The sequence below is a fragment of the Gossypium raimondii genome, chromosome 2 (assembly GCF_025698545.1).
Source record: "Gossypium raimondii isolate GPD5lz chromosome 2, ASM2569854v1, whole genome shotgun sequence".
NCBI classification, from domain to species: Eukaryota; Viridiplantae; Streptophyta; class Magnoliopsida; order Malvales; family Malvaceae; genus Gossypium; species Gossypium raimondii.
Genome location: NC_068566.1, coordinates 44,927,613 through 44,996,172, shown reverse-complemented (window position 1 = coordinate 44,996,172; position 68,560 = coordinate 44,927,613). Strand labels below are relative to the sequence as shown.

General features: G+C 32.0%; 7 protein-coding genes across 13 annotated transcripts; 5 read left to right on the top strand and 2 right to left on the bottom strand.

Annotated features, from left to right (window-relative positions):
- Nucleotides 1-1,161: 1,161 nt before the first annotated feature.
- LOC105789898 (uncharacterized) lies at nt 1,162-1,746 on the top strand. Its single transcript, XM_012617204.2, has one exon. The coding sequence runs from the start codon at nt 1,375-1,377 to the stop codon at nt 1,576-1,578; it is 204 nt and encodes a 67-aa protein (XP_012472658.1). The 5' UTR covers nt 1,162-1,374; the 3' UTR covers nt 1,579-1,746.
- Nucleotides 1,747-8,366: 6,620 nt separating this feature from the next.
- On the top strand, nt 8,367-11,953 carry LOC105789084 (mitochondrial dicarboxylate/tricarboxylate transporter DTC). The gene is made up of 6 exons (XM_012616314.2): nt 8,367-8,729; nt 8,922-9,005; nt 9,516-9,577; nt 9,805-10,166; nt 11,260-11,474; nt 11,578-11,953. Exons 1-6 carry the CDS (start codon nt 8,610-8,612, stop codon nt 11,632-11,634), a joined length of 900 nt encoding a protein of 299 aa, XP_012471768.1. The 5' UTR covers nt 8,367-8,609; the 3' UTR covers nt 11,635-11,953.
- A 1,234-nt stretch (nt 11,954-13,187) lies between these two features.
- LOC105789083 (transcription factor Pur-alpha 1) lies at nt 13,188-23,059 on the bottom strand. Of its 2 annotated transcripts, none has more exons than XM_012616312.2 (4): nt 22,570-23,059; nt 14,121-14,261; nt 13,748-13,990; nt 13,188-13,638 (listed from the first exon to the last, which is right to left on the bottom strand). In XM_012616312.2, the coding sequence occupies exons 1-4, from the start codon at nt 22,924-22,926 to the stop codon at nt 13,486-13,488; spliced, it is 894 nt and encodes a 297-aa protein (XP_012471766.1). In that variant the 5' UTR covers nt 22,927-23,059; the 3' UTR covers nt 13,188-13,485. The 2 variants fall into 2 exon arrangements, with proteins under 2 accessions (XP_012471766.1, XP_012471767.1); XM_012616313.2 differs by having other exon boundaries at nt 13,748-13,987; nt 22,570-23,056.
- Nucleotides 23,060-25,745: 2,686 nt separating this feature from the next.
- LOC105789722 (uncharacterized) lies at nt 25,746-27,041 on the top strand. The gene is made up of 2 exons (XM_012617087.1): nt 25,746-26,343; nt 26,674-27,041. Exons 1-2 carry the CDS (start codon nt 25,746-25,748, stop codon nt 27,039-27,041), a joined length of 966 nt encoding a protein of 321 aa, XP_012472541.1.
- Nucleotides 27,042-40,594: 13,553 nt separating this feature from the next.
- On the top strand, nt 40,595-45,471 carry LOC105789081 (uncharacterized). Of its 5 annotated transcripts, none has more exons than XM_052627623.1 (4): nt 40,595-40,751; nt 40,898-41,125; nt 41,216-41,743; nt 44,825-45,471. In XM_052627623.1, exons 2-4 carry the CDS (start codon nt 41,021-41,023, stop codon nt 44,876-44,878), a joined length of 687 nt encoding a protein of 228 aa, XP_052483583.1. In that variant the 5' UTR covers nt 40,595-40,751; nt 40,898-41,020; the 3' UTR covers nt 44,879-45,471. The 5 variants fall into 5 exon arrangements, with proteins under 5 accessions (XP_052483583.1, XP_012471763.1, XP_012471765.1 ...); XM_012616309.2 differs by having other exon boundaries at nt 44,819-45,471; XM_012616311.2 differs by having other exon boundaries at nt 42,050-45,471.
- A 4,733-nt stretch (nt 45,472-50,204) lies between these two features.
- Nucleotides 50,205-52,299, top strand: LOC105789080 (E3 ubiquitin-protein ligase SIRP1). 2 transcript variants are annotated; one of them, XM_012616305.2, is made up of 2 exons: nt 50,205-50,343; nt 50,896-52,299. In XM_012616305.2, exon 2 carries the CDS (start codon nt 50,955-50,957, stop codon nt 52,047-52,049), a length of 1,095 nt encoding a protein of 364 aa, XP_012471759.1. In that variant the 5' UTR covers nt 50,205-50,343; nt 50,896-50,954; the 3' UTR covers nt 52,050-52,299. The 2 variants fall into 2 exon arrangements, with proteins under 2 accessions (XP_012471759.1, XP_012471758.1); XM_012616304.2 differs by having other exon boundaries at nt 50,240-50,369.
- A 2,967-nt stretch (nt 52,300-55,266) lies between these two features.
- On the bottom strand, nt 55,267-58,164 carry LOC105789078 (pyruvate kinase, cytosolic isozyme). The gene is made up of 3 exons (XM_012616303.2): nt 57,675-58,164; nt 56,410-56,868; nt 55,267-56,280 (listed from the first exon to the last, which is right to left on the bottom strand). Exons 1-3 carry the CDS (start codon nt 57,921-57,923, stop codon nt 55,468-55,470), a joined length of 1,521 nt encoding a protein of 506 aa, XP_012471757.1. The 5' UTR covers nt 57,924-58,164; the 3' UTR covers nt 55,267-55,467.
- Nucleotides 58,165-68,560: the final 10,396 nt, after the last annotated feature.

Below are 68,560 nucleotides of genomic sequence, written 5' to 3'. Positions count from 1 at the left end.
TTTTTTTCTTTTCACATTATATAAAATGGTTATATTTCATTTTTGGTCCTCTATTATGCCTAAATTTAAGATTTAATTTTTATATTTTAGTTTCTAACATAATTTGATCTCTATCGTTTTTATAATGTTATTAATTAGTCCAAATAGTTAATCTTGTTAACTTCTCGATTAAGATAATACGTGATTATATATAATTTGAATGCCCTAAGAGTCTTAGAGACTAACACATGGTTTTCATTTCTTTTGGATTTCCTTGCTTTCTTTTAACTTTATAAAAATGGTCAAATTTTAGTTTTAGCCCTATTATTATGTTGAAACTTGAGATTTAATCTATATACTTTGATTTTTACATAATTTGGTCCTCTACTTTTATACTGTTGTTAGCTAGCCTAAATAGTTAATATTGTTAACTATTTCAATCAAAATGCCAATGTCAATTTTTCTTAAGAACGTTATTCTAATTTTTTTATCATGGCAAGTTCGAACAAGTGCTTTTAATAAAAAACTCACATCGATATTTCCAACGTCATTTTTACTGTTATGTGACTACCAAGTGATTTTTTTTAAATTTTAAAATGTCACACCAATGAAATTAATAGAAACATTTTAAAAATAATAACAACTGGACCTGAATTTTTATTCTTAAAAGGTAGATAAACTAAATTCCAACTATATAAAGTGTAAAAAAAATTTAAATTAACTTTCACTCCATAATTTAATATAAATAAATAATCAATGAGGTAACAACTATACTAATATTATTTGAAGAGTCATTTGAGAAAATTTGGGATCAACCCATGCACAGTGGGTGGAGTGAGTCAAGTCTCCTGCTAGGGGTCAGAGCATAATATATTTGACCCTGGAATCTGGTCAGAAGCCAAAGCATTTGCCACATTTTTCTTATTTTCCTCGATGTATCATAATATTTAACCTCGATTTTAGATGAGAGCTACCAGACTATATATATTAAAACATAAAATAGCTTATTTCACTATCACATTCTATCAAATAATATGAGTCTTCAATATAGGAGGGGTTCGAGTGCACTGAAACGCATTATACTCTTAGTTATGAGTTAGGGAAAGGTTATAGATAATTCTAGGATTCTATAAAAAAATTGTTAAATATATCTGATATGTTTATAGAGACGAGGAAGGATTATAAAATTGCATTATTATTGATTGGGAACATAACACACCGAAATCTAAACCCTACGTATAACCAACTTCATTCTTTGATTTATATTTCTTCTGCCGTCGTTGTTGACCTTCAAAGTTGAGAACAGTATCTCGGGATTGAATCTCTCAGCCGTCGGTTCGGTCAGATAAAAAGGCTTAAGGAACCTATTTGTGCAAAGGGAATAAACAAAAGAAAATGTGTTTGGTATTGTTGTGTGGTAAAGAAGAGAGGGTTTTGGGAAGAATGGAAGCTCCTGGGTTTTGTCCGCACTGTGGGGGCAAAGTGGAGGCCGTCGATGTTGAGAGGCGATGGAGGTTATGTTTCTTGCCCATTTGCTTCAAGATCAAGAGAAATTATTCATGCACCATATGTGCCAGGCGTTTGGTCTTGTATTACTAGATTTTTTTGCTATTTTCTTTGGATCAGACTTCAATTCTTTCATGTTTATAAAACTTTTTTTTCCCCTTTTTGAGGACAATGTAAAAAAACTCAAAGCATTTCAATGGATGCTGCTGATAACTGTATATGCTCTTCTCCCTGTAGAAATGCAACATTTTCTTTTTCTTTTCTTTGGTCTTTTATGAGCAAACATCTAACAGATTCTATTTTCATTTCCAGAATATTAGATATGTAATGTCAAGTCAGCTTGCTATAAATATATATTTGCTGATTGAGCTTTAACTCGATTGGCATCGATATTATTACCCGTATAGGAGGACCTGAGTTCAAATGCGCTGAAACGCATTATCATCTTATTTAAGGGCCGGGGAGAAACTATAGGTAGTTTGATAAAAGAAAAATAAATTACTAATCAATAAAAAATAAACCCACTTTTTGAAAAATAACTTACCCTTTTAAATCATTTTTCAAAAACAATTCATTCTGAGTAACTTAATTTTTATATAAAATTAACTTGAATCAAATTTAATATTATTATATTTGTAATAAATTGTTATTTTAATTTTAAACATATTGATATTAATATTATAATTTTCAATGTTATTAAATTTATCTTTTTTAATATTGTCAAAGATACATATTTATATTTAAGAATATAATAAATTATTATTATTAATTTTAAATTAAAAATATTTGTAATATTTTATTGGAAAATGTTTATATTAATATTTTCATAAATATTTAATAATAATTTTTTAATGTATAAAATATGAATATTTATTTAAATCATTGTTAGATTCATTTATCCCTTGTAACTCCAGTGTGCCATTATATACTTTGATATATAACTTCAAATTAAGTTTTAATTAGGCATTGGTAATTATTAAGTTTATTTAAGATTAATTATTATAAAACATCGTATTATTACAAAATAAATTTCAATTGTAAAAAATCATTTTATAATATTTTGTAACCAATATAATTTATGTTTTGTGTTTATTTTATTAAAACAACTTTCAAAAATATTTCCAAAATAAACCAAACAATAAAAAAGATTAATTTTTCTAGGAAATCGATTACTTTTCTAGGAATCATATTTGAAAGTTATTTTCAATAAAATAAAAAATATTTTATAAGTCAATCGAGTTTTAGCTCAAATGGCATGGGCATTGTTGCTAATGCTAGAGTTATGGGTTCGAGTGCGCCGAAGCGTATTATCTTCTTATTTATGGATTAGGGAAGGATTATGGATAAATCTAAGTATTGTTGTTGCAACTAAATCTTGTAAATGAGACCTTGAAGAACAACATATATCTTGCATTTAAGATTTGGATATTTTTCATTTCAAATTTAAGGACCGATATCAAATTTTAAGCCTATTTTTTAAGTTCGGGTTCAACCTAAAAAATGATTCTAAAATTTTGCTCAGGTTTGGCTTAGATAAAAAATGCTAAGCTAGTACCCAACCTGACCTGTCTGTATTAAAATTTTTTATATAAAAATAAACTTAAAAAATATAATACATCAAATACACTAAAAATATTAAAATAAATATTTCCCGATAATTCGAACATAATAAAAAAGTCTTTATACTTAATAACACTAATATAGTTGCAACTTAGCAAATAAATGCCTCTAAAATAGTAGCAAAATTAACCATAAAACAAGTGTTATATAATATCCAAATAATAACAACAAAATAGTAGCAATATAATAACAAAATGGCAGCAAAACAGTAGTAGAAAAAAATTTACACAATTCAGCAGGGCTAAAAATTTCTTATCCAAGGCCCGATCCTTTTAAAAAGGGATCTTATCTTTTATCCGAGCTCATTTTTCAAATCTAAATTTTTACCCAAACCCTTCTATTTTTTGAACGAACTTTCGATCCCACCATGATCAAGTCTAGCTTGAAATTATAAAATTTTATAAAACTTTTACCTATTATAGAAATAGTCACGTGAGCGAGATGATCATGATTTGAATAACATGAAAGAATACGTGTATTTACAATATTTTAATATAAATAAATAATTAAAATTGATGATTTGAATAACATGAAAGAAGTCACTATTTGAATATTGTTACAATAAACTCTTGCTTCCAGAGTAAATATTTAATTAAGTAAATATTTAATTACTTTGACTTGGTGCGTTTGTAAGTCAAGGGCTTGAGTTCTTTATATAGACTTTGAAACCCTTTAGTCTTTGTTTCCTTCTCCATGTGGGATTTCTCTTCTCGTATAGGATAATTCTTTTTCTTTATTTTCTTACTGCAAACATTTTCAATTAACCTCAACAAATCTCCACCTTGATTGAAAATGTACACTGGTTCAGTTTCCATTGTCTTCACTAATAATCATAATTCTCTACCTCAGAAAAATGATCGTACTCTACCATAAAATTACATTCACTAAACATTTCACGTCAACACATGTTGAAAAACTATTAAAATTTATTGTGTAACTTCCAATTTGGTTTTCCTCGGAAGTTCTTTAGCCATCGACATAATTCCACCGTATGTGTTGCATCAATGCCAATGTGCAACTTTAGATTCGCTAACAACACCACATCTTTTTCCATGGTAAGGCAAACATATCATGAGGATGTACTTGTCAATGTCATCGAAGATCACCATCATCCATGACAATGGAGACACAACTAGCTTCTAATACAAAGCCTTTTGCCGAAATGTTGGCTCCATTTGGACAATTCTTCTTTACATGCCCAGCCCCAAGCAAATTGAAATATTTTTCTTCTTGTTAGTCTAATTTCCCATTGTCAATACAGAGTCTAATGAAGCACGACCTCCATTCTTAAACCTTATCTCCTAAAAAAATGAGCTTGCTGGAAACTTCTGTGAAATTCAGAGTTTTCTTCTCATACATCAAGATAGGTTTCATGTACTCGTAGGAAGATGGAAGAGACCATAAAAGCCTTAGAGATTTATCTTCATCTTCAATTTCCACTCAAATAGCTTCTAGTTTAGAGGCGCCATCATTGAGAGCACTAAGGTGATTTGAACTTGTATGAAATTGTTCCTTCCACAACCACCTATTTGAGACGCCCTTCATCTAATTTAACCCTTCAAGCTTTTCCCAAAGAACTTTGGCACTTGATATTCCTTGCACATTTCAAGAGAAATATTTTCCAAGCACAGATGTATTGCGCTTGTAGCTTTCAAATCCAATTCCTCCTAATCTTCATCTCTCATACTAGACTCGACCCTCTCAAAATCCTAATTGATTGGCTTTCCCTTCAATGCCTTGTGTAACCCATATTGTATTAACACATTTTTTACTTCCACTTGCGACCAACCAAAATTAATCCTTCCATTAAATTTCTATATATCAAGTCTCATGATACTAGCTAAATACTAAAATATTGAACATAGTCCGTGAAAATGCATCGGTAGATTCCTAGGAAAGAAAGGTGGGTCACATTGAAAACTCTCAATTACCAAGTCTTTCATTATCAAAATATTTTTTAGGCATGTACTTTCACAACACCACACCACTTTCCAAAAACTGAGCAACTTAGGACCATTTTCAAGCAATAATGAAAATTTATTTTCAAAAGTGGAATATCAAAAAATGCCAAACCATAGAGCATATTGATAAATTAACACTCCTTCAACCTTGGTTCTTTGATGACACTTGTCAGAACAAACCCCCGCTTCAACACTTGAGATATCTTTATACTACCCTAAATTTTTCGATTTGTTGTACCATACATTCTGAACATATTGATCATAACTTCGTGTGAGAATTATGATTTATGTGAAATTATTTGAAATTGGGAATTTATAGAGTCATGAGTTAGTATATTAATTTATTTTGAGAGTTTTGGGCTCAATCAAGTAATATTTTAATTTAATGGGCAAAATAGTAATTTTATCCTACAAAGGTATTTTTGGCATTTTGAACATGTATATGTTAGAATATTAGAATTTATAAGTGTGCCATTGAACCATTGAATTTTGTTTTGATACCATAAATAAATGGCTAAATGTTCAAATTGGGGCACAACCTTTTAGGGGTTACTAATACAATGGACAAACCTTTCAAAATACTCATATAAGGGCTTAACCTTTATAAAAGTTCTCAAATGAAAGCCAAACATTTTTTAAAGTTCTCAAATAAGGGTTTGTAAAATATTGTATATCAGGTCTCAAATTATGTTTTCATTATTTTCTTTTATTTTCAAGCAATATTTGATTCAATAGTCATGTATTTTATACTTAGAGGACCATTCCTACTGTTAAAGCTAGTTTATAAAAACAATTTTTTATATTTTAATATTATAAATTTTAAAAATTATGTATCTGTATTGAAAAATAAATTATTTTGGTAACTTCCTTTTTTTTTTAAGTTTTTGAATTTTTATCTGAAATTTTTAGAATTGAGATTAAATTGACAAACATGTCTAAAGTTGAGGCTAAATTTATTAATATTTTTAAAACTAGGACTAAATTTTATAAAATCTGTAAACATTAGAAGCTAAATAGTAATTATGTAAATAAAAAAGCCGCATCAACATCTTGTTAATGATTTAATGGAGAAGTGACCAAAATATCAATTGTTGACAACTTTAATGACTAAATGACCAAAACAGAAATACTCTAATTGTTGGATAGCCACTAGTAAAATTTACCCCAAATTATAGCTGACTTACTGGATTTGAAGGTTTCTAGCGCCAAGTGGCGATGACTAATAGGGCGGGCATTCATGGTATGGATAGGTGGAGTTAATGGTATATTTGAATTTTATCAAAAGTATTATTATTTAAATATTTTATTGAGTTGACATAAATCATTAATTTAGTATAAAATTATAAAAATACTTTATTCATAAATTATAATTAATATTGTTATGCCACTTTTGTATTTTCATATTTTTAAATAAAAAATTAGTAAAAAGTAGTATTAATTATTTAATAATTTCATTATAAGTTTTGATCATATTTGTACTTGTTTTGACCCGATGTTTAGAATTATCCATAGTTCCTCCTCAATCCATAAACAAGAAGATAATGCGTTTCAGTGCACTCAAATATATATCCTCCTGTATTGACAACAATACTCATACCAATCGAACTAAAATTTAATGAGCGTTAGAAAATTAAAAGGTAAGGTAGTAAATGAGTTGCTTGCAATTAACTCAATTATGTGCCACTCAAAGTAGTTAAGAGATTTAACGCCACATATTTTATCGCAAAAATTTATCATGAAATTGAAAATATTAGAAAATATCACATTCTGAAATAGGAAATGAGGACTTGATTTTGGGGTAAATATTATATTCTGAAATTTTTAACATATAAATATAATCCGGAAAATTGGTAGGCTAGCGTGGTCCATTGCGACGGTGGAGCGGATAAATTACGCAACGTATTTCTTTTTTAGAGAAAAAAAAAACTATTTTATGTTCATTTTTTTCAAATATATGTCCTTATTTTTAAGGGTAAATTATAATTTTGCCACTATAAAATAGATTATGTCTTATTTTAATCACTCTAAATAATATAATTGTGTGAATTGATCACTGTAGTTAATATTTCCGTTTTCTTTTAACAGATTGCTGATGTGATACATTAGTTCATCGAGTGCTTGACATATAATATTCTTTTTGTTGACTTTTGACTAAAATTTAGGAAAAACAAATTTTGGACTAATTATAAGGAGGTCCCTAAATTTTAGTAAAAATAACAAAATATCATGTGTCGCATCAACAATTCGTTAAAAGAATATTCCGCATTTAATGACTAAATTAATAAAAATTTAAAATGACAAAAAACAAACCCTATTTTAAAATAGCTACCTCCAATACTTTTATAACATAATTTATATAAAAATAATTAAGCATCAGTTCTTAAAAATTAAACCTAAACGAGATTATAAGATTTTAAAAAATTATTATACTATTATTTTTAATAAAATTTTAAACCATTAATTTTTTTAATCACCATAATAATTCTTATGCCTTATATTTCTAAAATATTTTTATTTTACCTTTTTTTATATTGTTTTATTTTTTAGACATTAAAAATTACGTTGCCTTAACTCAATTGGTAAAACATGAAGAACTTAAGTTTTAAGCACTCAGGTTTGAGTGTCACCATTCGCAATTTTATATAGGTCTCGAAATCTGGATTGTATCAGTTTTTAGTCTGATCAAACTAGAGGTGATCATGGGTCGAGTGAGACCTCAACAAAATTTTAGGTCTAAAATTTTGCCCAAGCTCGGCCCAAATAAAAATGCTAAAATCCAAGCCTGACTCGTCTGTATTAAGTTATTTTATAATGTTATTTTTATATAAAAACAAAATTAAAAAATACAATACATCAAATACACTAAAAAACAAAATAAAATAAATGTTCTCAACAAATTGAAAATAAATTAAAAAGAAAGTATTTATACTTACGTAACACTAAAATATATATAACTTAACAAGTAAATGCCTTTAAAATAGTAGCAAAATTAATTATACAATATCTAAACAGCAACAATAAAATGGTAATAATATAATAGTAAAATGACAACAAAACAACAATAATTTTCTTTTTTACAAATTCGGGTCTGGCCAAGGTAAGCCCGAACAAATAAAAACCTTACCTAAAATTCAACCCGTTTAGACGAGGCTCAATTTTTTTTTTGGCTATACTTGTCACACTTTAAAGAAAATATTGGATATTTTTAATGATGTTAAAAATTTGAGCATTGTAGTTTCCCACAAATGAAGGAGATGTAATTAAAAGCAGAAAAGTACAAAGTTTTCCAGTGAAACAAACTAAGGCAGCCTAATTGTGACCAGGAACACCCCATTCTCCATTTTTATATAATAAAATATATGTATTAAATTATAGCCAACAATGCGGAAGCAGGGTTTGCATTTATAAAGGAGAATAGATTGGGAAAGCCTCACGTTTCGCCCCCTTCCTATTTTCACTCTTTTCAGTCCTAACCAAAGGCGGCCCCTCAACTCTCTTCTCCTTTAGCAATATCTTTCCCCTTCACTGTTTCAACTCAAAGAAATGGCGGAGGAGAAGAAGGCTCAATCTGCTGGGGTTTGGCCTACGGTTAAACCTTTTGTCAATGGTGGTGCCTCTGGTATGCTTGCTACCTGTGTCATCCAACCCATCGATATGGTCAAGGTTTTCACTCTTCTTTACCTTCATTTTTTCCTTTCTTATTTCTGGTAGATCAGATCTTCAGCTCTTTTTTATTTTCCTTTCAAAGTTAAATTAGATCTGGGATTTGCTTGGGTTTCTTTCATAATTTTCTGTTGTCTAGCTTGGTTTGTGTCGTTTCGGCTAATGGTCTTTTTATGTTTTGGTTTGGTGTAGGTAAGAATCCAACTGGGTCAAGGATCGGCAGCAACTGTTACCAAGAACATGCTTAGGGAGGAGGGTGTTGGAGCCTTTTACAAGGTTCTTTTCTACTTCATTCAAATTTTGATTTTTTTTTCTTGATCTAACTTTTCAGATGCTGGATCTGTTATCGGCTTCTGAGGCCTGTGATGGATGCTAGATCTTTAATTTTTCACATCGTTTAGCATAGTTCCTTTAAGGATATTCAACGTTTCGAAAATTTCTACATTTGTGTTCAATGGTGTATGTGAAATTATTTATAGGTTTTGAGTTGACAAAACATTGGAATTTAGTGCTGTTTCATTGAATGAGATTGTTTGTTGTTGATTTGTTATTAATTATTGGTTAGTAGTATAAGTGAAGGATGATATTGGCATAAATACATGCTTTCTTGTTACATCGATTATCTGGAGGTTAGACTTTACACAACTTGAAACTGCAGCTCATCTGTGGTTATACATAGGTTTGGTGACTTTGTCTTGAGGAATTTATTTTGATGTTCTAATTTGAATCAAGAGGATATTTCAGTCGTCCATGTGTCTGTCGTCTCACTTGTAAATTTTTGGACAGGGTCTATCAGCAGGACTGCTCAGGCAAGCTACATACACTACTGCTCGATTGGGATCATTCAAGTGAGTGCCTAAAAATGGGATAGAATGTAAAACATTGTTCAACTTTGATTACACGTTTCAAGATACTACCTTTTTTGTTAATGATCAATAGTTTGATTCTGAAGTGTGGACTTTATTTTTGACCTTATTTCCGCTGCCTCTGTATGACGTGGTTTGCTTTTGAACTAAACTTGGATACTCTATGTGGTTCTGGTTCAGCTTTTGATTTGTTTCCATTGTTTCTACAGAATGTTGACAAACAAAGCAATTGAAGCCAATGATGGGAAGCCCTTACCTCTATATCAGAAGGCTTTGTGTGGTCTGACTGCTGGTGCTATTGGAGCCTGTTTTGGCAGCCCGGCTGATTTGGCACTTATTCGTATGCAGGCTGATGCTACTTTGCCTGTTGCTCAGCGCAGAAATTACACCAATGCATTCCATGCACTCTATCGTATTGTTGCGGATGAAGGGGTTTTGGCACTTTGGAAAGGTGCAGGCCCCACCGTAGTCAGAGCCATGGCATTGAACATGGGAATGCTTGCCTCTTATGATCAAAGTGTTGAGTTTTGCAAGGATTCGCTTGGCTTAGGAGAAGCTGCTACAGTGCTAGGTAACAGTCTTTTAACTATTATATTTCTAAATTTGTTATTTGAACAATACTCATTTGTTAGAAGTCATTGCTAATATAAGGAAATATTGTTAAAACATTTTATCGAGTTGGATGACCACATGTAATTGTAGTTTTTTGTTTTTCCTTTTTGAAATTAAGCATTAAGTACTTCCCTTTTTTAATGGCATATGCATAATTGATTGCTCTGGACATAATATTTTACCCTGACAACCGCATAATTTTACTATTCCATTTCATAAGCTTAAAGATTTTCCTTGAAGCAAATTACTTGTTTATGCTTTGTTTCTGCACCTCTTTTTCTAATAATGAATAGAATGGAAAAAATAAAAAAACTGAAAATAAATTAATAACCAATGATATAACAGGAATATTGGCTCTGCTGAAATAAAATGAGAACCATAATTGTAAGACTACATATAAGTAATATATAGCCCATTCCGTTATTGGAGATCCAAATAGGGGTTGGGCATTAGAAATGGTATGCTTCATCAAAGAGATGTTGCTTTGGTGATCTTTGGGTTTGTGCGTCTTATTTAAAGGCTTGGTCTTGATGCCTATGTCCTTTCAGGAACTCTTAATGTTTCAATGATACATTCAGAGATTTGAACAGGAAGATTGGCTCTCGTTGCTTTTATTTGTTTCTTAATTTGAGAACTGGTTTCTACTACCTCATTGCTTTCAGCGGTTGGTTAGGCTCTTGGGCTTACACGCCCCTACCTTTGTTTATAGCTAGAAAGATCAAAGATATAACGGTACAAAATATTTACTCATGGATGGGGCAAGCTCTTCTGTTTTGTTGCATGGGTTCTCTTGGTTATATGACACATCCCAAGTGACAGCTGCTCCTGATTTCAGAAGTGGCATTATTATTAGACTAGATCTCTTTCTACCGTGGTCACTTAGTCTTTGTAAATCAAAATAATTGGTGTATATGCTTTCAGAGTTGATTGGCATTGATTACTAATTCTAAAACTTGTGTGGTTAACTGGCTTTTACATTTCTTTTTATTTAGCAAAGAAATGGCTATGCCCTCTCTTCCCATATTGATTAATGTTCCTTTTCATCGTCTCAGGTGCAAGTACTGTTTCGGGTTTCTTTGCTGCTGCTTGCAGTTTGCCTTTTGATTATGTCAAAACACAAATTCAGAAAATGCAACCTGACGCTTCGGGAAAGTATCCATATAGCGGCTCTTTGGACTGTGCCATGAAAACCCTCAAGGCTGGAGGACCATTCAAATTTTACACCGGGTTCCCTGTATATTGTGTTAGGATTGCTCCGCACGTCATGGTATTTACTTTCCTATGTCCTCCATATGTGGTTTCTGAACCTCAAGTGTGAAGTGAACGAGCTTGTAGTTGTATCTCTAATGACTGGATGTTGTCTTATGCAGATGACTTGGATATTCCTCAACCAGATTCAGAAGGCAGAGAAAAAAATAGGGTTGTAGAGCGTGGTCACTTCTCAGAGACGTGGAGTAATGCTGGACTAATTGATTGCGTCAAATAAAATCCTGGTTTTTGCTGGTTCTGGCTAATCATGCAAATTTTGAAATACATTTCAAGTCAATGTTGTCTTATTTTTCTGATTAAATATTTTAGGGTGAGATAGGAAAACCATTTGCATCCCAGAGTTATGATTTGATTGCTCATAAAACCATTTGCATCCCAGAGTTATGATTTGATTGCTCATACTTCTGATTAAAAATAAATGTGTACCAAACCAAGTTCAAAGCATTAAATCTTTATATTTTTCATCTTCTTGAACAATTCAATTGTTTATTCACAAATGCTTCCTTTTTTGGTTCATTTCTCTCAGTGCTTGATATGTTCCTTTTTTCTTATACTAAAAAACTTTAGATGTTTAATTTATTTTATTTCTTTAAGACTATCCTATATACCCGATTTTATCCGAATCTACTCATCGTGTGTTTACATTATAACATTTAGCCTCTCCATTTTTACACCTTTTTTCAAGCTGGTATTTATGATTTCTTTTTTTTTTTTGTTCCAAGTTGATCCTCAAATTTTCATTCCCTCGAGGGTTTTGGTACTTTTTGTGACAATGTTAAATATAGGACACATGGCACTTTTAGGTTGTGAAATGTGGCACTAAGGATACCATAATCTATTCTTCCTATAAAAATATTTAAAAATTTAAAAGGAATATAAAAATATTTAAAATTCAAGTTAGAAAATTTGAAAATCCGGAAATTTTACATCTTTTTCTAAATAAATTGCAAACAATTCAGATGATGATAGAATTTACAATTAATTTTATGCTTAGAGATGGGTGCATATTATTACACTAATTTTTAAGTTAATAAGAATGCGGAAGATGATTTTGATGAAAGCTTATAGGAAGTTGTTTTGTTTTTAATTATTTGTTAGGTTTTATAAGAAAAATTGGGTTCCCTAATGAGAACACTATTAGCACGGTCATGAATGAAGTTTATAAAATTACAAATTTCCTAAGTTTTGGGGAGGCTTTTGAGGTTTTAGGAGTATCAAAATCACAAATTTATATATAAGTTTATCAACTTTTAATTATGTGTTTAAATATAATTATATTTATATTTACTTATATGTGTTTGAGGATCAAGCCGATAAAATTTGTAAATGTGAATGGTTAAATTTATTAAATTATTTAGAATTAGGATGAAATCAATAGAATGTGTAAATATTGAGGACTACATGTGTTATTATACCAATTAAAAAAGGTCACATCATCACTTCCGTTAACCATTTAACAGAGGGTGACCAAAATAGGAACGATCTAAAACATGAATGACCGAAATAGAAACTTTTATAACTGGATGACCAAAACAGAAACACACTAATAGTTAAATGACTAATTCTATTATTTACCAAAAAATTAACACAAAAGAAGAGGGAATGGTAGTTATGGGCTTTTTGTTTTCTTCCAATCCTTTGTGGATTAACAGAGGGAGGGTAGAAGGAAGTTTTGAGTTGTGCAATCCAGTAAAAGGTAGGACATAATACGTTTCTTTGGGAATGGAATTAAGTAATTAATTAATTAATTAATATTAGTACATTCAAGCAGTGTTTGATACTAAACAGAAGTAGACATTATTGAGAGGCCACACCATCAAACTCACAAATTACAACCAATTTGTCCATTATTTCCCTTCACAACTTATCTCCAATATTTCTCTGTTAATCAAACAGAAAAATCGGATTATTTCCAAGCCTTGAATGACACCACAATTGCATCTCTACTATTAGAGGCTTTAAACCAAACTTGACAATTATTTATTTTACCATCTTCCACTGCCAGCCATTCACCTTTGTGGCGGATCCACCGTTCGAACATTTGCACTCATCATTCCTTCAATGCGATCCTTTGTTATCTCCACAAAATGACCCACTATTTCGTGGAACTGCTTTAATCCTGACAGTGGGAGAATGATGGAAGACCGATCAGAACCTGCAACCTGCAATGTTGAACAATCCTCTTATCAACCAACACTCCATATCTTACACTTTATTAATATACGTGTATATAAAATAAGACAAAGAAATAAAGTTGAATGGAGAGAATACTTCAGATATCCTCAAGAAATGTCCTCTGCTGTTGCTCCCAAGATCAAAGAAGAATCTCTTCTGGTCAGCTCTGATCACCTTTGAAACCCCCATGTTACCAGTTTCATCCTGTGGTGGCAATTCAATTGATCTATCTACATTCAATTCAGAAGTTGAGCTAGGCTGGTTGTGTCCAGATATGAAGCCCGCCCCTACATCATCTGAAAGCCCAACAAGACGTTCTGAAGGTTCAGAACTTTGCTGCTTCGGAAAACCCATTTAGACAAAAGCAGCCAGGTTGAAAATTGAATGAGACTAACTGAAAATATGGTACTGATATATAGCAGCAGAGTAACTGGAAAGGAAGGATCATAGGAATATAGCCCAAAGATACCTGATTCGGCAATAAGAAAAGCCTTGATGCCTCATTGATCTCTGCCAATATGTTCCTGAAGGCTGCCCACCCTTCATCCCTGGTACTTCCTGCTGGTACAATAATGGTACTGCGGTTTCTGCTCACAGATGCTTCAGACACCTTCACAGATAATTTCATTAGAGAAACCTTTTTTTTTTTCAAAAGATGAACTCTTACTTTTGACTTTTCCGATCCTCCAAACAATACAAGTTAATGCAAAGAATAAAAAACAAGATATGATACTTACTTGCAGGGAGAGATGGCGATGGGGTGCGGTGGGGCGCTTTTTTGCCCGTCCCAACTCCAACCAGATAATACCCCCAACATAACCCGACCCCGACCCAATCCGAAATTAAATATTAATATACGTACCCCAAACCCGACCTGAAAAATCAAAGCTATACCTGATTCTGACCCGACCTGATATACCAAAATTTTTAATTTTTATCAAAATAGAATAATATTTTTAATGATATTATTAATTGTTCTCTAGGTATAATTATGCTAGAGCAAATATTAATATAAATTTTATTATATATTTTAAACTAATCTTATACATACAAAGGTATTTTAATAATTATTCTAGGACTAAGCGGGCTTTTCCTAAACCTGACCCAACTAATTGAAGAATTAGACCCAACCTAAACCCGGCCCGATAGTCGAAACTTATCACGTCCAAGTTTTCTTGCCATCCCTATTAGCAAGGAAAAGAGTCTAAAAAGCCTTTAGTAAAAAATAAATAAATTGAGCACCAAGAGAAAAAGTGCACCCAATTGAACCTTCAATGACAAAAAACAATTGAGCGCTCTGTCGACTGATTTGACAGTTAGTAAATATTGACACAACTGATGGAAGCAACTAGAAATTGGCATGTTGCCTGCCACGCGGATAAGTATGCCACAGCAGCATACATTAAAAAAATTCTGATCTCAACTTGGATGACTTTTACCTACTCAATCAAGACATTTACTTCAATATAGTCCTAATTAACTCTAGTTTTCCACCATTGGCATTCCCTACATGCTAACCAAATAAAAAGTTACAAGAGTAACAAGAGTTTCCCAGGACAAACTATAAGTACATATTTGACATTTTCATCTAATTTCTCCCATTTATTTTGTGAACTCCATCTTCAAAGATAAGGGACTAAAGAGAATATGCGTTTTTGCTTAAAGCCATACTCAACTTTGTCTAGTCCTCTCATAGAAGGTTCTCACAAATAGGCATCACATAATCTCAAGAACAAAATACAAATTGCAAGGCATTAAATCAACATGTTGCAATGTTAATAGTAGATCATTCCCCACATGTAATTTGGAGAAGTAACGTCTTAAATTTTTTGGACACCAACAAACTTACATATGCAAGCATAATCATTGGATTGGTTACACTAAAACTTTTACCATGTGAAAGTAGATTTTTTACTTTTAATTGTTTCTATGGCATTGTTTGTCAAGTGGGTGCCAAAGGGGATGCTAATTCTTTAGGATTTTTCTAGAATAGTTTTTAGCATATAATAAGCACATACTATTGTTACCATTTTCATGCAATATTAATAATGTTGGTTTTTCTTATTTCCTTGAGAGCCAAAACAAGTACCTTTCTATTTTCTCAAGTTGTTTAGTCATGTAGTAGCCACTTTACTTCCATTCTGCAAAAGTTGCTATTAAAGCTTGTAGAAAGAGATACCAGTTGGTTGGTTGATAATAAACTTCACGTCCACTAGAAGATGACTTGTAAAATGAATTGCATTCTACAAACTTGACAACTTGGTAGAATAACTACCAAAGTATAAAGCTCAAACAAGGTACAAACGAATTCATCTTTGACAAGACTCAGAGATCGTCAGCTACAAATATTTCCACCAAAAGCATAATGTTTAGAGAAGAGAAGAGGATTATTCCTTATTGAAAAACAATTGTTGATTTTTGTCATCTAGCTCAAGGTAGGAGAATAGAAAACCTGATTTAAGCTCTAATTAAGATGGCCAAGGAGCAAAAGGGGATAAGAAAAGCTGCGGTTGGGAAGAAATTCAACAAACTAAAAGAAAAAACTTGTGTAATTTTCCCCATATTCATTGCTACAAATCCGTCGGTCAAAAAGTTCTCCATTTTATGAAGACGACGTGGCAATCCCTTCGATTCAATGGATTTCTCTTCCATGGCTACCCATCTCCATTTTGTTTGACATTTGGGTCCTTTGTAAACTAGTTAGGTCTTTTATGAATCTATAATAATTTTTTTGGAACTATTTTGAAATGTATGCTCTCGAGATTGGGATCAAGTCACCAAATGAGTAACACAAAAATCATATTCAAAGAATGGGTCTTTGCCCTTATTTTCATTTCTATTTTTGCCTACAGTTGCATGCATAACTTTAAAATACTAGAACTTTCAACTTGTTTTGTTCATGAATAATTACCTCTCAAATAGGTTTCTAATTTAGGAAATAAGATGCAAAACCCTAATTAAATATTCTAGCAAGGAAAACAAAAATGACAGAAAAGAATCCTAATGGTCAAATTCTGTTATTAGTCCCTGTACTCTATGTAAGTTGTGGATTTAGTTTTTGTACTTTAATTTGATAAACTTTAGTCCATGTACTTTTCGAATTGGTCAATCTTAGTCTCTGTACTTTTCGAATTTTAAAAGTTTAATCCTAATCAAACGGTAATAGTTAAATTTGTTTGGTTTAATTCTTCTGTTAGTCCTATACTATACGTAAAGTTGTAGATTTAGTTTATATTCTCCAACTAGATTATTCTTGATTACTATATTTTTTAATTTTGAAATTTCAATCTTGATGTAAAAAAGTCATTAAATCCATTAACTGTTTTTTTGTGTGTCTGTGAATAATATGTGAAACTAGTAGCAGACATGACATTACACATGCGATAATATATTTGTCGCATCAAACTTTAAAAATAACAAAACTTAAGCTATTGTTTGGTCAAGACTGAAATTGTAAAATTTGAAAAGTACAATGATTAAAAATGATCAAATTAAAGTATATGGACTAAATCTACAACTTACACATAATATAGGGACTAATGACAAAATTTAACCAATCCTAATTATTAGGAAGTTTTATTGAAACTAATGAGGAAATTCCAGGAAATAAAATCAAAATCAAATCACCTTAACGTTACTCCAATCATGGAGAGAAAGCTTGCCCTTAAGCTTGAAGACACAGTTCCATTATATCCTTTGTTGCCTCCATTAGTTCACTATCTTCTATTCCCAACCACAAGAGCTCTTTTACATTAATGGCTCAACTCATATTGCTCATCGCAATTATAAAGGACCTTTGCAAGTCGTTCAAACATCTCTCCTCTTGTCAGCTTCTTAGCGAAGGTAGAAGGGGCACTGCAAGATGCGGTTGTAGCCTAAGTTTGTATGTCTAAATCATCTTAGTCATTGTTTGTGTAATTTTGGAAGTCTAGAAAAAAGTAGGTTCCTTTTGTGGATCCATTTCTACCTGCAATTTGTTTTCAAATAGCCTTGCTAGACTTATCTCTTGAACCAAATTGGCAGGCAGTATAATCCCACATCAAGTCTGATAGGTCAATTAGGCATGCAATGAACAGGTTCGGCTGTTAATTGATTCGCACGAATGATGAGCACACCAAGAGTGCTAGAATCGCCATTGGTATTCCTCAACCAAACATGTCTACTTCAAATTGATGAGTTCTCCTAACAAGTTGCCACTCATGGGTGGCCAAAACAAAGCAAACAATATCCATTGAAGATCACCCATGTCATATTTTGATCTTCCTGTTCCAACAGATAGAACCACAATTGCGCCTCTCCTAAGATGATGAAGGCAACCAACATAACCTTATCCTATGAAGTAGTATTCTAGTTGGCAAAGGATTTTTCACATCTATGGAGCCAAACAAGAGGGTCATTTGATCCATCATATGTAGGAAGTCAAGTTTGGTGTATTTAGGCATTATTTCCCCACCCATCCTGCCATTTTGGATTGTCATATATCTATCACTGCTCCTACAGTTGAAAAGAATGCCCAAGTATGCAATCTAGTCGCTGGTGTAGTTTGAAATGCCTTGGTCAAAAGTTTCAGCCCCCTTCCCATGTAAGAAGGTATGAAGCAAGGCCTCAGTCTGTTCTAGGTTTGCATCAACTCGTGCCTTTGATGCAGCCACCTGCGCTTGTACCAAGCTTGAGCCTTGTAGAGCAAGTTTCGAATTTCCTCATCAAAGGTTTTCTCGTTCATGGTGTCTAACTTTGATGCCAAAATTATTATGTCCCAAGTGCCAATTCGAGTCGCCGAAAGAGCACCAAAAAAAATCAAATTAAAAGAAATGGTCTTTTCCCTTCTTTGGATTCCTATTTTTGCCTATGATTGTGGACCTCTAACGTAGTTGACTACTTTTAATTTTTTTGAAACTTTCAACTTGTTTTATTCATGAATAATTTAACTCCTAAAAAGAGATCTACAATTTAGAAAATAAGATGCAAAAATGTAATTTCATATCTAATAAAGAAAACAAAAATGACAATAAAGTATCCTAATTTATTAGGAAATTTTATTTAAACTAAGGAAATTCTTGGAAATAAAGTCATAATCAAATCAGAATCAAATCCCCTAACATGAAATCTTAGCCTATGATTGGATTGGACTTAGGGAGAGGAAAGGAAAGAAAAGTCTGGGAAAATATTATCCTTTCCTTTGTTTGGATAGAATTTTTAAGTTAGGCGAGAGAAAGTAAGGGAAGTCAAGTATCCTTTGCCTTCCCTTAAAAAGCTAAACTTTTCATTTACCCCAATTTGGGGGGAAAGCGAAGGAAAGGAAAGGAAAACAAAATTTTAAGATGTAAAAATATCCTTTTTGTTCTTTATTTCTTTTATAAATTGTTTTATTAAAAGATTATAATTGTAAAAATTCATTATAATTAATCATTTTCTTTCCTTTCCACTGTTTATCCAAACAAAAATTGTTAAAATTACTTAACTTTCTTTCCGCTCACTAATTTTAACTATCCAAACAAGATGATAGGTAATTATTTACTTTCTTTAGCTTTCCACTTCTTTCCTTTCTTTTCCTTTACTACTTCTAATCCAAACATGGTGTCAGGGTAAAACAAAGGGATTTGCACCTGGAGTGGCTTCAGGGCATTTGAATGCACCTCTTCATCCTTTCATTTTCAAGTCTGCAAATCAAGGGAGCTTTGGGTTATCCAAGTCTATGGTTTTACCAATAATATGTTGGGCCTTTTTACTAGTTTCCTTTCTCAAAAACTAAATCTAGCACATACTTTTTTCGCTTAAAAACAACTAAAGCTTGTGGTTGATTTTTTTTAGAAGTTTTGCTATGATACTAGCGCTTAAGAAACAATCTCTCTAGAAAAAGACAATCATCAAATAACAACCCATGACATGGGAATTAATATTTTCGAAAGATTAACAAGGGAAAAATAATCCCTAGTTGGATAAGTGATGCATGCCTAGGAGGGAAATTTTAATTCATTTAAATTTGTTTTATAAAGTAGAAACATGTGTCAACTTGCAACGAATTTTTGGATGGGATCCAGCATATATGGGTTGTTTTATCAACATAGAATCATAGCCCTTCTTAGATTTCCAACACATCTTGAAACAAATCAAACCAACTTCAGAGCTCAAGGTATTTTTGTTTTACTGAAGTATGCATGAGCAAATTTTTTTACACAAGTTCAATTATAGTATTATGAGTTTTCAAGTTTTAGATCAGCTTTAGGCTAACTTTGGAATTGAATTTATGATATTTTATGAGAAAATTTATTTATTCTAATTATTATGTGCCAAATATGCAACTTTATTAATGGTACAATCGTAACTTGCTTTCTTAAATTAGGATTAGTTTAGCTTAAAAAATTTTATGACTAAGCTTAAAGGCAAAGCAAGGGTTGTTTCCTTATTTTTCATGTAACTTAAGTCTATGTATGGGATACTATGCTTTGTAATTTACTCTTTGAGAGTTTTTACAAGATTTGATTCTTGTTCTTTCTTTAAAAGTGGCAGCAACTCAATCTTCAAGATAGTGGTGTTTACTTCTTCACACTCCAACTTATTTTTCAAGTAACTTAAGTCTATACATGGGATACTATGCTTTGTAATTTACTCTGAGAGTTTTTACAAGATTCAATTCTTGTTCTTTCTTTGAAAATGGCAACAACTCAATTTCAAGATTGTGGTGTTTACTTGTTCACACTCCAATTAGCAAGAGTTCTCAACCTTAGAGTGTTGGTTAGAGTCCAAAGAATGCTTTGTTAAATTCAATTGAATTCAAAATGGCATAGGAACATCAAAATTCATCATCCATCCACAAAATTGGTTCCATCAATCCATCTTTCTTTAATTTTCGATTCTCTAGGAAGTTCACATTATGGTTCATGAGATAATCAATCTGAAGAGATTGACAGAAAGTTATAGTTTATCCTTTCATATAGCAATCTGGAAACAACTTTCCTTTTGAGGTATCTTACACATAGTAAGATGAAATGTAGAGCATCAATGTTTTTCCACTCTTATTAAGTTGTTTTAAAGTGATGCCTTACTAACTCTATTTAAGTCAAGAAGGTTAAAGGTAAATTTGACTGTAATGACCAACTCAATTCAACTAAAAAGTCTATTTGAGCAATCCAAAGAGGTCAACAACAACAAACTAAAAGTGGCTCAAAACAAACTAACACAAATCCATAACCAATTGCATCTATGGCCTAACGTGGTAAAAGTTGAACCAGAACAAAGATCTATTCAAAACCCAAGAAAACCAAGAGAGAATTGACTTGAAGGAAACTTCCTGAACTTTATCAACCTAAAGCCTAAAAAGAAATAGAATCGAAAATAAAAAATGCCTTAATACAAACCTAACTGAACCCATCCAGTTACAACCTTTAATTAAGAAACTAGCCAAGTTTTGGAAGGAATAAACCCTAGAAGAGAAATCTCAAATTTAAGCAATAAGCAACAATCAACAAGTTGATTAAAGATGCAAGGTTCAAGTAAGAAACAATGGTTTTTAATTATGACATTTTTTTCTTCTTTTTCTTTTTCTCACATCAAGCAGCCACAATACGCAAAGGAAGTAAAAACCAAAGCCAAAGAGACAGAAACTAGATATTTGAAGCTTCAACACAGCATTGTCATACCCTGAAGTAAAGCTATTAATGGTAACAAGAATGGGTGGAAGAACCAAGCACCAAAGATCCCTTCATAGATGAGAACATTTAATTGGAGAAACTAATACCATTTCTATGGGAGGAAAATCCTCAGTTCCAACATACATTTTACTTGAAGGAGCGGAAAAGAAGCTGATCCAAGGTTCAAACAGCCATATTTACAATGAAGGAAATATAGACCAAAATCATGGTGCTTGAAAATGGATATTAGGAGCTTCAAGGAAGCCTTTTTGTTGCTAGGAAATAAAAGCATCAATTGATGTTAGATGGCTGACAGAATCAAACTTGACATTTCGAACAAGGAATATTGAATTGGAGGAATCCATATCATTCTAATAAAGGAACCATTTTGAGCTGCAACAAACCTTCAGATTGAGGCTATGAAAAAGAAGCTTCATTAGCAAGAAACAGGGTAACTCTCATGCAAAAAGCAATTAGGAATTTCAATGTCTGGAGGAGTATTAAAATTAATTCATCTCAGGTAAAAGGGTTTTCCACTATAGGATTTATTAATGAATCCATATGCTCTTGGGTCGAGTTCAAACACCAAAAAAAGTTTCTAGTCTTCTCCCAACTACTATCAATGTGCATTTTGACTGTTGGGTGGCAATCCTATAAAACCTGCTTTAAGCAAGTAGTTCTAATTAAGTCAAATTTCCTAATTCAGGGTTTGTCATTCTCCAGGACCAGTTATTCCAAAGAGTTCTTCTTCCTCTATCCCCTTCTCCAGCTAAAAGGAACCAGGGAATTGAATTTATGGAAGGACTCAAATGCTCTTCTTCGATTAAAAGAAAAAACCATAAATCAGCATCAACTGTCCAGGATGAAAGACAACAGATAGTATTCACCACCCTAAATTATCAGAAGGTTAGGGTTCTTGTAGCCGTAATGGTTAACGTTTACAGTTTCTGGTAGGAGACGAATACGAAAGGGTCTAGCATTCGAAGTGATATAAAGCACGTAATGGTTAACGTTTACAGTTTCTGGTTGGAGACGAATACGAAACGTTTACAGTTAAGAATATGATTCTCCAGCACAATCCAATTGAAGAAGAGATCCGATCCCCAAAACCATTTCTACTAAAAGCACGACATCATATACAGGAAACAGAAGATTGCAGCAAACATTTAGCCAATATATCATTCCATAGGAAAAATATCAACATCAAAAGAGAAAACAACAAGTGGAATTTGAGTCGAGCAAAGAAAAAGAGCAATGGAAAGTGGTTCAGTGAAGGTAAAAGCTTACCTTCAAGAAACGACCCCTCCGGTTCTCGCCAATGTCAAAGTAAAAGACTTTAGTGTCAAGCTGCAATTCCTTGCTGAAGAGGTCGTGGTCGTCGGAGTTGACGTAGTAATTGAAAAGATCGAGGAACCAGGAGATGCCGGAAGAAGGGACGATGATGGTTGACCTGGTAGCCGATGTCTTTTCCGAGATTTTAAGATAACGCCCGCGTGGGTTCTCCTTGAGATCGAAGTAGAACAGCTTGTGTTCTACCTGAAGTGTTTTGCAAACCAGCTCCACATCGTTTCCTCCTCTTTCTCCGCCGCCGCCTCCTCCTCTGTCTGCTCCGCCGCCGCCGCCGCCGCCAGAGTTCCCTTCCATATCCCTTTCTTTCTTTTAGAGTTTTTACCAAAAGAAGAAGAGAAAATTATAAGTCTATGATGAGTAGGCTCCAACGTGGGTGGGACTTTCTTGGCGAATGCTGCTACCATAAAACTAGCAAACCAGAAAACTAAAGGCCTAAGCCTGCCATATATTATTATTTTTATTTATTTAAATCATTCCCAAATTGATTTAATGAAATTACGAAATAAATAATATATATATATATACGGATTTGAACCCACATCATTCATAAAACTTTAAAATTTTCAAATTTTACTTTGATATGTTATATACATTTTTTATTTTAATATGTAAAATTTATTATCTACATACGTTGTATATATTAATAATATATGGTATGCACATGCATACGAGTGTGATAAGTTTTTAGTTATTATTTAAGCCGCTGACAAGTTGGTGTTAAAAGTCAAATAGGCACCGACCTGATTAGAGAAAATACAAAAATTTATATGTCATGTCATGAGATTTAAAACTCGTGTTATTTACTTTAATAAAGCATTAACTTTACTATTGAATAAAGTTTTGTTTTAATATAATATTTTATATTTTAACTATATTATACATGTTTTATTACCTCCATCAATCGTATATATTGATAATATTATTGATTAAGTTGGTATGACAAGTCAACTCGACACTAATTTAAGACTAATAGCAACACCATGATAAATAATTGCGTATATTTAATATGCTTAATATGATGTATATACTTGTTTAAATTTTATTATACCCCAATTTATTTTTTTAATATTATACATATTTATTATGTTATTATTAATTAGTTTTAAATTATATATTTCATTAATTATTATTATTATTATTATTAAAACACAAAACTACTTAACTTTCAAACTAGTGCCAAAGTTTTTATTCAAAAATTTTATTTAATATAAATTGAAATGAAAATGATAATTCAAATAATAAAGTAAAATATATATAGAAATAATTTAAGGGTTAAATTATGAGTTAAGTTAAATAGTTATCTCGAAACTTATTCAAGTTAAATTACCAATACATGTTATTAAATGAATGAATTAAATATAATGAATTATAATATTTTTTCAAATAAATAATTAAAACCCCATTCAACGAAAAAAATTAACTTAAATAATTTTAGCTCTCTATTTAATTTTTCATCTTTTTAGTTCTTAAACTTCGGCTTTTTGTCAAATCACGCCAAAATAGATAGAAATTTTAATTTTTTAATTTTTAATCATCTACTTTAGGGTGATTTGACAAAAATAAATAAATAAATTGAGGGCTAAAATGACTTTTTTGTAAAGTTAAAATGCCAAAAAAGTTATTATGCCAAAAGAATATCATGAGATATGATATTTTAACAACTGGACTACACAACCCTTAAGCTCCAATTATAAGACTGATTTTTGGGCAGTCATTATGAGCTTAAGGCTATGTTTAGAAGCACTTTTACAACAAAAAGGATACTAAACAAGAAATTCTTGACTTTTCAAAAGTATTTTTCCCCAAATGGAGAAGTTAAAAATTTTAGCTTTTATCTGTCTCTTGACACGCTTTTCTTCTGTCTCTTGACACGCTATTTTTGGTTTTTTCTGTTTTGTCTCTTTTGGGTTTTTGTTTGTTTTCTTAATGGAAGGTTCAATGGCGGGGCTTTCTCTGGATGATGAAGAAGATGAAATTATTCATTTGGAAAGGGAGGTGACAAACCTAGAGACTTCATATGTGAACTGTTTAGTGGGAGTTTTTCTTACTTCTAGTGTTGTTCATTTCCAAGCAATACGATCGACGTTAGCAAGTGTGTGGCATCCTATAAGTGGTGTTTCAATATCTGATCTGGGGAAGGAAAGATATTTATTTCGATTTTACTATGAAGTGGATGTGGATAGGGTAATAAAAAACGGTCCATGGAATTTCAATTCTCATCTCCTGATTCTCCATCGGTTGCAACAGGGCGAGGATCCTTTAAGTGTTTCGTTGCACTGGGTGGATTTTTGGATACTAATACATGATCTCCCTCTCGGTTTCATGGCAGACGCGGTGGCGCACCAACTGGGAAACTTTATAGGGGAATTCATTGAGTATGATTCTGCTGCTGTTCAGTTGGGGTATAAACGCATTATGAGAGTTAGGGTGAAAGTGGATGTTTGAAAGCTTCTCAAAAGAAAAAAAAGAATAGCGCTGAAAAACGGCGAATCTGTTTATGTACGATTTGAATACGAAAAGTTGACATTATTTTGTTTTTTATGTGGAATATTAGGACATGGAGAGAGTTTTTGTCCATTAAGAGTTATACAACCACAGTCAATAGATGTTTTCAAGTGGGATATCTCCCTACGAGCCCAATCACGAAGAAACCAATCATGGAAGAGTAAATGGATTGTGGAAGACGACAGAGAGAAACAGGCTAATTTTGGAAATACGGGATCAATGGGGGAAAGATGGAAGGTAGGGATTCCGTCATCAAATATGGGATTTAATGGAGTAAATTGGGGGATTAGCCAAAAAGATTCTGTTTCTATTTCGGTGCAAGATAAAGGAAAGGCTGTTGTTAATAAAAGCCCAAAGGCTGGTGTTAATACAGGCCCAGTTAATATTGGGGTGATGACCCAAAGAAATGCTGAATTCGATGTGGAGATGGTAGCGCATGAAGAAGCTAATAGTCCAATAATGTACAATGATGGACTCAAAAGACCTAGAATTCACCCTATTATTTCACGAGTTTCTGATTATGATTCAAATGAAGCTATTGTTACTTCGTTGCAAGTACAAAACAATTCAAGATCGGCAGGCCTTACTGAACAGGCCAGCCGGGAGAGATGAAACTCTTAAGCTCGAATGTTCGAGGTTTGGGGAGACCTCGAACTGTCAATCGTCTCCGGCATAAGCTGAGAGATATAGGCCCCACGGTGGTATTTTTAATAGAGACAAAACTTCAAGGCTGTCAAATGGAGAAGGTCAGACGTAAGTGCGATTTTCTGAATGGAATTGATGTAGATTCAAATGGTAGAAGCGGGGGATTATCGTTAGGTTGGAATAATGACTGCAAAGTCTCTCTTCGCTCTTACTCGAATAGGCATATTGATGTTATGTTTGATGAAGATTCGGAGGGGAGAACTTGGAGATGTACGGGATTTTATGGAGCTCCAGAGGAGAATTTACGTGAAGCATCTTGGAATTTACTTCGTACTCTGAATGATTCCCCACAGATTCCTTGGGTAGTTATTGGAGATTTTAATGAAATTGCGTATTCAACTGAGAAGAAAGGGGGGCTGACGCGGAAGAAAAGACTGATGTGTAGATTTCGTGAAGTGATGGATGACTGTTCTTTAACCGATATTGGTTATAGTGGTCAATGGTTTACTTGGGAGAGAGGACGTATGAGAGCTAATAATATCCGGGAACGCCTTGATAGAGGTATTGCGAATTAGTCTTGGTGGGATTTATTCCCCAATTTTAAACTAAATCATCTGACTCATGCTTTTTCTGACCATTGCCCTCTGTTACTTAATTCAAATTTTGAGACTAATCATTCGAAGAAATGGCAATTTAGATTTGAAGCTTCGTGGTTATTGGAGGACTCGTGTGAAGAGGAGGTGAAAAGAATATGGGCTGAGAGTGTGGGGACGGTCCCAAAAAAGATAAAGGCGTTGGGGTTGGGCCTTGAAAAATGGTTTAAGGGCATTAAAAAGAAGAAGTTGATCACGAAGAAAGAGTTGGAAGAATAGTTACTCCGACTAAATGAAGAAGTCCCTTCGGACGAGATTCTTGGGGATATTGTGGAGACAAAGCTGCAGATTAATATGGACGCAGACAGAGAAGAGCTGTATTGGGAACAGAGAGCTCGAGCAAATTGGATGAAAAACGAGGATAGGAATACTCATTTTTTTCACCAATCGGCAACGGATAGGAGTAGGAGAAATAAGGTGGAAGAATTAGTGGATGGCGAGGGTAATAGACATGCGAACAATGATGATTTATTACGGCTGGCCACTGATTATTTTTCTTCTTTATTTACAGCAAAAAATGTTAGTGATCTAAGCTCCATTTTGGAAGGTATTGAGCCATGTATTTCTCAACAGATGAACGAGGATCTGGAGAAGGGGTTTACATAAGAAGAGGTGTGTTCAGCTCTTAAAGCCATGAGCCCGTTAAAAGCTTCTGGCGAAGATGGGATAGGGGCAATTTTTTACCAAAGGTTTTGGCACATAGTGGGAAAAGATGTTGCTAATTTTTGTATTGAGATGATGCAGGGGGTGCATAATATGGCTGAAATTAACAGTACAAGAATTGTTTTAATTCCTAAGGTCAGTTCTCCTCGGTGCATGAATCAATTTAGACCTATTAGTCTTTGTAATATTTTATATAAAATCATTTCAAAGATGCTGGTGAATAGATTTCAAAAGGTACTTCATGTTTGTATTGATGAAGCACAGAGTGCTTTTGTACCGGGAAGACTCATTACGGACAATAACATAGCTGCTTATGAAACTTTACATTCCATGAAGAGAAAACGTAATGGGAGGAAAGGGTCATTTGCTTTAAAATTAGATATGAGTAAAGCATATGACCGGGTTGAATGGAATTTTGTGCTTGTTATGCTTCGTAGGATGGGGTTTTCAGATTGGTGGATTGAGAAAGTTATGGTTTGTGTGACAACGGTCTCGTATTATGTGGTTATGAATGGAGAGGTGGGTGAATTATTTTTCCCATCTCAGGGCCTCCGTCAAGGGGATCCTATCAGTCCTTATTTATTCCTTATATGTGGTGAATGATTGTCGACTCTGCTCAGAAGGGCTGTGTCAATGGGAGTTCTTAATGGTTTTCGGGTTAGTAGACAAGCCCCACGAATTACCCACTTATTTTTTACAGATGATAGCCTTATCTTTGGAGATGCGTCTGCCAACGGAGCAATGGTGATTAAAGAAATTTTAGAAACCTACGCGATGTGTTCTGGTCAGGAAGTCAATCTTAACAAGTCAGGGTTATTTTTCAGTTCCAATGTTGATCAGTCTAATAGAGAGGAGGTTTGTAGGGTTCTGGGGGTTATTAGGAATCAAAACATGGAAAATTACCTTGGTCTTCCATCAATGGTGGGGCGTAACAAGCAGAGGGCTTTTAAGGAACTTAAAGAAAAGCTAATAAAAAGAGTTTCTAGTTGGAGTTCGAGATTACTTTCTATAGGGGGCGGGAGGTCCTTATCAGAGCTGTTCTCCAAGCTATTCCTCTTTATGCTATGAATTACTTTCTGTTACCAGCAGCAGTTTGTAGGGATTTAGAAGCGGTTATGGCCCGATTTTGGTGGCAAAAGAAAGCAGGGAAAAAAAGGCTTCATTGGTGTTCGTGGAAGAAGCTGGCGACACCAAAAGCAGAGGGCGGGATGGGTTTTCGTGATTTGGCCAAATTCAACATCGCACTCCTTGCTAAACAGGGTTGGCGGCTTATTGAAAATCCGAATTCTTTACTTGCGCGTCTGCTCAAGGCAAAGTACTTCAGCGGTTCAGATTTTATGGAAGCCTCGTTAGGAGTGAATCCGTCTTTTGTTTGGCGAAGTATTTGGTGTGCTAAAGGTCTGTTAGGATCTAGTTTGAAATGGAGAATTGGGTCTGGAACATCGGTGTCAATATGGAAAGATTATTGGTTGCCAGGAAAAGCTCAACGTTTTATTTCTACAGACAGGGTGGCTGGTTTGGATTGGGTGGCTGACTTAATTCTGAAGGAACCTAATCGTTGGAATAGAGAGCTGGTTTATTCAACTTTTTCAGTGGAAGAAGCTGACCAGATTTTGAGTCTCCTTATTCCCACTACTGATCAATCAGATAAAGTAGTGTGGTGTAGTGAAAGTTCAGGTATCTATTCTGTAAAGAGTGGTTATAAAATGCTATTGGATAACTCTAATGTAAGTAGCAATGAGCAAGAATTGTTCAAGCAGATATGGAGTTTAGAGTGTCCTTCAAAAATTTTCATTTTAATATGGAAATTTGTCCAAAATTATGTGCCTACTTTTCAAAACTTACATTATAGGAGATTGTCTTCTGTTCATTGTTGTCCACGTTGTGGTCAGGGGTATGAATCTTCTGCTCATGCTGTTCGGGATTGCTTGTTTGCTGCACAAGTCTGGTCCAAGTTAGATATCCAGTGGCCGAGTGCTATGGTGAATTTTAATGAGTGGTTGAGTTGGCTGTTGGAGAATTCTGAAAAGAACAGGAAAGGGTTAATCGTTGTTTCTATTTGGGCGATTTGGTTCTCTCGAAATAAATTTGTACATGAAAGAAATGTGCAAAGTTTGGAGGAAATTGTTACCTTCATCCGGAGTTTTGGGTTGGAATATCGTAGTAGTGCTGAGTCTTTGAAGCATCCTCAACCGAGATCCATGGTAAAATGGTCGCCTCCTCCGCAAGGGTATTTCAAAATTAACGTTGATGCAGGGTTGTCGGTCGCAAATAATCGAGCAGTATTAGGCTTCATTATTAGAAATGCTGAGGGTTTTATAATGGGGTCGGTTTTCAAAGACACAATCTGGTTCATTCGATGGTAATAGCAGAAGCGATTGCTGTTCTTGATGGGCTTCAATTTGCCCTGGATATGGGTTTTTCAAAGGTGATTCTTGAGAGTGATTCGAGGCTGGTGGTTAATAATATTCAAAAATCAAGCGAGGATTATTCGGAGTCTAGACCATTTACCTGGGATGTGAAGAACCTGGCTAGGAAGTTCCTCTGTTGTCGATTCCAGTTCGTTGCAAGAGAAGGGAATGGAGCAGCGCATGCTTTGGTTGTTGAGGGTATGCGAGCAGAAGGGGATTCATTTTAGGTGGAAGATGCGCCTTTGAAAGCTTTGGAAGTGGCTTATTCTGATCGTCGGAGTGGGCGACCTCCATAACCCATTTTCTATTTCAGCGTTGGAGTTGAGAAATACTGATTCAGGATGACCTTTCTCAACTGCTTTCTTTTCCAGACGTCGGATTTGGAAGATCTCTACAGTTTATTTTGCTGGGTGTAGTGGATTCACACAGTGCCTGAAGTTTGTTGGTTGGAGAAGACGGTGTTTATTTGTTTTCTTTGTTTCAAATCTTTTCGCTTTCTGTTGTTTTGTTTTTTTTTTCAATTTGTTTTGTTTTGTGTTCTTTTGGTTTTTGCTGATGGACTTCTCCTGCTGGCTACTCAAGCTCAATTGCTATAAACGGATTTATTTATTTTCAAAAAAAAAAAATTTAGCTTTTTTCTCCCAAAAGTACTTTTTTTTCAAAGCTTAATTACATTTTCTCTCCCTTCTCTTTCATTTTATTTGCTTCTTCCATTTTCTCCAAGGTATTTGTTGCTCTCTCCCTCTCTTTCTTTCTACTCCCCTAATCCCATATTTTATGACTTCTCCCTATTTAACTTTCTCGTTTTTCCCCATTTCAGGTTAAGCTCTTTTTGGTTGTTGTTGAGTTTGGTTGCTCCCCATTTCAAGTTAACTTTCTCGTTTCACCTTTGGTTTTCTTGGGTTTTCTATTTGGTTGTTGAGTTTGATTCTTTTGTTGGGTTTTTCTTTTTTCCCCATTCCGCCTTAAGCTTCTCTCCATCTCTTAAAACTTTAATAAATTCCAATTTTTCAAGAGACTGTTTACCTTGTTTCTAAGTATCCTTCTCGAAAAAAATCCCCTGTTCAAGCTTTGGATTTTCTTTGAAGAGAAAAATATTGGGTTTGATGAGAAAATCAATGGGTTTGGAGGGAAATTTGGGATCTTTAGTGCTTAAGGAGAAGAAAGGCAATTGGAGGAGTTGGATGATACGCCATTGACAGTTGAATTGCAGCAAATTTGCAGTGAGAGTCAGTTCGATATAGTCATTGCAGAAGCTCAACAACTTAAGAAGTCTTTGATTATACTATGGTATGTATATTTCTGGGTTGTTTATATTATGGTTTCTTGGGTTTGTTTTGATTTGATACGAATTTTTCTACTTTTTGTTGTTTGTTGCATTAGAGAAAAGGAAAATGTCAATGCTTGAAAGTTTTTGTTGAGAATCTTATTTATTCATCAATTCTTATTCCCATTTAATGTGAGTATTTAGATAAATCTTTTCCCAACCCATAAACTTCATCTGCCATATTTAAACTTATGGTATCTCCAGTTCCAAACATGGAGGTGTCCCTTTTGATTTGCTCAATCATGTTGAGTTTTTCATATATTTTTTATTGTCTTCAGTGCTTTATTTAGTCATCGAATAGAAGTGGGAAAACAAAATAATTGACACTAAAGATTTCTTCTTATTTGACAGAAGACAAAAAGTTTACATGTAATGAAATGAAAGTTGAGAAAGATGTAGTAATACTTTTATATATAAGACTGCTTGGATCCATTGAAAATAAAAAAGCTTATTCACATTCCAACTCTTATACAACTTTGTTAAAAAACACCATGTCGAAGGTTCCATTTCATTCCCTTAATACCCTATTTAGCTTCCTATATTTGCGCTTTTTATTTATGTAATTTGATGTTTGTTCTGTGAAAGCATTTGATTTTGAACTCATCAATTCCTGCTCTGCCATTCTCTCTCTACAGCCTGCACTGAAATTATGCAAATATTTATATAAATTCTGCACATAAATTTTTGATCTGTTGTGTCCATCTATGGTTTTCTTATTTTTTTTACTAGCTAAAATGAATATATTTATATACACAATAGATGAGTACTTTGACGGTTGAAGTTAGTGGTGAAAAGGTCAAAGTAATATAAGATAAGAGATTGACAGAAATATTATGTGATATTTATATTAAAGGGATATTAAAAGGCAATAGACCTGGTACTCATTTCACAAAAGATGGATGGTTGAAAATAATGACCAACTTCGAGAAAGAAATAGGCATGGCTTATTCACAAAGACAACTTAAACATAGGTGGGATGCCTTGAAAAAATAATGGAAGGCTTGGAGAAACGTAAATGCGGAGATACTGGTCTAAGGTGGAATCCTATCAAAAGAACCGTTGATGCATCAGATGATTGGTAGGAGAGTAAGCTAAAGGTACATTAATAATTCTCAATATTTTTGTTTTTTTCTTATTTATGATGTTATTGATAATTTCTTATTAAACTACCAATTTATATGTAGGTTGTGCCTGAAGCTTGAAAATTTAGAATATCAGGCATTGATCCTGAATTCGAAGAAAAGTTGGACCGGATGTTCATTAGGGTAGTTGCAAACAATGATAAAGCATGGGCACCTTCTTCTAGTACACTTAGTAGTGATTTTTTTAAGGATGTTGATAATGACATACTTGAAGAGAATGAGGAAGAAAATGCGAGAAATGATATTCACATTTTAAATGATATATGTTTGACTCCTTCTATGGATCCATATAGTATTCCACAAGTATTCAAAGTGCTTAATAGCATGTCGAAGGAAGTTCTAGAAGCTAGTCCGCTATACTTTTTCTCACTGAAATTATTACTCAATAAGGACAAACAAATTATATTTTTATCAATTAATCCCAAGATTAGAGCTTTGTGGCTTAAGACAGAAATAGAGGAGAGTTGAAAATTTTCTACTCTTCTAAGGTCTAAAGATATCTACTATGTGACTAAACAACAATGTTAAATTATTTTTATCAATAGTTGTTTATGTTTGGTTTTGGATATTGAATTTATGTTCTACTTATTTATGTGTAATCTAGTTTTATCAATAGTTGTTTATGTTTGATTTTGGATATAAAATTTGTTCACAAGTGATGAGTATGGTTGACTATTCGAACAGTGATGAAAGTGATAATAAAAGGGAGAAGAAAGAGATTTTACAACACATGGAATATTTTAACTGGTTATTTGCTGTTGCATATTCTTCTGTGAAGTATATATTGAAGCAATCATGCATAGATTCAAAATAGACTAGTGAGGCATAGATCCGAGAGATCCTTAACGGTCATGGATCACGTTGTATGATTAATTTTAGGATGTCAAAAATTGTATTCACAAGTTTGTTGAGAGTTTTGGAGACAATATACAATTTGCAAACTTCAATACACATCTTCTCGTGAAATGTTGGGATTTTTTTGAACATCTTGGGCACCAGTACATTGGAACAAATATGTAATGATTCTAGATATATGTCATATTTTAAGATTAAAATTTAATATTATATTATTATATGTTAATATTTTTTGTTGATTAAAAATATATATGAGACTAATATGATTATTTGTTCAGGATTGCATAAGTGCACTTAATGGTACTCATATTGTTGTTATTCTTCCACCAAATGAACAAATTCCCTACATTGGAAGAAAACGTATCACAACTCAGAATGTTATAGCAGTATGTGATTTTAATATGTGTTTCACTTTTGTTATGGCTGGATGGGAAGGATCAATGCATGACATTAGAATATTTCTTGATGAAATTCGAGATCCAAAATACAAATTTCCGCACCTACCAAATGGTAAGATATTTCATTTATTTCTTTTTTAAATAATAAAGTATAAGTTCTTTCATTGATAATTAAAAAATAAACAACTCTTGAACTAATTGTTTATCATATTATGACATGTAGAAAAATATTATCTTGTTGACTCTAGATATGTAACAGCCCGGTTTAGACCCTAGTCGGACAGTGGTTTCAGGACCACAAATCCGAGTCAAAAAAATATTTTAATATTATTTTCTGTGCTTATAGTATGTGAATTGACATGTGTGAAATTTTCGTAATTTAATTTATCCGTTTGAGTGCTTAATTTGGAAAAAGGGCTAAATTTCATAAAAAGTAAAAGAGGAATTCTATATGTTAAATGTGTTTATTTGTTATGGTTTGTTAAATAGGAGGTCTTTATGATGTTATTATACCATTAGTAGCTTGAGTGGACCATTATAGATATATATTAATTAATTATTATATTTTATAATTAGGGTTAAAATAGTAAATAGAAAAAAATAACATATAATTAAAGTAAATGAAAAACAAAATAGCCATGCATAGTTCATCCTTGGCCAAAACTTCAAAAGAAAAGAAAGAAAAGAAAAGTTAGGTTCGGCACTTTGGAAGTTCAAATTAGGTATGTGTTTTGCTCAGTTTTTGATAATTTTTACGTTTTTGAGATCGTTGCTTTGTATATTACCTAGCCCATGTGTTAATTTTTGGAGTTGATGATGACTTTGAAAATTGCCATTGTTGATAATGTGATGAAATTGTTGTTTGAAGATGAAAAATAAATCTTTGATGTTTGATCTTTTATGTTTAATTAAGTGATTTTTGATAAAAATCTAAATTAGGGATTTATTTGTGAAATTAGAAAATTTAGGGGCTTAAATGTGAAATAAATAAAAAATATGGGTTGCTATGGACTATAGGAAGATTCGGCTATGGACTATAGGAAGATTCGGCTAAGGCATAGTTTTGATGAATTTTGTGTATTTTATGATTTTTGAAAATAGGGACTAAATTAAATAAAATGTGAAATGTTAGGGGCTAAAATACAATTTGCCTATTTATGAGCTTTTAAGTAAATTTGAATGAATATATGGTTAAATAAGTTAAATTTGTATTGAATTAGATCAAGAAAAGAAGAAATCGAATTTGGAACGAGGGAAATCAAAAGTGGTCGAGTAGTCGTTTCGTTTCGTTCGTTTTTGTCCGAGATAAGTTCGTAAGTAAATAGTTGAGTTTAAATTTATTGTACTTATTTTATACATAATCGAATAGAAATATGTGTATGTATACTTCATTGCCGATTTGTATTTTTCATAGAAAGGTTATTTATGAGTTTAATTTGATTGAACTACGTCATACAAAAGGCATACAAACAACAAGAATGCTGAAATGTGATTTCGTGTAAGATCACGTCTGGGACATTGGCATCAATTTGAGATTTACGTGTAAGACCAGGTCTGGGACATTGGCGTCGTATATAATTACGTGTAAGACCCTATCTAGGACAGTGGCATCGTTATTTAATTACATGTAAGACCCTGTCTGGGACAGTGACATCGTTATTTGATTACATGTAAGATCACGTCTGGGACGTTGGCATTGTACGAAATTTTTTAGTCGTTCGAGTATCTTTCTCGAATCCGAATGATATAAGAAGTAATTATATGACAAAAAAATCGAGTGCGAGATTGAATTAATAAAACTCAAGTATGTTTGAGTTATACAAAGTTTGATAGTAAATGTAAGCATTATATATAACATGAAAGATGAATGAACCACTTAAATATGAGTATATATGTATATGTACAATATTAGTAGGATTCGGTTTATTTGTATAATTTATATGTCTATTTTGAAAAGTATTTACTTACGACTTACTAAGTTATTTCAACTTACGGTGTGTTTGTTCATTCATTGTTTTATAGATTTTGGAAATTAATTACAAGCTTGGGGATCGTCAAGAATCATAATCACACTATCGACTGTTATTCGGTACTTTTGAAATTTTAAACTCTGAATATATGGCATGTATAGGTTAGATCAAATAGGTTTGGTTTTGAATTTGTGTGTATATATATAGCCATACGAAAATGGCTTAAATATAATGTTGTGGTTTGTGCATATGTGGTTATGACTTATACTCAAGCTTGAAAAGGTTAAGTTTTATGATTAGGTAACGAGTACTAATGAGTATGATCAACAATCGGCCAATAAATTAGCTCTTATGGAAAGGCATTTCATATTATAACTTGTGTCGTTGATAGACATACCTTTGATTCATGATGTATGTATCTATAATCTAGGTGATGGCTTTGATTTAGATTGTGAAATTGGCATTCGATGTGGCTTAATATTGACCTATTTTTTATGTACAATTTGTTTAGTGAATTGACTTGGAAGTGGTAATTGATTTGTATGTATTTTTGGCTTTATAGGTATCTTGTATTGGAAGTATGATATGTGGTTGTTTGGTGTGTTATAGGATGACATGATTCAGCATGAATAATAATTATGAAAATAGAAATATGAGCATATTTTATGGTTATTTGGGTACAAATTTTGAAATGGTAATTAACATACATGTTTTAAGATGGTTTGAGTTTGATCATTGAGGCTATTTTTAATGGCGAATATAGGTAATTAATTTGTTGTGTTTATGTGTTTGGGGCATGATAATTACATGCAAACCGATGTACTAAAATTTTTTTGTATGTTTTAAAGATAAAAAGAAATTGTTTAATGTAGCTAAGGTATAATGCATATAGGTTGGTATTGAAGTTACTTAAGTTTTATATTGTATGCTTATTATGTGAAAAACTTAAACAAAGCAAAGGTGCAAATAAGCAAAACAAATAAATTGCTATTATTTTATTTAATTAGTTAAGGACTTTAATTAGCCATGATTCGGTATTTGAATTTTTTTAAATGGCTTTGTTATAGAGTGTTACGTATATATATATATATATATATATATATATATATATTAAAATAATATGTTTGATAGTTAATTAAAGATGTGGATTGTTATGACTTAGTTTTCTTATGCACATATTTTATTTAAACAATATGACCATAAGTTTGTTAATAAAATAAATATTTGCTATAATGTTAAAATATTTATTACGATAAATTTTTAATTGGTTCAGTGATCTATAGTTGTGAAAGTGATGTATATGATTGGGCTGTTATTTAATATTCAAGTTTTAAAATTAAAGACTGTTCGGAGTTGTGTTTTGGTTGGTAATGCCTCGTAACCCTAGTTCGGCGATGGACACTGGTTAGGGGTGTTACAAGATATCCTCAAATGAAATGTTAACTTGGACCATATAGAGGACAACGATATCATTTACCTGACTTTCGTAGAGGTAGACCTATATCTGGTAAAGAAGAGATATTCAATCATTTGTATTCATCATTATGTAGTGTGATTGAATGAACTTTTGGTGTTTTAAAAAAAATGGGTTAAGGGATATGCAAAGTTATAGTTTTGAAAAGCAAATGATGATCGTTGTTGCTACAATGGCGATACATTTTTTATCTGAAAACATGTCAATTGAAATGATGCATATTTTATGGAGTACGAAAATATTAATAGGGCATATGAGAATATTATTGATCCAGAAGATTTGTATGATGGAGAAAGTGATGATGATGATAACGGCAAATCTAACCATTCAAGTGGTTTTGAAATTGAATTAATAAGAGATGCTATGACTTCTAGTTTAATAAATTCACTTTAGATTGCAAATGCTAATGTAAAATTTGTAATCTTTATATTTGGTATATAAACATTACCCTTTTGAAGCTTTAATCCAAATACATGTAATATTTTAATTTGTTAGGTTTATGTTTTCTATTTTATGTTAATATCTAATATGAGTTATATATTCAAATTACATTTTAAAATAAAATAATACAAATGTGTTAATATCTAATTACAAATATTTAATGGTTATATTTACATATTCAAAATATAGTTTATATATTCTAATTAAATTTTATAAATAATTAATATTAGTTGCTTAAAATATTTAAAATTTATATTTCAGTATATTAAAATATTAAAACAACTTATAATAAATTATTTTTATATTCTAAGCTCAATGGATTTTGATATTTGTATATCGTACATCGACCTTAATTAAAGCTTAGTTTAGCATTGTTTCTTAAAAGTGCTACTAAGTTTAAGATTTGATAAGTTCAAACTGATTTTTTTATAATAATAATAAAAGGAACGTATTTTTTTTTACCATTCAAAATAGGCTTAAGAGTTTTTCTCTGACATTCAACGGAACTTTCATTGCAGTCGACTGCTTCTTCATTGCTTTGCTTTCGAAAGAACACAAAATAATTCATTTAAAAAAACAAGTGTGGGTGTCAATTGAGTCTTAACTCAGTTGACGTCGGTATTGTTGTTAGTGCAGGAGGACTTAAGTTCGAATGTGCTGAAGCGCATTATATCAAATGTTCTAATTGTTATTGGAGAAGGGTTACGAGTAGTTATAGGCATTATATCAAAAAATAAAGATTAAAAATCGTGATGCTACTCTCAAAGAAAAAAAAAGGGTTAAAACTATTAATTACCTATGCCAAATGTTCTGATTAGTAGCTCATCATATCTTCAAATACAATTCAAAACAACATATAATATAAATATACATATGCTTAGAATATAATTATATCATTGACACCTTCCTTAGAATTTGGCATATTTTAAAGAATGCATAATAATTTATTTGGCCTTTCAAATTTCTAAAATAAAAACAAAAAATCATTTTAGCTATTTATTTAAGTTTTCGTCATTTTAGTTTTAAACTTACGTCATTTGTCAAATCACTAAAAATAAATAGAAAAGTTAATGTCATTAACTTTATTGATATGGCATACATATGGCTTACCACGTGGATGTCATATAAGCAATTAATTATTTTTAAAATTTTAAAAATTCAAAATTATAAAAATAATTTTAAATACTTTTAAAATTTTAAAATATTTAATTACTAATGTGGCATACACGTGGACCGCCACGTCAAGAAAGTTAATTTAAAATGAGCATATATGAATGGTATTAAATACTCTTCTTATTCATCGTGTTTTGAAGGTACATTGAGGAATATTAAAAATAAAATCTTTTAAATCTTTTTATTTTTTGAAACTTTTATAATTATAATTAAGTTGACAAATTTTGTAAATGTTGAGGGCTAAATTTATTTATTTTTTAAAAAATTGAACTAAAATGAAAAAAACATTGAGGCCTAAATTTGTTGAACTTTTAGATTTAAGATTAAATTGATAGAATGTGTAAACATTGAAAGGCTAAATTTATTATTAGGCCAATAAAAATACCCACGTCAACTTTTCATCACTCATCTAACGACAACTAATGAAGATTAATTAAAATATTTGATTTTAAAAAGTTGAGTGACTAAATAAAAATAATAATAGTTAGATGACCAAAGTAAAATAAAAAGCATTGTTTGATAACTATTTTGTAATTTACCTAAAAATATATAAACATATTATCAACATTCTACTAAAACTGAAAAATCGAAAACCGATTCAAAACTTAATTTCCATTTTAATTTTGATTTAATTTTATTTATTTCGATTTGATTTTCAATTATGTATTTGGTTTAGTGAACCATACATGAGTTTAACTTTTATCTTCAATAACATGAAACAATAAAATTAACTCAAACACAATAATCTCAAAACCAAATGTTAAAATAATGTAGGAAATCCGATAGAAGCTCAATTCCATGTCGATTGAATATTAATTCAAGTTGACACGGTTGTTGTTATAACAATTAAAAATATAAATTCAAACACGATATTTCTTGCCGATTTAAAGGTTAAAAATTTATAAATAATTTTAAAAATGTACTAAAAACCTCAAATCCATAAATTAAAATGAATTATGGCATCAATAATTATGCTAAAGAATCAATCTTAAGCAAACAAAAAAATCAACTTAATTTTTAAGTACCTTCCATCTGCTTTAGCAAGGATTGGATATAATAATCAATCATTAGCTGCTTTTTAGATGCTTCTCCGCCTACCTTATCCACAACAATAAGCTAATGCCTATATCCCACAATGGAAAAAGAAGGTCCATTTTTGTAGGTGGGTGATAATTGAAGTTTGACCTCGAGTTCAACAGGGAGTAAGCTGAGTTTTTATAGAGGTCAACACGACATTGGAAAAATTTTCTTTTCTTCAACGAATCATAATACAAAAAGATAATTTATATTAGTAAATAGTTTAAACATGTCATTAGTCTAATTAGAATTGAACAATTTAATTGAAAGACTAATATGTCGTCTATCAAGTTCAATTGGAAAGATACATTGCTTTGGGTATCGGAGCAAATGATTCACAGAATATAGAGATATAGATGTGACTAGTTGGATTGATAGTACATTGGATATGACACAAATAGAATAGATTATAGATTCGTTTATGGATTTATTCATTTGTGACGTTTATAGTGTGATATAACTTAATCTTGAATGGATGATGGACTACGTATGTAACTTGTATACTTTGATATAAATGAAAACTCGAGTTCAAATAGATAAAAAACCGAAAGCTAGTGCCTTAGGTATGTGACTTCTATATGATGTAGCATCATTCGACAACAACGAAATTCATAGTTCGAGAAAGGGTAAATGATACCCTCTCATCGGTATTACATGATAGATGAAAAATAATATGGCCATGGATTATTTATCTTAGTGATAAATGATTTAATTATTATGTATTAGTAATTGACTTTTCATGAAATGAAATAAAATGATCATATTGGGAGAACAAATTTATCTCAATGAGATTAATGACATGCAACACACTTTTGACAAGGGTGATTTGTCTTAGAGACAAATTTATTTGTCTTAAGATATCCTCTCATCGGCTGGTGCAACATGTTTCGACAAGTGTGACTGAAAATGACTGAAACAAGTTAGTGCGAGTAGTATAGATTGAAATTTTCACTAATATGAAAAAGGTTGTTGTTTATTTTGCTTTAGTACTGAAACAGTGTGCACCGACCTATATGACCGAAACGGTGCAAAATCGATGATCATGATTCAAACCTTTTTATCCTCCATCCCCTTTCCTAATATCGATAAATTAAATAAAAAATATTTTAAAGAATGAAATATGTATTTTAATGGAATTGATTATGGAGATGATTGGATCGGACTTGGGGCAGTTTGGACTTTATGCATTGGGCAGTTGGACCTAGTTGACAGAGTCCTAACCAATGGTCAACCGAAATCAGAGCATAGTGGCATACCATACATTACAAAAAATAAAAAAGAAAAAGAAGGAAAAAAGAGAGAGTAGGAAGAGAAAGAGGAAGAGGAAGGGGAAGGGGAAAAGTTTGTTTGAGAAAAGAGCAAATAAAAAGGAGAGAAGACAAGAGGTTGGTGTTCGTGGCCCTTTATGTATGTATTTATTTATTTATTTATTTTAGAAAATGATTAATTTAATTTTGAACATTACAAGGATCATTTGATTGATGATTTTGAGAATATTTGGTACTTTGGTTGTTGCATTTCTTGAATGAAGTCCGGCCTAAGCCAAATACACTGAAAGGAAAGAAACAGAAGAGTTGGAGTTGGAGTTGGAGTTGGAGTTGGTTATGATTAGATTGCTTTGAAGAAGCAATCAAAATTGGATGAACCGCAGCAGATGATGGTTTGTTTTTGCTCTCAGAATGTGAGAGATGGAATTCACGCTTGTCTTCGCGATTTTGATAGGCTCCAGAATCTGGCCGTCGTCCTTATTTACATCCAAGTAAATTACCTTCTTCCTTTTTGAGATTAAAAGCAAAACAAATCTAGGGTTTCTTTGTGCTTTTGTAAAAGCTGTTATTTGATTCATCAGATCGGGTGCTCCTTGATCGGATCCCTCGGCGCATTATACAACGGTGTGTCGCTCATCAATTTGGGGATCGCATTGTTCGCTTTGGTTGCCATCGAGAGCAGCAGTCAGAGCTTAGGTCGAACCTACGCCGTTTTGCTCTTCTGCGCCATTCTGCTTGACATTTCGTGGTTCATCCTCTTTTCCCACGATATTTGGAACATGTCCAGCGAGCGTAATGGAATGTTGTTCACCTTCTCCCTCAGATTATCGCTTGCCATGGAGATCGTGGGGTTTTGCGTAAGATTCTGCTCGTCCCTCTTATGGATTCAAATATATAGACAGGGAATTTCATATGTAAACAGTGGTGCCAATCCTCGAGACCCTGATTTCGATTTGAGAACTAGTTTTCTGAGCCCTGCAACCCTACCCAATTCCAGACAGTGCTCTCACAATGACTCTGATGACGCTTTAGGAGCTTCCATCTACGATCCTGCTTATTACTCTTCCCTTTTTGAAGACCGTCAGCAACCCAGTAGACATTCATTTCTGGTATAACCCCTTACTCTTCTTTTTATGTTTCTTGTTATCACAAGTCAAAACTGGTTCACCAACCGCTGTTGACCTAGGGGTAAGGAGTTTGGTGCTCCTAAGCAAGGTCTTATTTTCGAGTCTTGTGAACCAGAAAAATAACTGCCCTGAGAATTTCCCTAGTTTGGGATCCAACTTGGCTTGACTCTAGAATAGTCGAGGCCCAATGTGACTATTGGATATCTGAGTTCTTAGAAAAGAAAACAAAGAGTCAAAACTACTTGATGGTTCTCTATCTCTTTAAAATTTTGTTTCTCCATTTTATAGGGTCAAAATAATGCTGTTAGCAGAACTGGATCCACTGCTGGTGCTGAAGTTTCTTAGCTAAAGCCATCGCCTGTTAGGACTCTTTCTGCTTAAGCATCTTATTTCCCCTTAGAGTTTCAGTTGACATTGTAACTCATTAGAGCTGTGCTTTACTCTTTTTCTTTTAGCAGCCTATTCATCCTTCTGCATAGATTCATACACTCTTACAGATAGCTCAAATTAGAAATAAGTCTGTCTCTAACTTCAATGTAGATTTAAATTTTGATGGTAATACTATCTAGGAGCGATTTCATTGTTTGAAATTGTCATACAATCTTTTTCAGTAAGACTAGTTATGTACTTTCTTGTTGACCAAGTGTCGTAAGTATGAAGATTGACATCTTATTTCTTGAAAGCTTTCTGCTTATTTGGTTTGATTGTTGAAAGTTATTGACATTACCCCTCTTAATTGTCAGCTTGAAAACAGAATTACATTTTATTTAGCACAACAATGTAAAGGAAATATTAAAGGTTCTGGCCAATTTCTGATAAGAATCCACTGGTTGCTGCCATGTTATAGAACTTTTGACTTTGAATGTTAATATTAATCTGATAAGATTTTCTTCTGAGTACCATCAGCATCAAGTTACTCTGGTGATTGGGTGGAGTGTGCTTTTCCGTTCCTCTAAGTTTCATCCTCTTTGTCTAGTTTATTCATGAAGTTCCTAATCCTTGTACAGTCACTCTTTGGATCTTGCCGTGGCTTGTTTAATAAATTATCTTTCCAGGCCTTATGTGCTATCACAAATTACATTATAGAATAGCGGAAAGAGTTAAAATTGTTGCTATTGTACTTCTTGCTGTGATAGCTAGGTCAGTAGCTTTTTGGATTTTTTAGGACTTATTTGGAAAGCCACTTAGTAATTGGATTTGGGTGTAATTGCTTGTAATCACACTATATTTGGTAACCAATGTAATTAGTAGGTCTCATTGAATTTAGCGTAATTGGAGCACTCCAATTCGTAGAGGGAGGGTAAGTACTGGAGTAATTACATGGGTTGTTATATATAATATACTCAAATGCAATTACTTTATGGCTTTCCAAACATGTCCATACATGATTTAAGTATAAAAAGTTATTTTTTATACCATAATAATAGTATTTTAATTGTAGGATATATATTTTATTTTTTAAATATAATCATGTTATTTTACTAATCTTATTTAGAAAAATCTAAAAATATATATATATTAATGGGAGATAATTTTCTATACATTTTGGCTTACCATATCAAACATGTCTAGGGAACTAGAATTTTTGTAATTACAAGAGGGTGTAATTACTATATTAGTAATTACACTTTCATCTAATTACTTTGTAATATCCAAACGCACCTGTTATTGGAAAAGAATGTTGAATGAGTAAGAATGGAGAAGTTAGCTTCAGACCTTGGGCTTGTTAAAAGTCACACGAAAGGCTGTTTGATATTGGATAATAATAGCAGTCATGCTGGAAAACTTCTGATGATAATTTTATGTTAAACTAAAGCCTAACATTTGAAAGCTCAGCAAAATACAACTGGTATAATATACCCTAAATAGTCTAAAAAGGTATATGGAAATTGCAAATGATGAAGAACTGCTAGGTGATGAGGGCTTATGGAAATTCTGTTATTTGAGTACTTGAGATAATAGAGAAAAATGAATTTAAATAAAGAGCAGAAAAGAAAATATCTCTAAGCTTCACATGTAAAACTTTGCAGTTTGCATCATGCAATCATAAGAGATGATGGAAAGTTTTCGATGATACTTTTATGTTAAGCCTAAGCTATTTAATCTAAAACTACATGGTAGTTATAAGTTAAGCCTAGATTCAAATACAATAGAACTGATGGAAGATAAAATATAGGATCATAAAGCCTTTATGCTTGGTAGATAAGCAAAATAGTAATGCTATGCTTGGTAGGTGTACTGTTTTTTACACATGTTTTAGGATATGATTTAACAATAAACTAATTCAATTGGTAATATTTAGCCACTCTCATGGCTTATTTTTCGTAAAGGAAAGGAAAAATTTTCGCTTATTTTGAAGAGGTCTTATTTTTTACGAGAGCTTTTACTCATCTTTCTAATTTCAAGTTTAAAATTTATACTAACTATTGTAATACATATGTAATGAATAAGCTATTTCCTAATGTTATTATGCTGTAACCAAACGAGGCATAGTTATTTTAAAATTTGATGAAACAATCTTAAATTTCTAAATTATATACAATAACATTCATAGTAAATTGACAACACAAAACCTTATATTAGTTTAATCCTCAATTAGCATATTTCTATCATGCATTAAGAAAAACCAAAGAATTAGAAATCAAATGGTTAGAACCAGTCTGGAATATTTCTTCATTCCTATTTGAAGATTGAAAAAATCATTTGGAAAGATATATTGAAATAAGTGATACAAGTTTGTTAACTGTTAAAAAAGTAGCGGTCTTATAAGTTTGTAATGCTGTATTTTTGCTGCTTTTCTTGTCTTTTTCTTACTGGATTTGGCAACATTCTATGTGGTGTCTTGTCCCATGTTTGGTTAAATTTGTTGTTTACTGTTTGTGTACCTTGTCCATGGATTTGGCAACAGTCTTTTTTGCATTAGTGTGATTCTTTTTTATGTCAAGTGGTCTATACAACAGTATATAATGCGAGCTTGTGCTGCTAATTTATTGGTTACAATATTTTCAAGTTTTGCCAGTCCATCACTTTGTTTGGCGCCTTTACCAAACTCAATAGTTGCAGGTGGAGAATGATCCAAAAGTGCTTCAGATTGTCCGAATTCAAGCACATATTTGAAAAACACAGCTTAGTATTACCGCTTATATATGTCTTGAGGCTTCTTAAATTTATTCGGCAGCCCCAGATATGGGTGGGAGTGGGATTTGTACAACTTCCTGCTTAGTGATTCTTTTCCCAGGATGTAGCTGCAGCTCTGAGTTAGACAAGACAATCATCAGTTTATCTTGTAAGTAATAGAATAAAGTAAAAGAAGGATTTTGCAAATTAAGAAGCAGTTCCAAATTTGTATGTTTATAGTGAGCCATAGTTACTTTCTTAGCTCTAAGGTCTAGATTAGAAACCAAGCCTAGCACATGGGCATGGTAAGTGGTAACATCTACCATTGTGCTGTTTTGAACTTGCTTTTGCATTGACTTGTTGCCACGGCATAACATTGAGATTTGAGATGCCGTATGATGGATGCCCTTGAGATGTCTCTAGGTTTAGTTGGAATGAAGAGTCCGGTTTAGTGTGTTAAAGAGTGGGTTTTGGAAAATCCTTTAGAAATGCAGAACAATACTGCGCCATTCTGTCTTTCTTTTTTAAATTCCCATTTTGACAGATTTGTGAGAGGTTTTTTACCGGTGATTAAATGGAATGATTTTTTCTCATTTTCTTTTCCGTATTATGAAAGAAAAAGAAATTATTTTTCTACCAAGGAATTTACAAAAACCAGACTTCTGAGTTGTTTTCTGATAAGATTTGAGTCGACCCATTGTGGAATTTTCTCATCCAAAATATTTTATTTTAAGTAAATTCACTATGGATGGACTCAAATCTTCATGAATAATGGAGGGTTTAGCGTCCCAATCAATGCGTTTAGCAACAAAATTAGAATCCATTTCATTTTGCTAATGTCATTTATGAATATATGGTACACAAAAACGAGTAAATTAGTGTCAGCATATTATATAAGAGAGTAAATTGATCTTTTTATTAAGAAATTTAGTTTTTCTATTGTTAAAAATTGACGAGAGAATAATCAAATAGTTAGAAGTGATTTGTCGTGTACCTCATTTCGACGTACAAATATTATTTTTAATAGTACTAGTTTGGTCTTGAATTTAATGTATAGAGATTAATTTGTTCATTATTTGAGTAGAGGAGATAAAATATAATTTGACTCCTAATATAAGGACTTTCATGGTACTTTTACCATCAATCAGTATCTATATAACTTCAATTAATAAAGGTTTAAGGGTAGAAAAAAATCCTTAGTAAAAAAAAATCAATTATGCTCTTCAAAAATGTTTCATCTTATTGAACCTCAATGATAAAAAAATCAATTAGGTTCTCTCGTTAATGAAAATCGTCAATTAACCAATTTGATTGTTAAGTGTGTTGATATGGCAAACAACCACATTAGCAAAAAGAAGAAAATAAAAATAATTTAAAATTAATAAAATACATAGATTTAGAATGAGCCCATTTGTCCATAATCATTCAAGATGAGTGTAAAATTGTAAATTTGTAAAAAATAAAAAATATTAATAATTTATAAAAATTAATAAAATGTACATATAGAATGAGTCTAGACAAATAATTGTCTAAATTCAGATGATTCAAAGCAAACGAAGGTCAAAATTCATTTTAATTATTGCAAAACTATAAAAAGAATATATAAGTTATAAAAATATTACTAGTTATTAGAAAATTAAACTCCCATTTAGATTTTGGAGTTTCAGAATTATTAAAAATATCAAAAATTAAGATAAAACCATAGGTTTAGAATAAATTTTACTTAAGTGTTGTTTTGTTAATTGTATTGTCAAATTAGATAATCGAGTAAACCGTTCTAATTCCCAAAATAATGTATCTCCTTAATTAGTGTTAATAGACAACATAATAATCTCATGAATCAATTTCTCATTTTGGTTCCTTGAACTACGAACTTATTTAGATTACCTACTAATATAATTTGTCTTTTCGCACCATAATCCTTCATATGATGTAACTTAATATTTGTTAAATCTTAAGTAATCAATGAAACAATATTTGTTTATTCATTTTTTATTTTAATGCAAAAATCATTCAAGATAAACATGTAATAATGTAATAATGTAATAATTTAATTATGAAATTTTATTTAATCAACCTGTTCACAGAATTACATGCATAGTGATGAAATCACTGCACTAAGAGCACAAAATCTAACATTTACACCCTCTTCTACTAAATTGTTGGAAAAATTCGATTTAGAAATAAATTTGGTTGCACAGTGAAAAATTAATTTTTTTCTAAAATCAAGCGGTTGTGTTTTTTTATAGCAATAAATCCTAATCAAATTAGTACACGTGGTTTGAATTAGACAACCTATTTGGTTCGCATCTTTTGACCAAAACAATTTTCTTCACTACTATTGAACTCTGGTATGCTTAAAGTGTAAGCTCTAATTTAATGAACCAATCGCACAAAATGAAAAAAAATATATATATATTTAGTGGATTATTAATTTCTCAAAAGCTAGAAATTGAAAGGTGAACTCTCTCAAAATAAAGTATTTATTTTGAAAAATAAATCACGCTAGATTTTGACACTGTACTCACGCTTAAGTGGTGTGTGTTTGACTTACCCAATGATCTCTATATAGAGAGAAAAATACAAGTCTCAATTGAACTAGGAGTAAATAACTAATATTATTTTAATATAAAAATACATGTAAACCCTAATTGGGATATATGTGGCGACGACAACTCCTTATGAACATTAGGTTTGTCGTCCCTTACTATGTAGATGGGCCTTTGGACCTATTTTTGTACTAGTATTAATTATATATGTTTTCCGATTTTTAAATGAACTCATTTAATTTTACCGACCCAATAACTAATTTTATATTCTCAAGAAAATATTATTTATTTATTTAATTAAAATAAAATTAATTAATTTCCTAATTAAATTATTTTATCAACCCAATTTTAATTTAATTAAAGTCATGACGACTTTACTGTATTAGAATCTATGAATAAATGAATTTAACTAACTTGTTCGCTAAGACCACGATGACTACTTGATTTAATTTCCATTCCAAGCTACAATTATTTGATTGCAATCAATTAAATAATATTTACAAGAAATTAATTTAATCTCTAAGACATCTTTTACATACATTGAAAAAATGCATCCATTGTGGATAGTGATACATGCGATATGTTTTTCTAATTCGTTGCTTTCATTTATTCATGTTGATTTTATTGCAAACTGTTTAGACTTGTACCGAGCAAGTGGAGGGACCAATTAGACATATATATAATTAGAGCTCAAATAATTTGTAATTAAGTTCCAACTCTTCGTCTACTAATTGCGACATTATTTAGTCATTGAGTCATTCCACTAAAGTATCATATTGAACTCTCCCTTATTATATATCATTACGAAAACTATTTATCAAATGCTCGTCTAACAATCTTGTCATATATTTGTTAACTTTATAGGATATCTTTAATCTCTTTGAGTTAAAATTGTTCACCCAATATGATCCTATTTTATCTCATTGTAACCATTACGTATTTCTTCATGAAAAAGTCAATTATTAACAAATAGTAAATAAATCATTCATGTAATGCCGATGAAAGGATATCACTTACCCTTTATTGGGCTATGAATTCCACTATTGCAAGTGAAGTTGTATCATGTAGAAATCGTACACCCAACGTATTAGTTTCAGTCCAAATAGTTACATCTATGCCTCTGTCTTCTGGGAGTTATTCGCTCCGATACTCAAAACAGTATCTCCCATTGGACTTGATAGACGACGTAATAGCTTTTAATCGACTTGATCAATTTCGATTAAACTATGAACCGTTTAGATTATCTACTAATATAAGTTATCCTTCTTGCATTATGATCCAACTACATAATGCAATTTAATATTAATTAAACATTAGATAATTAATAAGCTAATATTTGCTTACAGTTTGCTTTGCGTGCAAAAACCGTTCGGGACATTATACAAAAGATATTAATGTGAATGATGAAATTTTATTAATCTAATGTGTTTGAGAAATTACAAATACATTTGACAACATCACTGCACTAAGGGTACTAGTTCTTAACATGGACCTCAAAAAATCTATACTTCATATTGAATATACGGTTAATACTTCTAGCCTTGACTTTCCTCAGGATCCTCCTTTTCATGTTGTCCAATAAAGGATTACTCTTAACGGTCATGTTAAAGATTGTATCCGATTGTAATATGATTACATCATTAATCGAAATCATATTTCCATTCAAATGAATTTGCACTATGAATTGATCTGCCATCTTGAGACAATTAAATATTAGATTTGGATTATTACAAACAATTCTAATAATTATAATAATACTTACAAATAAATAATCCAACAAAATTAACATTAACTTGCCATACACAATAATACAATTTACAAATATACTTTCAACATTTGATAAATATAATAACATATTTTAAGGACAGCTTTCATATCACTAATTCATGAATTATGGAGAGAAAAAACTAGCTAATTGACTAAGTTGTGGGAACTTTGCAAGTAGTTTGAATGACTTTTGTGAGGATTAGGATTAGGAATAGGAAATCTTAAAAAGTGATCATTGGAATCTTGGTATATGTAAGGGTTGAGTTTATAGTTATATTTTTTTTATCATCACTAAATAATTAGATAGTAAATTATATATATATATATATATATATATTATTCAACACACTTGTAAATAGACTCGATTATGGGTTAGCTATTTACCTAGGTTTGAAGGTTTGTCCAAAATGTAGGAGGGCTTGGGCAAAAAAAAAAAAGAATTGTTTAAAATATGGGTCCGACTCGGGCTTGAGCATTTAAGGCCCGAGCCCGAGCCGACTCGTTTTTAAATTTATAATACTTTATATTATGTTATTTTTATATATTATATAATTTAGAACATATTAAAACAATAAACCTATGCTAAATATATAATATTACTCTAATGTAAATATTAAAATAATGTTAAGATGATTATATAAAAATTTCAATAAATAAAAAATGTATAAAATTATTATATTATATAATAGAAATAAATTTTTAAAAACTTAAAAACAATATGAGTGGGTTGAGACTTAAATAAATATAAAATATATTAATATTATACTTAAGCTCAACTCGAACCCGACCCAATGAACAACTCTACTCGTAAATATCAAAGTAATGTTTAAAAATTTTAATGTAAATATAAGTTGTTTGATTTGACATGTGAAAGCAAATGTAACAAAATTTTAGAATGACAAGGTAAAATAAATCAAGTCAAGGTTTTCTCATATATACAAGTAGGTAAGTAAAGGGTAAATGGGTAAAATGAGAATTAATTAATTAGTAATAAAAATAATAGAGGAGAGAGAGAGAGAACGCGTTTGGATGATGTTATTACAATAATAAAAGCAAAAAGTGCAACTGTAGCCATTTCATCTCATTTGACTCCATACATTCTGCTTCTTTCTTCTTGTTTTTCTTCAAGTGTTGCTGCCGTAATTGAAGGTAAGAGAAATCGGAACATCTCTGCGGTATGTTTCGGTGTCTGAAATCTTTTGTTTTGTTGATTATAATTATTGCCCTGATTTGGGTTTTCACCTTCACTGGGGAGATTCATGTTTGGTTTGAGAATCACAGATCCTTGTACGTTGCCCCTTTCTCATGTAAACAATTTTTTATCCACCCCCCCAAAAAAACAGGGAGCATACTCTTTAAGAGATCCTTTACTGTTTTAATTGTCAAGACTTGGAAGTCTGTAAGTTGTTTAGTTTGGGGTTCTTCTGAATCTGTATGGATGGTCTTTTTGAGGATAAAAAGAAACGAAAACGGGAAAGAAGTGAATTTTTGAAGGGTTTAGGAGTTGGATCTAATTACATAAGCGTGTAGCTTAAGGATTTTTTTTTCCTCAAATAATATGCTGGAACTTTTTATCTGGAGAATTATTTATGTAGATCTGCAAAATCGTTCCAAATAAAATGATCTTTTTGGGCAGATTGCTTTCCATTTTAATTGACTGTAATTGGTTTTGATAATGCTATTTGCTGTTTTTTGTGACAGAACCTTAATGAAATAGGAGTATAGGAAAGGGAAAGGCCTAGCAGGTATTGGAGGAAGCAATGGCAGCAAGGTACTGGTGTTATCAGTGTTCTCAAGTGGTTACTCCCATCATGGAAGCTGAGATTAAATGCTCATTTTGTCGAGGTGGGTTTATTGAAGAAATGAGCAATGGTACAAGAGACAGTGCTCCAGACATGGATTCCCATATCCAATCTGATCGAGCACTCTCACTATGGGCTCCCATCTTGTTAGGTATGCTGGGTAATCCTCGTCGCCGCAGAAGACTTAGACGTATCGAGTTTGAAGAAGAGGATGCTGAGAATTCTGATGGCGAAGCTCGCCATGGAGGCGATACTGACTTGGACCGAGAACTTGAATCCATTATTAGGAATAGAAGAAGGAACTCTGCATCGATCGTGCAGCTGCTTCAAGGTGTTAGAGAGAGAATGGCATCTGAAGGCGAGAATTCTGAGAATGATAGGGATAGGGATAGGGATAGGGATAGGGACGGAGTAATTTTCATCAATCCTTTCAATCAGACTATCATTGTCCAGGGCTCTTATGATTCCAATCAGGGTGGTCAAAACCGAAACTCCGACCGCATAGGTTCTATAGGTGATTATTTCATCGGTCCTGGTTTAGATATATTGTTGCAGCATTTGGCAGTGGCACAAAACGACCCCGAAAGATATGGAACACCACCAGCACAAGTAGAGGCAATCATGGCCTTGCCAACTGTGAAAATTGAGGAGAATTTGAAATGTTGTGTGTGTATGGACGATTTCGAGGCTGGTAGTGAAGCAAGGGAAATGCCATGTAAGCATAAGTTTCATAGTGGGTGTATATTGCCATGGTTGGAGATCCATAGTTCTTGTCCAGTTTGCAGATATCAAATACCTGCTGTTGGACAGAAACTCAATTCAGAGAGGCCTGGGAATAATAGCAACAGAAGAGAAAGTGAAAGTAATGTTCACGGACGTGGTAGTGGGGAAGAAGAGGGTGAAGGGGATGGGAGAAGTGGGAGAAGGTTTTCATTTCCATGGCCATTCAATGGCTTGTTCACATCAGGATCACAGTCCGGCAGAGGGAATTCATCGTCCTCAACGGCTTCAAGCTCTCAATCCGGAAATGCTTCTCAAACAAATGAGAACTGAGTTTGTTTGGTATTAGCACCCTGTTTATTGTTCAATATGATTGATGCTTCAGTATTCCATTCTGCCTTCCCTATAATGTACAATAGTTAGTTTAAGTTGAATTTCCATCTTGCAAAAGTGTTCTGGTTTTTTTTCCCCTGTATTCTTGTAGATCCTTGCCCCTTGAACAATTCTTTTACGAAATCCTGAATTATGCCATATGATGTAATTTTGTTTCTATAAATTTGAGTGATCCTATTTGTTTTATTTATTTATTATTTGCTTGCTTGGGCTGGTTGAAAGGTTCATCTGTGTTGTAAATGATGCTTGTGGGAATGGGAAGGGGGAAGGGAAAGAATAACTTTAGATTCTAGTATCGACTAAATTCGTCGGCACCTGGATGAGACATTTTGGCTAATAGAATGGTCAAGTTTTGTTTTAGTTTCTGTACTCTTTGCGCATTTAGTCTTACATTCTTAATTTTAAAAAAATTAGTCTCACTTATTTATTTATTTAAAAATTTAAGCTTTGTTGAGGTTTGTTTTCTCTACCTCCTCTAGGGATTGATTCTTCTTTATTTATAAGGCATGGTTTACTTGATGTGACATTTTAGAGGGTAGTCAGGTGTCAGGACGACATGTACTCCCCTTTAAGTTTGACATGTATCCTAAACGTATCTTTCTGACAGGATTCGTATCCAAATATCATCGTACATGTTCGCATGTCCCGCCTTGCAAGGTTGTGAGGAGTATTGGCATATCTCTCTCGCGAGGAGCTGGCCTTGCAAGTCGTTCCATCGTGTTCACCTTGCGAGATTGCGTTATGAGGTTCTCTATAACAAGCTTGATAAAGTTTCAGGTCCTTGAATAATAGGGAAAAAAAAACTTCAAAACACCGAAGGGAAAAAAATTGTTTCAGCTATCCTCTTCTCTGCAAACCTTACATCGTGGTTGACTGATCAGAATGTGATGAAAGTTAAAAGTGAAGTTGTGGGAGAATGAGGTGATAAGGCTATAGGAATAGGATGATTCTGTTAAGTTGGATAAAATTGATGGAAGAATGAGCTCCTAAGGATATAGTATGGATTCTACCGACAAGAATTTGTGTTGAATGAAATCCAAAATTTCTCCTCTTTTCTTTGCAAGATAAACTGAGAAAACTGATTGTTGGCATTACAATCATATATGGAGATGGAGATGATGAAGATTGCCAATGATTCTATACCTCAGTGGTGGGAAGAACAAAAGAAAAACATGGATGCCAAGTTCGTGGAGAACCAGGAATGGATTTCTAGAAAGGAGAAACCCAAAACCAAGCTTAAAAGGGGAATGCAAGTGATACTCAACTTCGTCTTCACAATTAGAAGTTGAAGGTAAAAACCTCCCATAGAAATAACTGATACCTAGAGGAGGGTAAACCAACTGTTCGAGTAGCCTTGGATCAGGTTCTTCTCGGACTGAATGTCTCAAGTTTGGATTTTTTTCAGCACATATCAGTTTGGATTTGAATTTTCTCAAACTCGGATTTTTTAGGTTTAGGTTTTCTTAATTCAGATTCTTTTAGATTAAGAATTTTTTGGAATTGAGTGAACATATTTAAATATTTTTGAATTTCCTAAATTATAAATATTTTTGAATTCAATGTAATAATTTATTTTACTTTTATATTTAATAACACAATCCAAATTCGTCTTACAAAAAGCATAAATTATATATATATATATATATATTTAATAGAGATCATAGTAGTTGGTACTCTATCGGTTGGTACTTATCAATCAGTTTCTCAATTAATACAAAGTAATTTAGGTTCCTTATGATCAAGATTTGGGTGTGTTTTGACCATTTCGATGTATTTTGGCTAATTTCAACTGATACCAACTTATACCGGTGCTTATTGACTTGTACCGGTTGATATTAAAATTTTAATGGTATTTAATACATTACTAATTATATACATTTATTGAAATATAATAAGTTATACATAACTATTGATACTATAATGCATATTATTATATTACATAATACTATTCAATGATTTTATTGTTAAAATATTAATTGCACAAAAAGTTATATATATACATATATTAATACTTTTAGTAATAATTCTATACTATATTATTATATTTTGCAATAATATATCATCTATTATAGTTAATGATTAGATATCAATTTAATTGATCAAATCGAGCCAATTGAATCAAATCAAATTGGTTCAATCGATTTTGATTTTGGACGATTAATATCATATATATATATATATATATGTATATGCGCATTAATAGTTATAAATTTATGTAATATTCTATCATATGTTATACTAGTAATACATAATATATTAACTATTATATATGTATTGTTTATTATATCACGTAATATAATCTATACTATATTAATAGTAATATATATACATATGCATTAATAGTTTTAGAAATAGATATATAATCTATTATAGTTAACTATTAAAACTAACTTAATTGACTGAATCGAGCTAATTTCATAATTTAATCAAATCATTTTGATCAAGTAAAATTTGATTTTGGTCTAATTATAGTATTTATACTTGGATCTAAACCCAAAGTAAAGATATCACATCATTTAAAACGTAAACTCAATATAATTTTACTCGACCCTTTCTATTGGGTAGAAAAAGGATTATAAAACATCAAAAGAGTCAAGCTTGATATATAATATAACACAACCATTAAATAACATTGAAAATGAAACACCATCGGAAAGGGAAGCAAGAACAAAATAAAAATAAATGAAAGACGTTTCCATTTGAGTTTTCTCCAAACCTTCCCATTTTTCGGACAGATTAGACAGGCACCTAATCCTGTCCAGCTCAACCTATGAACAACTCTAGTTCGCACAAGGGAAGTCCTATTTATTAATCAGATGTAAATTTTGATCAAGCAAATAACCTTACCTAACATTCAAGTCCTACCATTCCATTTCTTTCTTTTATTTTTATTTTAATAGCGAAGTTATTATTACCTAACATTTAGCTAGACTCTAGACCTAATCTCGCTACTAATTTTTAAAAAAATAAACTAAATAATATAGAAGAGCATCCGCAGCATCTACTAGAAAACCCAGCAAAAACAGCAAAATCCTCCGGTTGCATCAAACATGGCGTACCAACAGAGGTACAGTATATGGAGATATGCAAGGCAAAAACAGTTGTAAGTTCAAACAAGACGTCCATAAAAACATAGTTACGTAAAACATTCAAAATGTGAACCAAAAATCACACTTCTTTTTTTCTTTTTACCAGGGAACACCAAAAATAGTCGTGACATTATACTTTGTGATCTTAATGAGTTTTGTTTCTCATCCAAAAAGAGAACATCAAAAAGCTGATGCATAAGAATAGCAGTGTCTTACCCCTTGTACCAGGGAACCATCCAAAAATTGACATTGAAAATGCGAACCAAAAATCACTTTGCAGTCAAGATCTTGATCACGGATGCAGTCCCAATCCGATGCAGAGCAACAATCGAATCCCCATTTTGGCATAATCCCTTTGCCTTGGCATGCTGAATAGCAAACTCCAATGCTTCCTCTGTTGTCTCTTCATGAGAAGCTCTGGCAGATCCAGCATATAAAACTGGGATCAAACCCCGATACACTAAGCTGTGCCTTGCTGGAGCTTCATCACTGCACGACCAGTCGAACGAATCAGTCTGGATCTCGGGGACAACCATGGATAAAATGGGCATTCCAGGCCTATACTTAGCCACCAGCTTTGCAGTACTTCCTCCCCTGGTTAAGACCAATATAAGAGATGCTTTTGCTGAATTTGCTGTTCTAACAGCTGAAGAAGCCAGGCTTTCTAACGGACTCATTGGCACTGGCGAGTGTTCCATAATCCTTTTGAAGACATCTCCATAATCAAGAGTGCTTTCTGCTTCTACACATATTTTGGCCATGGTCTGAACAGCAAGTTCCGGGTAAGCTCCAGCTGCGGTTTCACCACTTAACATCACACAGTCCGTGCCATCAAGAACTGCATTGGCAACATCAGTGGCCTCAGCCCTGGTTGGCCGGGGAGACTTTATCATGGATTCCAACATCTGTGTTGCAGTGACAACAGGTTTTCCTTGGATGTTACACTTGTAAATCATCACCTTCTGTGCTAGAAATATCTTTTCAATGGGAATCTCCATTCCAAGGTCACCTCGTGCCACCATAAATGCATCTGAATTTGTAAGGATGTCATCAAAATTTGCTACCCCTTCTTGATTTTCAACCTGCCATAGAATTTTAAAGGGAAGAAAACAACCATTGGATCCCACTATTATATGATTTGCTTCTTCAAAACTCTCTGCTAGCAAAATGTAAACAGAATAAAAATCATATCTAAAATTCTTCAAACATACCTTCGACATGAGAAGAATATTCTTAGCATGCTTTCCAAGCAGCTTCCGAACCTCCACGAGGTCTGATCCTTTTCGAACAAAAGAAAGAGCAATCATGTCAATTTGGTTTGGAACTCCCCATTCCAAGATATCTTCCTTGTCCTTTTCAGTCAAGGTTGGGAGGTCAACAACGACCCCTGGAAGATTAACGTTCTTCCTCTCACCAAGAACTGCAGAATTCTCACATCGACAGTGAACCAAACCGTTTTGTTTGTCACAAGATAAGACTGTAAAAGAGATTGTCCCATCTGCACAAAGTATGACCATCCCTGGTTTGACATCCTCGGCCAACTTTTTGTAACTCATACTTATCAGTGTCTCATCACCCTTTATGCTATAGTCAGTTGTTATGGTGATTTCTTGACCCTGTTTGAGCTGAATTTTTCCATCCTTGAGAAAACCAGTTCGGATCTCGGGACCCTGGAAGTTTGCATACGAAGAAACAGTTACAGTTAATCAGCTTTACCATGTTGTAATCAAGACAAAAATCAATAAAATTTCCATACTTTATAAAAGATTACGGACATTGGTTGTGCAAATACACAGAGCTCTTCAGATATCCTATGTTTAAAGAAAAAAAGGATAAAGCCGTTTATGATAGATTTCTATGTTAGTAACAGGGGTATGTTCAGATTCTTTTATGTTTTTCATATATTTGGAGGATCTTTGGAGGCGTTGAACCCAAGCGTTGGCTTTTATGAAGAATAATAACGGTGGCTTATAAGCAAACAACATCAGTCATCAAATCAAAAGTATGCAATCACAAAATCATCATGATTACCATCTATTCTTCTCTAGTTGGCTACCGGGTCAATCACAAAAGAAAACAATCGCAAACATTACCTTTTCGTGGCCGATTATGTTTAAACTTCATAATCGTATGCTAACAAGAGTATGCAATCCCTGAAATATACTAACAAAGGCAGTTGATTCTTGCATAATTGAACTTATGGTCTATTAAAAGGATAACGCCCTTCGATGTGGCTTAATCTCAAAAGTAGCAAATAGAAGAGTTGGAACATATCCTTGAGCACTTTTGACTGTTTTCCAAGAAAACTATTGAAGCATACAGATTGAAATTTAGATCTATGATCCTACTGGTGTTGGAAACAGAAGAAACAAGCAATCGGATCCAAGCAAAAAACAAGGAGAGAAGAGAGGTTAAACTAAAGTAACAAGTGAAATTAAAGGATTAAAAGAAAGAAAAGAAAAAAAGGAATACGAGCCTTGGTATCGAGCATGACGGCGCAGAGAATGCCAGTGCTGAGCATAGCTGCCCTGAGATTGTCAAGGGTTTCCTGATGGTAGGCATGAGATCCATGAGAGAAGTTGAAACGAGCGACGTTCATGCCGGCCCTCAACAGCTTCTCGATCATAGGAACGGACCTGGATGCAGGACCCAGAGTGCATACGATCTTCGTCTTGGGCTTCTTCTCCATTTCGAAACCTCCTTCATGGTGGTTATTGATTTCCATTTTTTAGTTTCAAAGCAGACGCAGATAGAGATTTGTGGAAAGGTTTTTCCTTTTTCTCCTCACACAGAAGTAAAGGTTGAAAAGTAGATGAGAGCAGAGAGTCGCGCTTGACGACTTTTACTTTAGTATTTATTTATTTAAAAAAAACAAAAAAGAGCTTTGCTTTGCTGGTTTGGTTTTGGACCTTTGGTATTGCTTGAGGAACAAGGTTGGAATCCCTGCAATTTCCATTTTTTTAATTGCATAGATTTGGTTGATTTTTGACTTGACATTGGTCATGCCTCATTGGACAGTTTTAGCCTTTCCGGGTTTCCGAGGTTATTGTTATTTGACCCAACAACCATGAAAAGGCGGAGCGACAACTGGAATTTCCCAAGGCCACTGCATTCATTCACACATTCGATGTTTATTTGAGCCACGAAAAATCTCCCTCGTCTCGCCCTTCTCCTGCCTCGTCTTTTAACAACAGGAATGTCAAATCAGTTGGACAAGCATTAACAAATACCATGGGTCTGAACCAACGCCAACCATCCTCCCCTGCCCATAGATTATTCCTTTCCTTTATCCTAATAACATTAAAAAAAATTCCCAAATTAATTATCAAAATAGCACATAAGTTTTCTAAAAGCAAAATTTCATATTTTATTAAGCAACTAAAATTATTTTTATCAATTATGAAAAGTTTTAAAATTATTATCTATTATTTAATTTTATCTTTTTTTATCACTAATAAATTAATAGTGGCACCTTTTAAATTTGATATAATAATAATTTTAATCTCCAATATTTATATGTTGTATTAATTTACTCTTGATTTAAAAAATAATTAATCTTTAACATTTATACATTGTATAATTTATTTTTATATAATTTTACTTTTCTCTGTGACTCTTTCACCTAAACATTAAAAAAACAAATTCATTTGCTATATTTGATTAAAAGATACAAAAAATACGAACACCCAAAAATCCAAAACTAGAAAAGTAAATCGAATTACATAATATGTAAATGTTGAGGGTTAATTTTTTTTTAGAATCGAACTAAATTGATATAATTTATAAATGTTAAGGATTGTTATTATGACAGTTTTAAAAGATGTCACTGTTAACTAGTTGGTGATAAAAATAAAATAGAATAATTGAGTGACCATTTTGTATCCTTTCTTAATTGGGTGATAGAAAATTACTAATCAATACTTGAAAACTAATAAAATGACATAAAATAAAATAAAATTTATTTTTAAGGCAAAATTAGTGGTAAATGTTACTCTTTAAAGAAATTAATGAAGTAGATCATTATTTACATTATTTAAGGAAATAAATCGATTTTAAGAACTGACATGGCAAAAAAGACCACCCGTAATAAACATTTTTCATGAAACACTTTATACTAAATGCGCTTTCCTTTGAAGACTCAACTTCTTTGTTCAAATGAATAAATGCTTGTATTTTCCACTCGAATGTCTAGGTTTAAATCATTTTTCATGTTTATTTGGGTGTTTTTTTAATGCATGTTGTTTCAAGCTTTTTTTTTAAAATTAAATAAGCATGTTATTTTCATGTTTTTAATTAATAAACATGTTTTTAAGTTATTTATTTAATTTTGATTTTATTTTTATCTAATAATTGCTTTATTTATATAGACAAAATAATAAATATGTAATTATATAATGAAAATATGTTTTCTATATATATTATAATGTTAAATATATTTTATTTTAAAAATATCAACTAATTTTTTCTTTATATATAATTTTATATGTCAAATATTTATTTTTTCATGTATATTGTAAGTATGAAAAATTTAATATTATAAAATAATTATTTCAAATATTATCATTTTCACCTACATTGTGGGTATGGTAAATTTGAATATATAAAATCAATTAATTATTTAAAATATAATTTTATATGTGAAATATTTATTTTTCCATCCATATCATGGGTGTAACAAAATTTAGTATTATATATTTTGTATGTGTATTGAAAATAATTATTTGAAATATTTCCCATATAAAATCAATTATATTTGAAATAATTATTTGAAATACTTCAAGTATAAAAATAATGATATTTGAGATATTTTATATATAAAATTAAAATAGATATTTAAAATATAAATAATATTACAATAATTTAGAAGTGGTCACAATATTCAGATTTAATTAACAATCTACAATCACTAATTAATAATTAAAATTAAGTTAGAAATTACATATAAAATAGAATTTCACACAATCTATTATTATAATATTTAATTTTAAAAATAATTTTAAAATATATTATTATGTTTTGATTTCGTAACCATATTATTAATGAAACTTTACAAATTTATGAAGAATTTAAGAAATAATTAAATGTAATTTAGTTAATTCGATGAAGAAAACTAGTATTTGTAAATTGTAATGCTTATTAATAATATTTAAATATTTTTCATTATTTTAAAATTTAACTTTTAATTTAATTTAAGTAAGTTTAGTATTTCAAATTTAAAATAAAATTTATATATATAAGATTATTGAAGCAACTTATAATTCTTAATATTATTTTTAAAATAATCTTAAAAGGATTATATGAAAATAGGTACCTAAACTATATAACTTTTTCTATTTAGGTACTTACTCTTTTTTTTGTTCTGTTACCACTTTAGATACCAACAACTAACCCTCATTAAAAAACCCTTTAAACCAATCAAATTATGACACATGGTCTTTTTAATTAAATAAAATGTTTAAAACTAATATCATCTCCCAAAATCACTCATTCTTCTTTTCTACAAAATTTTTAAATAAACTCTACTTCAAATTTCTCTCATTAAAACAAACCCCATTAAAAATATTAAAATAAAGACTTAATATATTATTTGGTACCTGAATTTGACATTTTTTATGTGGTATATGTGTTATTTTTAATCCAATGGGGTACCTATATTTGACAAAAAATTATAAATTTTGTTACCCAAAGGTAACAATATTAACTTTTAGTGTTTAATTTGAGTTATAAGATTGATTTGATAAAAAATAATTGCTAATATTATTATGTTTTATTTTTCATGATTTTTAATAGAATAAATTTAATATTAATTGTGAATTTATTTAATTTTACATTTAAATTGTCAAATACAATATCACATATGTGATTTGATTTGGATTTTAGGTTGATTTGATGAAAGTTAATTGCTACTATTATTAGCTAGTTAACATTGTTAACTCTAAACCCCAAATTAAACACTATAAAATTAACATTGTTACCTTTAAGTACCAAAACATATAATGTAACACCCTTAACCTGTCTTCAATCAAATGACATCATAAAACTATTCAAATATTAATTTAAATACCAATATACAATCTACACATTAAACATAGCATATATATACACTTATAGGCCTTAAATCGACCTTATAGGACCTTAAAAATAATTTAGAAACAATTAGAGACTAATTTGGAACAAAATAGAAAAATATGAAAAAATTTAAAAACTTTGAAAATAGGGGCAACAAAAAAATAAGAACTTGCATGATTCTTTTTCTATGTTGTATATGGGGCAACAAAAATTGAATGATATTGTCACATCCCAAAAATTGGGGGTTAGAGTTTATGAATCGAGAGAGAATGGTCATGCCCTAATTCTTGAGATTATCTGTGCATTTTTAGGAGATAAATGAGCTATTGGTTTGTTGGTTAAGTGTTAGCGAAATGTTCCTTGAAACCAAGTTCATATCCCATTTGTCGCACCATTTTTATTATTTTACAAAATTTGCAACAAACACTAGTACGTGACACGCCTTGATTTTAAAATAAATATTGCAAAATTATTTCAAAAATGAGGAAATAACCCAATGGTTAAAAAAAGAAAGCATGGAAGGGCTCAAAGTAGCATATACAATGGTAAGTCTAGACATATTCGTCACATATATAACACTATTAAACACTTGCTCTCAAATGGAGTAATTTCGATTGATTATGTAAAATCAAAGGAAAGCATTGCAAATCCGTTAACGAAAAGTTTAACAAGAGAGGCCATGTATAATTCATTAAGGGGGATAGACGTAAAAAAACCTTTAAAAGAAATAAAAAAGTTTTATAATGGTAACTTTACCTAATTAACTGGAGATCTCAAAATCTAAATTTAAAGGGAAAACTAAGTCATATTGCACTTTTAGTAGCACTTGGAAGTTATTATTATTTCTTGTCTACTCCTATGGTGAAAAATAAAAGTTCTAACTACAAAGTAATAAAGATGAGTTGTACTCTTAATGATTCTTATGGCTTGGTTTCCAAGTGGGGTATAAGAAGAATACTCTTAATGAGAAATCAGATATATGAATGAGAAGTGTGACCGTTTCTTTGAGAATTCCTAAAAGATTAAATTCTCTAAAACATTCATGAAACTAGGAGGTGTTTAGGGCCAAAATGAGCACAATCTTGAGAACAATAGAATTTCAAAGCAAAAGCTATATGATAATTATTGTCTTCGTTTACACGAAAAGGCTAAATAGTTCAAGACATCAAATTCACTAATTAACCGAGTAAATCAAATTATATTTCACTAAGGAAAGTTCAAAGCCAAAAGCTATTTCTCTTGTTCTAGTATTCTTCCAATACAATTTTCTCTTTACAAATCTTTGAGTCTTATTACTGGTAAAAAGATTTTCATTCATATGAGGGTTGATGAAAATAGAAAATTAGTGTATGATACAATATTGTAAAAATAAAACGTCAGTAATGACAATGTATCGCAAAAAAAGAGAGAGAAAAATAAAGGACACACAGATTTTACGTGGAAACCCTTTCGGGAAAAAATCATGGGTAGAGGAGAAGATAATTTACTATGTCGAATTCGAATGATTACAAGAGGAGTAGACTATGTCTATTTATGGGCTTGTAAAACCATATTCTAATAGGAGTGTAGTAAAATTGAAACACCTTATTCTAATCAATATCAAATAGATGGAGTTTAATAAGGTTTAAAAAATCTTATTCTAAAATAAAATAAAAGAAGTGTAGTTTTATATGGATTTTACTTTTATTTTATTTTATCACTGTATTTTATTTAAAAAAGTATTCAGGTCACTTAATTCTAACAATCTCCACCTTGACACGAATTTTCAATGAACAAGTTCTTCATCGCAAACTCTCAATGAACAAGTTCTCCACCTCTTCCATAAAACCCTTTAAGGGTTTAACTTCAACAATAAACACCAACCAAGTCTAAGCAATGCTCAAACTTGGTTATAGAAAGTGAATTAGTCATCATATCTGCAGGATTTTCATGAGTACTAATTTTGCTTACAACAATATCACCACGAGCAATAATATCACGAACAAAATGATATCGAACATCAATGTGTTTTGTTCTCTCATGAAAATTTGATCTTTTGTAAGGAAGATGGCGCTCTGACTGTCACAAAATACTGTATTGATTCGAAGGTCTTCATTGAGTTCACTAAAGAGTCTCTTCAACTAAATAGCTTCTTTACAAGCCTCAGTAATCGCCATGTACTCAGCTTCAGTGGTAGACAAAGCGACTGTAGTTTGCAAAGTGACTTTTCAACTTATTTCACAATCTCCGATTGTAAAGACATAACCTGTGAGAGATATTTTTCTATCAGGGTCTCTAGGAAAATTAGCATCAACATACCCAATAACTCTATCTCTAGTTCTTCTAAACTGTAAGAAAACATCAATAGTACCTCGTAAGTATCTTAAAATCCACTGAACTACTTTTTAATGTTATTTACCGAGAATCTCTATTTATCTGCTAACAGCACTGACTGCATATGATAAATTTAGATGTGAACAAACCATAGCATATATGAGAGATCCCCACTGCACTAGAGTATGGAACATGTGACATGTACTCAATCTCATCATCTGATTGTGGAGACAAAGCCGATGAAAATCTAAAATGGGCTGCTAAAGGAGTACTAACAAGTTTAACACTCTACATATTGAACATGCAAAGAACTTTCTCAATGTATCCCTTCTGACTTAGGTACAATTTACTTACTTTTCTATCTCTGAGAATCTCCATACCAAATATCTTATTTACTGGTCCCAAATCTTTCATCTCAAAATTTTCATTTAGTTGGGTTTTGACCTTTCTTATCTCCCATTGATTTTTTACTGCTATCAACATGTCATCAACATAAAGGAGTAGATATACAAAAGAACCAAACCATCACTATTTTTTTAAAGTAAACACAACTGCCAAAACTACTTCTTTTAAAATCATGAGAAGTCATAAAGGAATCAAACCTCTTGTACCACTGTCTTAGTGACTATTTCAAACCGTAAAGTGACTTTTTCAGCAAGCAAACATAGTCCTTTTTTTCTTAGACTGTAAAACCCTCTGGTTGTTGCATGTAAATATCCTCCTCAAGTTCTCTATGCAAAAATACAGTTTTTACATCTAACTTCTCAAGCTCTAGATCATTCATGGCTACAATACCAAGCAAAGCTCGAATCGAACTATGCTTCACAACTGGGGAGAACATATCTGTAAAGTCCACTCCTGGAATTTGATTGTAACCCTTTACAACAAGTCTTGCTTTACATCTGGGTTCTTCAACTCCTAGAGTCCCTTCTTTCTTTTTAAACACCCATTTACAACGAACAACCTTTTTACCTTTAGGAAGTTTCACAAGATCTCATGTTCTATTTTTGTGAAGTGATTCCATCTCCTATTGCATAGCAAACATCCACTTTTCTGAGTCTTCACAACTAACTGCCTCAGAATAATTAGATGGATCTTGGTTTGCATCTATATCTTTAGCCACATTTAAAGCATAAGCAACTAGATCAGCCTTGGCATACTTCTTTGGAAGTTTAATTTCTCTTCTAGTTCTGTTTTTGGTGATAGAGTATTGTGGTGAAGAAGCAACTCTATTCTAAATTTTTGTACTGGCTTGAGGAGTCTGCTCTATTGTAGATTCTGGATTAATCTGATGCTCCACCTACTTTTGATTTTCTTTATTGGAAGAGTCTTTAAGAGATAAGTTAGGTAGCATAATAATTTCATCAAAAACAATATCTCCGCTAATCATAACTTTTCTATTTTTAGGACACCATAACTTATACCCCTTTACACCAGCTTTATGACCAAGAAAAACATATTTAATAGATCTCGGTTCCAATTTTCCATTATCAACATGAGCATACGCAGGACACCCAAAGATCTATTAAATAGATCTCGGTTCCATTGTAGATTAAAAAGATCTATTAAAAGCAACTCTATTCTAAATTTTTGTACTGGCTTGAGGAGTCGGCTCTATTGTAGATTCTGGATTAATCTGATGCTCCACCTGCTTTTGATTTTCTTTATTGGAAGAGTCTTTAAGAGATAAATTAGGTAGCATAATAGTTTCATCAAAAACAATATCTCTGCTAATCATAAATTTTCTATTTTTAGGACACCATAACTTATACCCATTTATACCAGTTTTATGACCAAGAAAAACATATTTAATAGATCTCGGTTCCAATTTTCCATTATCAACATGAGTATATGCAGGACACCCAAAGATCTTTAAATTTTAATGGTCAATAAGATTACTAGACCATACCTCTTGTAGAGTCTTTTTCTCAATGGCAACGAATGGAGATCGGTTGATAAAAAAACATGCAGTAGAGGCTGCTTCAGCCCAAAACGACTTTGGTAAGTTGGCATTTGACAACATACATCGAATCTTCTCCATGATCGTTCTGGTCATTCGTTCTGCAATGCTGTTTTGCTGTAGAGTATGACAACTGTCAAGTGTCTCACAATCCCTTCTAACTTGCACAGTTTATTAAACTCATCAGAACATAACTCTAAGCAATTGTCTGTGCGGAGGTATTTTATTTATTTTTCCGTGTGTTTTTCAATCATAGTTTTCGAAGACTTAAATGCGGAAAACACATCGCTCTTCTGCTTCACGAAGAACGCCCAAATTTTTCTGGAAAAATTATCAATAAAAGTTAGCATATAATTAGCTCCACCTTTCGAAGGCACTCTGGATGGCCCCCACAGATCAGAATGAATATACTCCAATGTTCCCTTCGTGTTATGGATTCCTTTGGTAAATTGAACTCTCTTTTGCTTTCCAAAAACGCAGTGCTCATAGAACTTTAGTTTACAAATTCATTGCCTATCAAGAAGTCCTCTTTTGCTCAATTTTGCCATGTCATTCTCACTCATATGCCCTAGGAACATATGCCAAAGTTTAGTAATATCATCATCTGACAAGGAAGAGGAAGCGACAACTGCATCACCAGTAACAGTAGAACCCTGCAGAACATATAACTTGGTAGTCTTTCTCTACCCTCTCATCATAACGAGGGAACTTTTGAAAATCTTCAAAACCCCACTTTCAGCTGTGTATCTATACCCTTTTGAATTAATAGTACTCAACGAAATTAAATTTCTCTTGAATTCTAGAACATGTCGCATGTCACTAAGTGTTCTGACAACTTCATCAAACATCTTAACTTTAATTGTTCCAACACTTGTGATTTTACACAAATCATTATTTCTCATCAAAACAACAACTTCAGACACTATTTTGTAAGTTGTAAACCAATCTCGATTAGGACTCATGTGGAAAGTGCAGCCTGAATCAATGATTCACTCCTCACTCACTTTAGAATTGTTGACAGAAGTGACTAGAAGTTCACCATCGTTGTAGTCTTCTACAACATCAGCTTCACCGAAATTTTCTAGTTGTTTTCCCTTTTGATTCGCAGCCTCCCTTTTGATATTATTTTGTAGCTTATAACATTCAAATTTAATGTGCCCTTTCTTCTTGTAAAAGTTACAAGTTTTACCTCTATTTGAAGACTTTGATTTACCCTTAGATTTACCGCGAGGATTCCATTTCTGTGTCATTCTACGATCATCATTAGCATTTCGATCTTGTCTCCTACAAACAATGAGACCCTCTCCTTAAGAGTCGAGTTTAACTACAAGATGCTTCATCTTACCATATGAGGTCAAAGAATCATAAACTTCATCAATTGTGAGAGACTTGCGGCTATATAAAATTATGTCTCTAAAGGTTGAATAAGACGGGGGCGACGAACAAAGTAGAATCAACCCTAGATCTTTCTTATCATACTAAACCTCTATGGCTTTCAAGTTTGAGAGAATTTCTTTAAACACTGTTAAGTGTTCGTGCACAGACGTACCTTCCTCCAAACGATGAGTATAAAGACGTTACTTCATATGCAGCTTGCTGGTTAGAGTTTTCGACATACATATTTGTTCCAGCCTCTTCCATAATCTAGCAACGATTTTCTCCTTTATCACATCCTGCAAAATTTCGTTAGACAAATGCAGATATAATTGTGTTAACGCCTTTCGATCCTTACACTTTTTCTCTTCATCCGTTAATATCGAAGGCATCTTATCTATCCCTAGCAGGGCATCCTCCAGATCCATCTTCGCAAGAACTGCTTGCATCTTAATCTACCACAACGCAAATCTAGTGTTGCGATCCAACAACGAAATTTCATACTTCAAAGACGCCATTATCGTGATCGAGATGAACAACCTGTAAGCTCTGATACCAATTTGTAAAAATAGAACGTCAGTAATGATAATGTATCGCAAAGAAAAAAGAGAGAAAAATAAGGAACACGCAAATTTTACGTGGAAACCTTTCGGGAAAAAATCACGGGCAGAGGAGATGATAATTCAGTATGTCGAATTCAAATGATTACAAGTGGAGGAAACTATGTCTATTTAGAAGCTTGTAAAACCATATTCTAATAGGAGTGTAGTAAGATTGAAACACCTTATTCTAATTAATATCAAATAGATTGAGTTTAATAAGGTTTAAAAAACCTTATTCTAAAATAAAATAAAAGAAGTGTAGTTCTATATGGATTTTACTTTTATTTTATTTTACCACCGTATTTTATTTAAATAAGGATTCGGTCACTTAATTTTAACAAATACTTTATTTTCCTAAAGTAGCCTTAGTTCAAGATTTAATTTACTATTGGCTTTGAAAGCAGAGATTATTGAACACGAATGTAGGTTTAAATCAGTGTCACCTACATTTTGTATAAATTTGAAAAGTACTTAAATATTTTTATTAAAATATGTGGGGATTGTTGGATTATTTTAAAAATATATATTAAAGAAACTACTTCTTTTAATATAAAAGGAAATTAAGGAAAAATATTTAATGTAAGTTTAATTAGTGTTAACTTACATTTTCTTTTAAATATAATTTATTTCAATTTATTTTTATTAAATGCTTTTAAATTCAATGTTGGTTTAAGAAAAAAAACTGTTCCACCAAGTAGGATAAATAGAGGTTCATCTTCTCTATTTATATATCCATTTTTAAATTGTTTTAGCTGAAGATTATTATTGTGGAAAGGAAAATTAAGTTTCATTATTAGTTCATAGATCTTCAGGAGGCGTGTAATTCTTTGAGGTGGTGTTGTTAAAGCTCTTGAATGTAATTATATCAAAACCGTGTTAGACCTGTCCATGGGCCGGGCGGCCCGACTCAGCCCGACGGCCCGCCCGAAATATGGGAGGGTTCGGGTAACAATATAGGCCCGAAATATGGGCTTGGGCAAAAAAATGAGGCCCGTTTAAAAAATGAGCCGAGCTCGTGCTCAACTTTTTTAGCCCAGGCCCGGC

Bases quoted from the DNA above. Each gene is read 5' to 3' on its own strand.
- LOC105789898 (XM_012617204.2), top strand. From the start codon at position 1,375: ATGTGTTTGGTATTGTTGTGTGGTAAAGAAGAGAGGGTTTTGGGAAGA.
- LOC105789084 (XM_012616314.2), top strand. From the start codon at position 8,610: ATGGCGGAGGAGAAGAAGGCTCAATCTGCTGGGGTTTGGCCTACGGTT. The intron at 8,730-8,921 runs GTTTTCACTCTT...GGTTTGGTGTAG, and splicing joins AACCCATCGATATGGTCAAG to GTAAGAATCCAACTGGGTCA. The intron at 10,167-11,259 runs GTAACAGTCTTT...TCATCGTCTCAG, and splicing joins AGAAGCTGCTACAGTGCTAG to GTGCAAGTACTGTTTCGGGT.
- LOC105789083 (XM_012616312.2), bottom strand. From the start codon at position 22,926: ATGGAAGGGAACTCTGGCGGCGGCGGCGGCGGCGGAGCAGACAGAGGA. The intron at 14,262-22,569 runs GTAAGCTTTTAC...TTATCTGTGAAG, and splicing joins GGAGGGGTCGTTTCTTGAAG to GTGTCTGAAGCATCTGTGAG. The intron at 13,991-14,120 runs GTATCTTTGGGC...GGTTTTCCGAAG, and splicing joins TTTTCTTATTGCCGAATCAG to CAGCAAAGTTCTGAACCTTC.
- LOC105789722 (XM_012617087.1), top strand. From the start codon at position 25,746: ATGAAACTCTTAAGCTCGAATGTTCGAGGTTTGGGGAGACCTCGAACT. The intron at 26,344-26,673 runs GTATTGCGAATT...GACTAAATGAAG, and splicing joins CCGGGAACGCCTTGATAGAG to AAGTCCCTTCGGACGAGATT.
- LOC105789081 (XM_012616309.2), top strand. From the start codon at position 41,021: ATGATGGTTTGTTTTTGCTCTCAGAATGTGAGAGATGGAATTCACGCT. The intron at 41,126-41,215 runs GTAAATTACCTT...TTGATTCATCAG, and splicing joins TCGTCCTTATTTACATCCAA to ATCGGGTGCTCCTTGATCGG. The intron at 41,744-44,818 runs GTATAACCCCTT...CAAACTCAATAG, and splicing joins CCAGTAGACATTCATTTCTG to TTGCAGGTGGAGAATGATCC.
- LOC105789080 (XM_012616305.2), top strand. From the start codon at position 50,955: ATGGCAGCAAGGTACTGGTGTTATCAGTGTTCTCAAGTGGTTACTCCC.
- LOC105789078 (XM_012616303.2), bottom strand. From the start codon at position 57,923: ATGGAAATCAATAACCACCATGAAGGAGGTTTCGAAATGGAGAAGAAG. The intron at 56,869-57,674 runs GCTCGTATTCCT...GCAAACTTCCAG, and splicing joins CCGTCATGCTCGATACCAAG to GGTCCCGAGATCCGAACTGG. The intron at 56,281-56,409 runs GTATGTTTGAAG...ATTCTATGGCAG, and splicing joins ATATTCTTCTCATGTCGAAG to GTTGAAAATCAAGAAGGGGT.